Source organism: Spinacia oleracea, chromosome 2 (genome assembly GCF_020520425.1).
Source record: "Spinacia oleracea cultivar Varoflay chromosome 2, BTI_SOV_V1, whole genome shotgun sequence".
Classification (NCBI taxonomy): Eukaryota; Viridiplantae; Streptophyta; class Magnoliopsida; order Caryophyllales; family Amaranthaceae; genus Spinacia; species Spinacia oleracea.
Genome location: NC_079488.1, coordinates 54,977,926 through 55,050,014, shown reverse-complemented (window position 1 = coordinate 55,050,014; position 72,089 = coordinate 54,977,926). Strand labels below are relative to the sequence as shown.

At 38.2% G+C, this 72,089-nt stretch overlaps 1 protein-coding gene across 1 annotated transcript; it reads left to right on the top strand.

The window, feature by feature from the left end:
* The first annotated feature begins 33,432 nt into the window (after positions 1–33,432).
* LOC110777607 (polyribonucleotide nucleotidyltransferase 2, mitochondrial) lies at positions 33,433–63,949 on the top strand. Its single transcript, XM_021982202.2, has 16 exons — positions 33,433–33,840; positions 33,927–34,082; positions 34,592–34,762; positions 40,900–41,025; positions 41,128–41,289; positions 41,421–41,540; positions 45,154–45,291; positions 45,383–45,545; positions 45,905–46,030; positions 46,592–46,722; positions 51,102–51,321; positions 51,406–51,489; positions 52,422–52,501; positions 52,658–52,801; positions 58,198–58,782; positions 63,294–63,949. Exons 1-16 carry the CDS (start codon positions 33,547–33,549, stop codon positions 63,396–63,398), a joined length of 2,805 nt encoding a protein of 934 aa, XP_021837894.1. The 5' UTR covers positions 33,433–33,546; the 3' UTR covers positions 63,399–63,949.
* The last annotated feature ends 8,140 nt before the right edge of the window (positions 63,950–72,089 follow it).

Genomic DNA, 72,089 nt, shown 5'->3' with positions numbered 1-72,089 from the left:
ATATATATATATATATATATATATATATATATATATATATATATATATATATATATATATATATATATATCTAAATCAATTCCCAACTGACATGCTTGCACCAATCATCCATGCTAACATGTTATAATTCTCATAATAAATTATATGCTCAACATGTTCATCCAACGACATTAAACATGTAAATTTCAACACAACCAAGTTCATAAACATATTCAACATGGTTTCAATAATATCACACGTCCACAAACATACATTTATGTACGTACCTTGTGTAAACAAATTGATAGGCCACTTTAACGATTTCAAAAGTCGCCTACAGAGAATTCTCCACCTAAAACAACCAATAAAATTTCCCAATCAACTTCTAATAATTCACATCATTAATAAAGTACTCTAAATACATCCTAAACATATTTAGAACCTTCCCCATTGTCAAAATTGGATATTAAATCTCCTAGCATAAACTATTATATCTATACTAATATATTAAAAGGCGTTTTGAAGAACGTATACGTGTCACGTAGTTCTCTCCTTATTACGCCACGTCACCACTAATTAGCATCATGACATTTCATTACAACCAAAAAACATCTAATAAGGATCGAACACAAGACCTCTATGTTAAAAGTTACACTTCTTACCATCTTAACCAACTACAACTTATGTAATATCTTTCTATATAAGCAAATATATTATTTTTACAATAAACAATACATTGAATAAAAGTGAATGCAAAAAAGGGAATGATTATTTAATTTATAATGTACAGTTATTACTTTGAAGAAAAGGATCCGGCTTTGTTTAGATTTTTGGATGTGGGGTTTTAGATTTGGGAGGTTGTTGATCGGCCACTAAACTTATGTCACCACCGTAATTTGACGATGACACCATCTCTACGTGCACATAATTAAAAAAAAAGACCCGAATAAAAGTCAAAACCCGGGACAACGTCCGGGCTACACACTAGTTAATGATTAGAAATCGTTAAAAACTCTATAAAAACACCATTCTTTATATTTCCATCAAAATAGAGTAGTTTAAAACTTCTCCAAAACTTAATTAGCATGCTTAGAAACATAAAAAAAAAAAATTAATGATTCGTAAACATCATACTATGATTTTCTAACTAATAAAACCTTAAAAATTCATGCTTTAATAATTTAAAACCTTTATTTAACCAAATTAATAAATCTGGAAATTAAATATTTCATTATTCAAAGTATGTAATCTGATTTCTGTATTTACATATTTAAACCATAAATTTAAACCATGAAAATATTAATTAAATTACTAAAACAAAATTAAAATATTAAATAGTTTAGGATTAAAGAAATAACCAAAAAGAGAGAGAATGAGAGGCTGGCCGGCAGTCAAGGAAGACGGTAGCAGGGCAGGTGGCTGGTGGCGCGACGTTGGTGCATCGTGTCTGGTGGCGCGACGGTGGTGTAGGTGTCGCTGGGTAGATGCATGTGGAGCAAGGAAGCAAAGAAACCACGAAGAGGTACCACGAGCGAGAGGGAGAGAGGAAGGGTGGTGTTGGCGGCGGCGACGCATGTGTGTAGAACTTGGTGGTCGTCGCGGCTGATTTCGCAGGTGAGTGGTGGCTGCGCTGCAAACAGAACCACGAGTGAGGAGGAGGATAAAACGAAAAAGAGAAAGAAAGAACAAGAGAAGGAGGAGGAGTTACCGGGGCAGGGGAGGACCGGAGGACCGGCGGTCAGGCAACGGTGGTCCAGCGTGGCGGTTGGCTGACGGCTGAGCAAAGGGAGGAGCAAGGTTTTGAGTGTTTTGCTGGTTCACGTGAAAGGAAGAGGAGGGTTTGGTGTTTGAGTTTTCACGTGAAGTTGAGGGAGAGGAGTGGAGATTGTGTTTCACGTGGAATTGAACAAGGGTGAAGGATTATGGGTTACTAATCATTTTTGAAATCTAAGCTTGAATCTTGCATGGTATTATTGAAAAGGTGCTTGGACAATCATTTGGGAAGAATTTCAAGAATGAAATCTCCCCAAAGATGGCATTTTTGACATGTTTTCCTAGCTAGTCATGAGCATGAACTCAAATGACAACATCCTTGGAATTGTATTTAGAAATGTAAAAGAATAGGAAGCATCATATGATTTGATTAGGGATTCGGAATTACCTATTTAGGACTAGGTTAGTTTTCCGATTAGTTCTCCCAATTGCTTAAATATTTTGGAATTGTAATGGAAATTGTAGATTTGAACTTGAATTTTGTACTCCCTCCGTCCCAGATTAGTTGTTACACTTTCCTTTTTTGCCCATCTCAGATTAGTTGTTACACTTCTAAATTAGGAATGACCCCACACTTATTATATTGTCTCTCTCTTCCCACTAATTTTTTGTTTGTCCCCACACCCTCTCTCATCTATCTATACCTAGTCTATACCTAGGAACACCATTGATTATTAGATGACATGTGTCATCCCCATCTTTCATCCATTAATTTGTTCTTTTTTTTCAATTTTTTCTTTTGTTATTTGTTATACGAAGTATTTTACACCTTCAACACCTCTTCAACTTCATCTTTCTCATTCAATATCAATTCAAGATTGAATTCTTTTTTTTTTTCAACTTTTAAATTTCATATATTCTCACTAAAATCACAAGCTTTCAACAAAATTAGCACTTTAAAAAGCGTTTAACAACCACTATATAATTATCCGTTCATTGAACGGGCTCAGAAGCTAGTTAAATTAAAAAAAAAATACTCCACTAACTCCTATCACATCTACTTTTTCAATAAAATAACAATTGATAACCAAACAACCACTTATCACCTAAAACTTTGTGCAAAGGTAAGTGTAACGACTAATTTGGGACGGAGGGAGTATTTGTTTTGGGCTTTATCAATATGGGCTAGGATTAGTTTTGAGTTTTAATGTTCGAATCCAAAGCCGATTATGATTGTTTTCCAAATTCAAACGCTTTTTCGTAATTCCAATTCTTTTCAAAATAAAATTCTAAAATTATTTTTGATTGCATAAATCGTTAAAATATTTAGAATGTAATAAAATAAATATACGTTAATTATATATTTATTTCTAAAATTCGTAAATTCTATTTAAATATAATTAACTATACGATAAAATATATTAATAACATTTATAAATTTACGGGGGATTACAATCTACCCCTCTTAAAAGAAGGTTTTTTCCCAATTCACACATTTTTCAAAAGTTTTCAACTTATTCTTACAAGAGAAGTATGTGTGCCACTCATGTCCACTCGTTTACCAACTTAAAGTTGCTTGTGTTACTCATGAACACGTTTTTCTTAGGCCGAGAATCTATTTACTTGTATCAACATGTATAAGTTGCTAAAAATGAGCATAAAATAGCCATATAAATAGGTAAAAAGCGCGAATTTCTATCGCATTCTACCCCCTTAAAGAAAACGAGTTACGCCCTCGTAACTCATCTCAGGGAATAACTCTAGGTATTTTTGTTCAGCGAATTATGTCCCCAATGCTATATTTCCACTAAAATCGTTCTAGCAAGTGGGACTTCTACGCTTCTTTCCATACACTGCCTCAAAAGGTGTCATTTCAATGCTCGCATGATAACTATTGTTGCACGGAAATTCAATCAAATCTAGATGGTGTTCCCAACTACTCTTAAAGTCAATGGCACAAACTCTCAACATATCTTCCATTGTCTGGTTAGTCCTCTCAGTCTGACCATTGGTTGCAGGGTGGAAAGCAATACTCATTTTCAGTGTTGTCCCCAAGATTCAACTGGACCTCTTGCCAAAATTTCAGACTTTTATGGTCGGTAAGGATCTTACTGAAGGAAATAATGCCCTTGGTCCAAGTATGCATTCTATGTTAAGTCTAATAAATGCGGTTCAGTATTAATTAACAAGTTAATAATTCAGTGAGATCAAGTGAGCTGAATGCCTAGCTAGAGGCCGCTTCAGTTCAAGTGGAATTAATGATATTAATCCACAGCTTACTCTTGACTGAACCCGTAGGGTCACACAAATAGTACGTAAACGGATCAAGTATTTAATGGCATTAAATACTCTATCTATGGATATTCGGAATCGACGGATCTTGGTTTCAGTGGGAGCTGAGATCGTCACAGGCAAGAAATGAATACTCCGGAAACGATGATATTACCGGAAACGGAAATATGGATCGTATCGGAAATATAAATATTATCCAAGTCGTAGATGTTGCCGGAAACGGAAACATGATACGTATCGGAAAATATTATCGGAAATGGAAATATTACCAGAATCGGAAATATTGCCGGAAACGGAAATATTGTCAGAATCAGAAATATTACCGGAATCGGAAAATAATTCCGGAAACGGAAATATTAAATATTTGTTCGAAACGGAAATTAATTCCGGAATCGGAAATATTAAATGTTGTTCGTATCGGAAATGAATTCCGGAGTCGGAAATTTAATCGGAAGCGTATCGTACGAATAAGCATAGGACGAGGCCTGCCGGACGAGGGCCCAGCACGAAGCCAGGCCATCGCCCAGCAAGCCAAGCGCGCCACACAAACAGCCACGCCAGGCCCAGCAGGCCGTGGCAGCGCGCACAGCGCGCGCAGCGCGCGCGGGTGCTTGCGTGGGCTTGTGGCTCGCGCAGGCCTCGCTGCGTGGGCTGCTGCTCGCACGCACGCATGGGAGGCCCATCGTGGCTGCCGTGTGTGTGCGTAAGTGTTTGTGTTCGTGCACGTTTCCTAAAACGTGCAGAGTTCGGTTAATGATTAAATTCCTAATTCTATTTGATAAATTAATTAAATTAGAGTTCTTGTAGGATTCTAGGTTTAATTAATTTGTATCTGAATAGGATTCCAATTCCCTTTCCATAACCCTATAAATATGTGGCCTGGGTTCACAATTTATAACGAGTTTCAAAGTATTCAAAAGTGAGTTTTTGAGAGAAAAATGCAGCCACACATCTTGCTCAAAAGTGCCGAAAATTCTAGTACCTTAAGGGCGATTCTAGTTGGTCAATCTTAAGGCGGATCCGGACGTGCTGTGGACTATCTACGGAGGGACGACACTTGGAGTCCTAAAGACTTGTTCTTGTTCGGTTCGGGCGCAGCTAGGGAGGGCACGCAACAAAGAGTATGCATCTAAATTATGCTATATGATTATGTGTAAATAATATGTAATCCTGGGTTAATGGTTGTTTCCGCATGATTTATGTAATATCATATGTATCATAACCTAACAGTGTTATCACGAGCCCCTTATTATTTTCATAATCTAATTTGCATAAACATGGTTAAATATTACAAATTTGCAAGAATTAAAAGGGGTGATTAATTTTCGTAATTGTTAATTAATTGCAAATTGCGTTTATTTAATTATACGTACACAGTTTTTCGGCAGTTTCTTCGTTACTCATCCAAATAGAGTGATTTTTGTGTCAATTCCGCATGTAAAAGGCATTCTAAAATTTTGACAAAAATAGTGTTTTTCTGCCGAACCCAGAATTCTCAAATTCGAAGCCTAACTATGACTTTTCGAAGGTTTTAGTTTTTCGAATGCAAAATTTCGTAAATTTAAGATGTTAAATTAAATATTTGCGATTCTTGTTGATAAATCTTGAATTTTTGATTGACCTATTGTATATGTTTAACAAGTTTGAATGCCTAGCCTTGTTAATTATGCAATCTAATTTGTAATTATGATTAATTTGTTGAAAATTAGAATAATTTAGAATTAATTTGATTTTCATAATTAATTATAATTTAATTAGAAACCTATGATTAAAAACCACCATAAAAATTGTAAATTTATGATAAATTTTAAATTTTTATGACCTAGACTTGAATCCATGAAAATCGGAAATCAATTGAATAATAAATTTTCGATTTTTCGCCCTAAAATTATGAAATTAATATTATTTATTAATTTGTCATTAATTTTAAAAATAAATTTTAAATTTTTATGCGATTCGTTCATAAAACTTGCACGCACAAAGCAATGGACGCTTCGTGTTACCCTTAAGGGGTGTTGTATAATGCGGGCATGCGACGACGAGCAAGGGAGCTCGTCGCCCGTGCGGCACGAATGCAATGAGCAAGGGCGTAGTGCACGAGCACAAGACAGCAGCCCTGCCTTGTGTCGTGGGCCACGAGCAATGGACGAATGGGCATGGGCGAAGGGCGAGCCAAGGCAGTCGCGTGTGGGCAGCAAGCGAGCTGCGCCACAACGCGCACTGCCTCGCGCAAGAGCGCGCAGCCTCGCGCGCAGCGAGCGCAAGCTCGCGTGCCACGAGCGCTGCGCCCAGAGTTGCTCGCGCGCACAGCGAGCGATGGCTCGCGCGCACAGCGAGCGATGTCGCGCGCCCAGCGAGCGATGTCGCGCGCCCAGCGAGCGATGTCGCGCGCCCAGCGAGCGATGTCGCGCGCCCAGCGAGCAATGGCTCGCGCGCACAGCGAGCGATGTCGCGCGCCCAGCGAGCGATGTCGCGCGCCCAGCGAGCGATGTCGCGCGCACAGCGAGCGATGTCGCGCGTCCAGCGAGGGATGGCTCGCGCGCACTGCGAGCGATGGCTCGCGTGCGACGAGCGCTGGCGCGCGCGCAGCAAGCACCACAGCGTGCGATGGCTTGTGATGGAAATGCAGCAGCTATGCGACGAGCGCATGGGCTGCGCGCACATGGCCAGCGATGGCTGTGTGCGAGCGGCCCATGGGCGTGCAATGCGTAGGGTGTTTGCGTTACGATTAGATCGTTTTGAATGTTTAATTTGAAAATTTCAGTTCACGTAATTTTAATTAATTTTAAAATTAATAATTTAAATTATTTTCTTGGATTTTAATTTTGAATATTGTAATTATAATAAATTTTATTTATTCTAATTATTTTACTAAAATTAAAATCATGAATTAATTTAAACACGACTGAAATTAAATCGGTCATAAGTAAATTTCATTAAATTATTAGACACTAAATCCTCAATACCTGAGTGATTTGAGATTACTTGTTTGAGAACTGGTTGCTTTGACGTTGACCAACCGTCGCACCGTAAAAGGAGGCTATAAAGGCAACGCTCAGGTAATCACCTATCAAACGAAGTCTAATCTCAAGATCGCAAGATTGGGATTGTCCTCCCACAAATCGGGATGAGATGCTTAAAAGTTGTACAAGGCCACTCGGAGAGCTAGAAACTGTGAAATGCATGGCCGTGCTCGGATGAATCATAGGCTATGATTATCTGTTTATTTGATCAGTTGAACTCTGAAACCGAGGAACACCTCTGGACATAATAAGGATGACAACTCTTACCTTATGTTCAAGAGCAAGCATCGAGCGACAAAGGAATTAGGAAATGCACACTTGTCCCTAAGGACAAGTGGGAGACTGAAGGAAATAATGCCCTTGGTCCAAGTATGCATTCTATGTTAAGTCTAATAAATGCGGTTCAGTATTAATTAACAAGTTAATAATTCAGTGAGATCAAGTGAGCTGAATGCCTAGCTAGAGGCCGCTTCAGTTCAAGTGGAATTAATGATATTAATCCACAGCTTACTCTTGACTGAACCCGTAGGGTCACACAAATAGTACGTAAACGGATCAAGTATTTGATGGCATTAAATACTCTATCTATGGATATTCGGAATCGACGGATCTTGGTTTCAGTGGGAGCTGAGATCGTCACAGGCAAGAAATGAATACTCCGGAAACGATGATATTACCGGAAACGGAAATATGGATCGTATCGGAAATATAAATATTATCCAAGTCGTAGATGTTGCCGGAAACGGAAACATGGTACGTGTCGGAAAATATTATCGGAAATGGAAATATTACCAGAATCGGAAATATTGCCGGAAACGGAAATATTGTCAGAATCGGAAATATTACCGGAATCGGAAAATAATTCCGGAAACGGAAATATTAAATATTTGTTCGAAACGGAAATTAATTCCGGAATCGGAAATATTAAATGTTGTTCGTATCGGAAATGAATTCCGGAATCGGAAATTTAATTGGAAGCGTATCGTACGAATAAGCATCGGACGAGGCCTGCCGGACGAGGGCCCAGCACGAAGCCAGGCCATCGCCCAGCAAGCCAAGCGCGCCACACAAACAGCCACGCCAGGCCCAGCGCAAGGCCAGGCCCAGCAGGCCGTGGCAGCGCGCACAGCGCGCACAGCGCGCGCAGCGCGCGCGGGTGCTTGCGTGGGCTTGTGGCTCGCGCAGGCCTCGCTGTGTGGGCTGCTGCTCGCACGCACGCATGGGCGGCCCATCGTGGCTTCCGTGTGTGTGTGCGTAAGTGTTTGTGTTCGTGCACGTTTCCTAAAACGTGCAGAGTTCGGTTAATGATTAAATTCCTAATTCTATTTGATAAATTAATTAAATTAGAGTTCTTGTAGGATTCTAGGTTTAATTAATTTGTATCTGAATAGGATTCCAATTCCCTTTCCATAACCCTATAAATATGTGGCCTGGGTTCACAATTTATAACGAGTTTCAAAGTATTCAAAAGTGAGTTTTTGAGAGAAAAATTCAGCCACACATCTTGCTCAAAAGTGCCGAAAATTCTAGTACCTTAAGGGCGATTCTAGTTGGTCAATCTTAAGGCGGATCCGGACGTGCTGTGGACTATCTACGGAGGGACGACACTTGGAGTCCTAAAGACTTGTTTTTGTTCGGTTCGGGCGCAGCTAGGGAGGGCACGCAACAAAGAGTATGCATCTAAATTATGCTATATGATTATGTGTAAATAATATGTATTCCTGGGTTAATGGTTGTTTCCGCATGATTTATGTAATATCATATGTATCATAACCTAACAGTGGTATCACGAGCCCCTTATTATTTTCATAATCTAATTTGCATAAACATGGTTAAATATTACAAATTTGCAAGAATTAAAAGGGGTGATTAATTTTCGTAATTGTTAATTAATTGCAAATTGCGTTTATTTAATTATACGTACGCAGTTTTTCGGCAGTTTCTTCGTTACTCATCCAAATAGAGTGATTTTTGTGTCAATTCCGCATGTAAAAGGCATTCTAAAATTTTGACAAAAATAGTGTTTTTCTGCCGAACCCAGAATTCTCAAATTCGAAGCCTAACTATGACTTTTCGAAGGTTTTAGTTTTTCGAATGCAAAATTTCGTAAATTTAAGATGTTAAATTAAATATTTGCGATTCTTGTTGATAAATCTTGAATTTTTGATTGACCTATTGTATATGTTTAACAAGTTTGAATGCCTAGCCTTGTTAATTATGCAATCTAATTTGTAATTATGATTAATTTGTTGAAAATTAGAATAATTTAAAATTAATTTGATTTTCATAATTAATTATAATTTAATTAGAAACCTATGATTAAAAACCACCATAAAAATTGTAAATTTATGATAAATTTTAAATTTTTATGACCTAGACTTGAATCCATGTAAATCGGAAATCAATTGAATAATAAATTTTCGATTTTTTCGCCCTAAAATTATGAAATTAATATTATTTATTAATTTGTCATTAATTTTAAAAATAAATTTTAAATTTTTATGCGATTCGTTCATAAAACTTGCACGCACAAAGCAATGGACGCTTCGTGTTTCCCTTTAAGGGGTGTTGTATAATGCGGGCATGCGACGACGAGCAAGGGAGCTCGTCGCCCGTGCGGCACGAATGCAATGAGCAAGGGCGTAGTGCACGAGCACAAGGCAGCAGCCCTGCCTTGTGTCGTGGGCCACGAGCAATGGACGAATGGGCATGGTCGAAGGGCGAGCCAAGGCAGTCGCGTGTGGGCAGCAAGCGAGCTGCGCCACAACGCGCACTGCCTCGCGCAAGAGCGCGCAGCCTCGCGCGCAGCGAGCGCAAGCTCGCGTGCCACGAGCGCTGCGCCCAGCGTTGCTCGCGCGCACAGCGAGCGATGGCTCGCGCGCACAGCGAGCGATGTCGCGCGCCCAGCGAGCGATGTCGCGCGCCCAGCGAGCGATGTCGCGCGCACAGCGAGCGATGTCGCGCGCCCAGCGAGCGATGTCGCGCGCCCAGCGAGCGATGGCTCGCGCGCACTGCGAGCGATGTCGCGTGCGACGAGCGCTGGCGCGCGCGCAGCAAGCACCACAGCGTGCGATGGCTTGCGATGGAAATGCAGCAGCTATGCGACGAGCGCATGGGCTGCGCGCACATGGCCAGCGATGGCTGTGTGCGAGCGGCCCATGGGCATGCAATGCGTAGGGTGTTTGCGTTACGATTAGATCGTTTTGAATGTTTAATTTGAAAATTTCAGTTCACGTAATTTTAATTAATTTTAAAATTAATAATTTAAATTATTTTCTTGGATTTTAATTTTGAATATTGTAATTATAATAAATTTTATTTATTCTAATTATTTTACTAAAATTAAAATCATGAATTAATTTAAACACGACTGAAATTAAATTAAACTTTTGGATTCAATTATAAATTCATATGAGCTTTAAATTTTAATTAAATTTGTATGTTTCCGGTTAGACTAGAAATACATTTTTATGTTTAAAATTAGTAAAGCATATGAATTTATTGGTTTAAGTGGGAGCGCTTTTTAGTCATAAACTCTTGATTAGGTCTACAAATCCTTAAGGTTAAAACAACTTGATTAGAATTAATAAGGACTGAATAATTGGTAGATTATTGGTGCCCTTGATTAATTGCTGCAAATGTTTACGTGATGCATAATGTGTTTTACTAACCAGCTATGTGGGCCATTCATGATAATGAATGGGTGAATGGTATATATTGTATATGTACTGTTTTGCAGGTTATGAAGTGACTAGTATGGCCCAAATAGGATAGAAAATATGGTCTGCGTACCATTAATTTGAATGTAATTGGTCTGAAGTACCAAAGTTATTTTTCAATTCAAATATGGTCTGCGTACCATCAAATAGTTGTAATTAGTTATAGCTTATCCTATTTGAAGAAAATGGTGCCTCCCACGGAGATTTTCAAGACGGACTTTGAAGTTAAAGCTTCAAGATGAAGTCGGGCCATACTAGATCACAAATATCTTATGCATGTTTTAAGTTATTTATTGCTTTTAAATATGTCTTAAAATGCATGAGATCAAAAGCTTGATTATGTTGCATGATTAAGGATTTTAGTTCACTTATAATCTAACCAACATAGTAAGAGCCTTAAGTTCCAAACTTAAAAATTGAGTTAAAAGGTGCCATTCCAAAATATACACTTGCTTGGATATCCTTTACATCAATCTAGTAATAGTTTTCGCTCAGCGAGGTGTTACTTATTGGTCCTAAAGGGGCAAGGTACACAAATAATTGTGAGTACATGTTAGTTTTGGTGAAACTCAACGATATAAGTAAGGAGTCCTTTTATGTCGTGGCAAATTCGATAGGTTTACCTAATAAGTTCTTAGACGTACCTATCAACCAAGAATAGTTTCTAGACAATTAGCAAAAGGCTTTTGCTTACCTAAGATGTTCTAGGATTAAGTCGACAAACTGTGCTTAGTTCTTCAATGATTTTAGGATCTTGGAATCATTTTATTCACACCTGCCGGAACACATAATTTGAATAAAATGCTTAATAAACATTGAATTATGCATGTATGCTAGAATTTAAGTTTATTAAGAGAAACTGTGAATGGTTATTTATTTGTTTATTCTTTTCAATTGTAGTTTTAATATGGCAAACAATAAATCAAAACATCATCATGGGTTCTGAGCTTATGGTCAAGCTGAACCTGACAAATTTTCTTGAATGGGAAGCTAAGCTAGTTGAAATAGTCAAACTCAATGGACTTGAGTATGTACTGTCACATCCCATGCCAAGCTACTATGCCAGAGACATGACCCCTGAGAGATTTTACGCCTGGGATGCGGATCTCAAAAAGGTTATGAGTCTCATGCTGAACAATATCCCTGATGATTGGGCTAAAAGGTTTGTAGCCTATGAACTTTTTACGCTCATCAAGAATCTGAGGGATATCTGTCGTGGAAGTATGGAGGACAGGGACCTGAACGTCCATGAGTTGATTGAATCAATGTCTGGTCTAAAGGTTAGTTCTCCCAACAGGTGTTATAGGATGGAGGTCCAAGAAACACATGTTCAGCTCCTTCGCACTAAACAGAGGGTAGGCGTCCCACTGAGGTTCCATGTGGATCTTATGTGTTCATATTTTGATCGCCTAAGTCTACTAGGAACACCAATAAGCGAAAGGATGGTAGTCTCTGTCTTGCTCAATTCACTACACAGTGGGTTTGGTCGCTTCAAGCAACTATACCTAAGTGAACCAAGAGAAGAAACAGTTGCAGAATTTATTCACCTTGTCAGAAAGGCTGAAATAGTACTGGACTGTGAAGCCAAAGATTTACTCAAGGCTAGAAAGAGACCATTCAAGAAAGGTGGAAAGTCCAAGGGAAATGCTAAATCAAAGCAGGACAAGTCCACATCAAGCTGTCTTTATTGTGATGGAATAGGCCATTACAAAAGAGAATGTCCAAAGCTAAAGGAAGATCAGAAGAACGGAACAGTCGTTCCATCTTCAGGTATTTTCGTTATAGACTGTATACTTGCTAATTCAACTTCTTGGGTATTAGATACAGGTTGTGGCTCACACTTATGTTCCAATCCACAGGGACTAAGAAGAAGTAGAAAGTTAAGCAAGGGTGAAGTCGACCTACGAGTGGGAAATGGAGCAAGGATTGCTGCATTAGCTGTAGGAACTTACTATTTGTCGTTGCCCTCCGGGCTAGTTTTGGAACTGGAAGAATGTTTCCATGTTCCAAGTCTTACTAAAAACATCATTTCAGTTTCTTGCTTAGATGCTAAGGGATTTTCCTTTTTAATAAAAGACAATAGTTGTTCGTTTTATTTTAAAGAGATGTTTTATGGATCTGCTAGATTAGTCAATGGACTTTATTTATTAGATCACGACAAACAAGTATATAACATAAATACCAAAAAGGCCTAAAAGGATGATTCAGATCTCACCTATCTGTGGCATTGTCGATTAGGCCATATAAACTTGAAATGCTTAGAAAGACTTCAAAAGGAAGGAATTCTAGAACCATTTGACTTAGAGGATTATGGTAAATGCGAATCATGTTTACTTGGCAAAATGACAAAGCAACCTTTCTCTAAAGCTGGAGAAAGAGCAAATGAACTATTGGGTTTAATCCATACAGATGTATGTGGACCAATGAGTACAAATGCTAGAGGTGGTTTCAGCTACTTTATCACTTTCACTGATGACTTCAGTAGGTATGGTTATGTCTACCTAATGAAGCATAAGTCTGAATCCTTTGACAAATTCAAGGAATTTCAGAGTGAAGTAGAGAATCAATTAGGCAAGAAGATTAAGGCACTGCGGTCTGATAGAGGCGGTGAATATCTGAGCTATGAATTTGATGACCATCTGAAAGAATGTGGAATTCTATCAGAGTTGACTCCTCCTGGAACACCACAATGGAACGGTGTGTCGGAACGGAGGAACAGAACCTTGCTAGACATGGTCAGGTCAATGATGGGTCAGGCCGAACTTCCATTAGAATTTTGGGGACATGCACTAAATACAGCTGCACTCACTATAAATAGAGCTCCGTCTAAAGCTGTCGAAAAGACTCCATACGAATTATGGTTTGGAAAGCCTCCAAATGTGTCTTTTCTTAAGATTTGGGGATGTGAAGTATACGTAAAACGATTAATTTCAGACAAACTTCATCCAAAATCTGACAAATGTATCCTTGTGGGCTATCCAAAGGAAACAAAGGGGTATTACTTCTACAATACATCTGAGAACAAAGTGTTTGTTGCTCGAGATGGTGTCTTTTTGGAGAAAGATCACATTTCCAAAATGACAAGTGGGAGAAAAATAGACCTCGAAGAAATTCGAGTCGAACAACAAACTCTAGAGAATGCTCAAAATGACATTCAGGATGAAACTCAGAGATCTTTAGAAGAATCTGGTGAGAATCATGGTCAATCTAGAAATGTTACCCCGCGTAGATCGCAAAGATATAGATCTCAACCGGAAAAGTACTTAGGTATTTTGACGAACGAGAGCTATGACGTTCTATTACTTGAAAGTGATGAACCTGCGACTTACAAATAAGCTATGACGAGCCCTAGCTCCAAGCAATGGCAAGAAGCCATACAATCTGAATTAGACTCCATGTCTGAAAACCAAGTATGGGATTTGGTCGATTTGCCAGATGGCTATCAAGCCATTGGAAAGGACAAGGATGGGAAACTTGAAGTTTTCAAAGCTAGATTGGTTGCAAAAGGTTACAGGCAAGTCCACGGTGTGGATTACGATGAAACCTTTTCACCAGTTGCAATGCTAAAGTCTATTCGAATAATGTTAGCAATCGCTGCATATTACGATTACGAGATATGGCAGATGGATGTCAAAACTGCTTTCTTAAACGGCGTTTTAACAGAAACTGTGTTTATGACACAGCCTGAAGGTTTTGAGGATCCAAAGAATGCTAAAAAGGTATGCAAGCTAAAGAAGTCAATCTACGGATTGAAGCAGGCATCCAGGAGCTGGAATATACGTTTTGATGAAGCAGTCAGTGACTTTGGTTTCATCAAGAACGCAGACGAATCTTGTGTATACAAGAAGGTCAGTGGGAGCAAAATTGCTTTCCTAGTATTATATGTCGACGACATATTGCTTATCGGAAATGACATTCCTATGTTGAACTCTGTCAAGATTTGGCTTGGGAAATGTTTTTCGATGAAGGATCTAGGAGACGCACAGTACATATTGGGCATCAAGATTTACAGAGATAGATCTAAAAAGATGATTGGACTTAGTCAAAGCACTTATATCAATAAGGTGCTTGATAGGTTCAAGATGGCGGACTCCAAGCGAGGCTACCTACCCATGTCTCATGGAATGACTCTAAGCAAGACTCAGTGCCCAAAAACACTTGATGAGCGTAGACGAATGAATGGGATTCCATATACATCATTAATTGGTTCAATAATGTATGCTATGATATGTACACGCCCGGATCTTGCGTACGCACTCAGTGCTACGAGCAGATACCAGTCAGACCCAGGAGAGGCGCATTGGACTGCTGCCAAGAACATTCTGAAGTACCTGAAAAGGCACAAAGATGACTTCCTGGTCTATGGTGGAGATGATGAATTAATTGTTAAAGGCTATACGGGCGCAAGTTTCCAAACCGACAAAGATGATTTCAGATCACAGTCTGGGTTTGTCTTCTGCCTCAACGGAGGAGCAGTAAGCTGGAAAAGTGCTAAGCAAAGCACCATTGCGGATTCTACAACTGAAGCGGAGTACATTGCTGCACATGAAGCAGCAAAGGAAGCTATATGGCTAAGGAAGTTCATAGGTGAACTTGGTGTAGTCCCCTCCATTAAAGGACCAATAGCCCTGTATTGTGATAATAACGGAGCTATTGCACAGGCAAAAGAGCCTAGACACCACCAGAGAGTCAAGCATGTACTTCGTAGATTTCACCTTCTACGAGAGTTCGTTGAAAGAAAAGAAGTCGAGATAAGCAAAATTGGAACTGATGACAACATATCAGATCCATTAACTAAACCTCTGCCGCAGGCGAAGCACAACTCGCACACTGCAGCTATGGGAATCAAGCATATTGGAGAATGGCTTTGATGTCTCTGTTTAATGTTTTAAAATTTTAGAGTTTAAATCTTTGTAAAACATTATTGGTTAATCATTCACAATAAATGAAAAGAATTCATTTTTCCATTTAATTTGTGGTTTATTAAATGATGAGTCCCTTCAATTCGACGATATATTCAAGATAGACTGTCAGGACCAGTCCTGTGACTAAGAAATGTCTATCAAGTGAACTTGAATGTCAAAAGTTGAAAATGGTCCCTAGTCGGAGTTTTCTATAAAATTGGACGCATAGAAAACGTTAGACGATTAGAATGCAAGATGACTAGTAGTTCTGTTTCTTGAACTATGTGGACATGGCAATGTCATAATCATTTGCATAGATACTTACTTTGGGAAGACTAGTATCGGACAAGACCTATGAAAATTTACTGTAAGAAATGAAAATCTGTCATAAGTAAATTTCATTAAATTATTAGACACTAAATCCTCAATACCTGAGTGATTTGAGATTACTTGTTTGAGAACTGGTTGCTTTGACGTTGACCAACCGTCGCACCGTAAAAGGAGGCTATAAAGGCAACGCTCAGGTAATCACCTATCAAACGAATTCTAATCTCAAGATCGCAAGATTGGGATTGTCCTCCCACAAATCGGGATGAGATGCTTAAAAGTTGTACAAGGCCACTCGGAGAGCTAGAAACTGTGAAATGCATGGCCGTGCTCGGATGAATCATAGGCTATGATTATCTGTTTATTTGATCAGTTGAACTCTGAAACCGAGGAACACCTCTGGACATAATAAGGATGACAACTCTTACCTTATGTTCAAGAGCAAGCATCGAGCGACAAAGGAATTAGGAAATGCACACTTGTCCCTAAGGACAAGTGGGAGACTGAAGGAAATAATGCCCTTGGTCCAAGTATGCATTCTATGATAAGTCTAATAAATGCGGTTCAGTATTAATTAACAAGTTAATAATTCAGTGAGATCAAGTGAGCTGAATGCCTAGCTAGAGGCCGCTTCAGTTCAAGTGGAATTAATGATATTAATCCACAGCTTACTCTTGACTGAACCCGTAGGGTCACACAAATAGTACGTAAACGGATCAAGTATTTAATGGCATTAAATACTCTATCTATGGATATTCGGAATCGACGGATCTTGGTTTCAGTGGGAGCTGAGATCGTCACAGGCAAGAAATGAATACTCCGGAAACGATGATATTACCGGAAACGGAAATATGGATCGTATCGGAAATATAAATATTATCCAAGTCGTAGATGTTGCCGGAAACGGAAACATGGTACGTATCGGAAAATATTATCGGAAATGGAAATATTACCAGAATCGGAAATATTGCCGGAAACGGAAATATTGTCAGAATCGGAAATATTACCGGAATCGGAAAATAATTCCGGAAACGGAAATATTAAATATTTGTTCGAAACGGAAATTAATTCCGGAATCGGAAATATTAAATGTTGTTCGTATCGGAAATGAATTCCGGAATCGGAAATTTAATCGGAAGCGTATCGTACGAATAAGCATCGGACGAGGCCTGCCGGACGAGGGCCCAGCACGAAGCCAGGCCATCGCCCAGCAAGCCAAGCGCGCCACACAAACAGCCACGCCAGGCCCAGCGCAAGGCCAGGCCCAGCAGGCCGTGGCAGCGCGCACAGCGCGCGCAGCGCGCGCGGGTGCTTGCGTGGGCTTGTGGCTCGCGCAGGCCTCGCTGCGTGGGCTGCTGCTCGCACGCACGCATGGGAGGCCCATCGTGGCTGCCGTGTGTGTGTGCGTAAGTGTTTGTGTTCGTGCACGTTTCCTAAAACGTGCAGAGTTCGGTTAATGATTAAATTCCTAATTCTATTTGATAAATTAATTAAATTAGAGTTCTTGTAGGATTCTAGGTTTAATTAATTTGTATCTGAATAGGATTCCAATTCCCTTTCCATAACCCTATAAATATGTGGCCTGGGTTCACAATTTATAACGAGTTTCAAAGTATTCAAAGTGAGTTTTTGAGAGAAAAATTCAGCCACACATCTTGCTCAAAAGTGCCGAAAATTCTAGTACCTTAAGGGCGATTCTAGTTGGTCAATCTTAAGGCGGATCCGGACGTGCTGTGGACTATCTACGGAGGGACGACACTTGGAGTCCTAAAGACTTGTTCTTGTTCGGTTCGGGCGCAGCTAGGGAGGGCACGCAACAAAGAGTATGCATCTAAATTATGCTATATGATTATGTGTAAATAATATGTAATCCTGGGTTAATGGTTGTTTCCGCATGATTTATGTAATATCATATGTATCATAACCTAACACTTACATGTTTTCACATAAAGGTAATGTCTCCAAATCTTCAAAGCGAACACAATAGCAACTAGCTCTAGGTCATGGGTAGGGTAATTAGCCTCGTAAGGTTTTAATTGACGCGACAACAGGTGCGGATGTCAAACGCTCTTTTAGAATTTGGAAAGCTTCCTCACATTTCTCGCTTCACTCGAATTTTGATTCCTTTTTTTCATCCGGTTGGTCATTGGTCTTGCTATCTTCGAAAAGTCTCTCACAAACCTCCTATAATAGTCAACTAGGCCTAGGAAACTTCGGATATCAGACACATTCTTTGGAGTAGGCAACTCACTCACAGCTTGAATCTTAGTAGGATCTACAGAAACTCCTTATGCTCAACTTTCCCTTTTTACCGAACCTCATTACGCCTTTCATGGATGTATAAATTTTGGGATTAACTTTAACTCTTTCACCAATTTCATATATTTCCTCCCATCTTTTCAAGACAAAAAATGACTTCTAACGATCCTGGACCACTCGAATCTTCTGTTAAATTTATTCCCTTACGTAACATAGTTTTCAATCAATTTAGTCCTAAAACCACTTTTCCGTCAGTGTCACTTTTACACACATGACTTCAAGATTTGTATACTTCATTTACAGAAAACTAGATTCTTCCTAAGAGTCTCCAATATAATCCTCAAGTGTTCGTCATGCTCTTTCGCATTCTTTGAATAGATCAAGATACCATCAATGAATACAACAAAAAACTTATCTAGGAATTCTGTGGAAAATCATATTCATCATATCCATAATATGGCAAGTGCATTGGTTAACCCAAAAGGAATTACTATAAACCCATAATGACCATAACTGTTAGGTTATGATACATATGACAAAACATAAATCATGCGGAAAACCTTAATGCCAGGAAACATATTATTTACACATAATCAGTTAGCATAATTTAGGTGCATACACTTTGTAGCGTGCCCTCCCTAGCTGCGCCCGAACTGAACTAAACAAGTCTTTAGGACTCCAAGTGTCGTCCCTCCGTAGATAGTCCACAGCACGTCCGGATCCGCCTTAAGATTGACCAACTAGAATCGCCCTTAAGGTACTATAATTTTCGGGTAATTATGGGCAAGAATGTGACTGATTTTTCTGCTCAAAAATCACTGTTTTATTGTATGAATACTTGTTGAAAAACTCGTATATAAATTTATGACCCTAGGCATATATTTATAGAACCATGGAAAGGACTTCGAATCCTGTTAGAATACTAATTAATTAATTAGAATGCTTTTAGAACTCTAAATAATTAATTTAATCTTTTAGGATTAGGATTTAATCAATGCACGAATTCCGATAGCTTTAGGATTCGTATAGCACGTACACACGCACCGCACGAGCACCGCACGCCCATGCGCAAGCCTCGCGGCCCACGCTGAGCGCACGGCGCACAGGCCCACTGCCCGCAGCCCATTTGCTTGATCCGTGTGCGCGTGCCAAGCCTTGGCTGGGCCTGGCCTTGCGATGGGCCTGGTCGAGGCCTTGGCGTGTTTGCTTGATGCGTGTGGCTTGCTGGGCGTAGGCCTGGCTTCGTGCTGGGCCTTCGTCTAGCAAGTCTCGTCCGATGCTAATTCGTACGACGCGCTTCCGATTAAATTCCCGATTCCGGAATTCATTTCCGATACGAACAATATTTAATATTTTCGATCCCGGAATTAATTTCCGTTTCGAACAAATATTTAATATTTCCGTTTTCGGAATTATTTTCCGATTCCGATAATATTTCCGATTCTGACAATATTTCCGTTTCCGGTAATATTTCCGATTCCGGCAATATTTCCATTTCCGATAATATTTTCCGATACGTACCATGTTTCCGTTTCTGGCAACATCTACGACTTGGATAATATTTATGTTTCCGATACGATCCATATTTCCGTTTCCGGCAATATCATCGTTTCCGGAGTATTCATTTCTTGCCTTTGACGATCTCAGCTCCCACTGAAACCAAGATCCGTCGATTCCGAATATCCATAGATGGAGTATTTAATGCCATTAAATACTTGATCCGTTTACGTACTATTTGTGTGACCCTACGGGTTCAGTCAAGAGTAAGTTGTGGATTAATATCATTAATTCCACATGAACTGAAGCGACCTCTAGCTAGGCATTCAACTCACTTGATCTCACTGAATTATTAACTTGTTAATTAATACTAAACCGCATTTATTAGACTTAATATTAAATGCATACTTGGACCAAGGGCATGATTATCGGAAACGATGATATTACCGGAAACGGAAATATGGATCGTATCGGAAATATAAATATTATCCAAGTCGTAGATGTTGCCGGAAACGGAAACATGGTACGTATCGGAAAATATTATCGGAAATGGAAATATTACCAGAATCGGAAATATTGCCGGAAACGGAAATATTGTCAGAATCGGAAATATTACCGGAATCGGAAAATAATTCCGGAAACGGAAATATTAAATATTTGTTCGAAACGGAAATTAATTCCGGAATCGGAAATATTAAATGTTGTTCGTATCGGAAATGAATTCCGGAATCGGAAATTTTATCGGAAGCGTATCGTACGAATAAGCATCGGACGAGGCCTGCCGGACGAGGGCCCAGCACGAAGCCAGGCCATCGCCCAGCAAGCCAAGCGCGCCACACAAACAGCCACGCCAGGCCCAGTGCAAGGCCAGGCCCAGCAGGCCGTGGCAGCGCGCACAGCGCGCGCAACGCGCGCGGGTGCTTGCGTGGGCTTGTGGCTCGCGCAGGCCTCGCTGCGTGGGCTGCTGCTCGCACGCACGCATGGGCGGCCCATCGTGGCTGCCGTGTGTGTGTGCGTAAGTGTTTGTGTTCGTGCACGTTTCCTAAAACGTGCAGAGTTCGGTTAATGATTAAATTCCTAATTCTATTTGATAAATTAATTAAATTAGAGTTCTTGTAGGATTCTAGGTTTAATTAATTTGTATCTGAATAGGATTCCAATTCCCTTTCCATAACCCTATAAATATGTGGCCTGGGTTCACAATTTATAACGAGTTTCAAAGTATTCAAAAGTGAGTTTTTGAGAGAAAAATTCAGCCACACATCTTGCTCAAAAGTGCCGAAAATTCTAGTACCTTAAGGGCGATTCTAGTTGGTCAATCTTAAGGCGGATCCGGACGTGCTGTGGACTATCTACGGAGGGACGACACTTGGAGTCCTAAAGACTTGTTCTTGTTCGGTTCGGGCGCAGCTAGGGAGGGCACGCAACAAAGAGTATGCATCTAAATTATGCTATATGATTATGTGTAAATAATATGTATTCCTGGGTTAATGGTTGTTTCCGCATGATTTATGTAATATCATATGTATCATAACCTAACAGTGGTATCACGAGCCCCTTATTATTTTCATAATCTAATTTGCATAAACATGGTTAAATATTACAAATTTGCAAGAATTAAAAGGGGTGATTAATTTTCGTAATTGTTAATTAATTGCAAATTGCGTTTATTTAATTATACGTACGCAGTTTTTCGGCAGTTTGAATGCCTAGCCTTGTTAATTATGCAATCCAATTTGTAATTATGATTAATTTGTTGAAAATTAGAATAATTTAGAATTAATTTTATTTTCATAATTAATTATAATTTAATTAGAAACCTATGATTAAAAACCACCATAAAAATTGTAAATTTATGATAAATTTTAAATTTTTATGACCTAGACTTGAATCCATGTAAATCGGAAATCAATTGAATAATAAATTTTCGATTTTTCGCCCTGAAATTATGAAATTAATATTATTTATTAATTTGTCATTAATTTTAAAAATAAATTTTAAATTTTTATGCGATTCGTTCATAAAACTTGCACGCACAAAGCAATGGACGCTTCATGTTACCCTTAAGGGGTGTTGTATAATGCGGGCATGCGACGACGAGCAAGGGAGCTCGTCGCCCGTGCGGCACGAATGCAATGAGCAAGGGCGTAGTGCACGAGCACAAGGCAGCAGCCCTGCCTTGTGTCGTGGGCCACGAGCAATGGACGAATGGGCATGGGCGAAGGGCGAGCCAAGGCAGTCGCGTGTGGGCAGCAAGCGAGCTGCGCCACAACGCGCACTGCCTCGCGCAAGAGCGCGCAGCCTCGCGCGCAGCGAGCGCAAGCTCGCGTGCCACGAGCGCTGCGCCCAGCGATGGCTCGCGCGCACAGCGAGCGATGTCGCGCGCCCAGCGAGCGATGTCGCGCGCCCAGCGAGCGATGTCGCGCGCCCAGCGAGCGATGTCGCGCGCCCAGCGAGCGATGTCGCGCGCCCAGCGAGCGATGTCGCGCGCCCAGCGAGCGATGTCGCGCGCCCAGCGAGCGATGTCGCGCGCCCAGCGAGCGATGTCGCGCGCCCAGCGAGCAATGTCGCGCGCACAGCGAGCAATGTCGCGCGCCCAGCGAGCGATGGCTCGCACGCACTGCGAGCGATGGCTCGCGTGCGACGAGCGCTGGCGCGCGCGCAGCAAGCACCACAGCGTGCGATGGCTTGCGATGGAAATGCAGCAGCTATGCGACGAGCGCATGGGCTGCGCGCACATGGCCAGCGATGGCTGTGTGCGAGCGGCCCATGGGCGTGCAATGCGTAGGGTGTTTGCGTTACGATTAGATCGTTTTGAATGTTTAATTTGAAAATTTCAGTTCACGTAATTTTAATTAATTTTAAAATTAATAATTTAAATTATTTCTTGGATTTTAATTTTGAATATTGTAATTATAATAAATTTTATTTATTCTAATTATTTTACTAAAATTAAAATCATGAATTAATTTAAACACGACTGAAATTAAATTAAACTTTTGGATTCAATTATAAATTCATATGAGCTTTAAATTTTAATTAAATTTGTATGTTTCCGGTTAGACTAGAAATACATTTTTATGTTTAAAATTAGTAAAGCATATGAATTTATTGGTTTAAGTGGGAGCGCTTTTTAGTCATAAACTCTTGATTAGGTCTACAAATCCTTAAGGTTAAAACAACTTGATTAGAATTAATAAGGACTGAATAATTGGTAGATTATTGGTGCCCTTGATTAATTGCTGCAAATATTTACGTGATGCATAATGTGTTTTACTAACCAGCTATGTGGGCCATTCATGATAATGAATGGGTGAATGGTATATATTGTATATGTACTGTTTTGTAGGTTATGAAGTGACTAGTATGGCCCAAATAGGATAGAAAATATGGTCTGCGTACCATTAATTTGAATGTAATTGGTCTGAAGTACCAAAGTTATTTTTCAATTCAAATATGGTCTGCGTACCATCAAATAGTTGTAATTAGTTATAGCTTATCCTATTTGAAGAAAATGGTGCCTCCCACGGAGATTTTCAAGACGGACTTTGAAGTTAAAGCTTCAAGATGAAGTCGGGCCATACTAGATCACAAATATCTTATGCATGTTTTAAGTTATTTATTGCTTTTAAATATGTCTTAAAATGCATGAGATCAAAAGCTTGATTATGTTGCATGATTAAGGATTTTAGTTCACTTAAAATCTAACCAACATAGTAAGAGCCTTAAGTTCCAAACTTAAAAATTGAGTTAAAAGGTGCCATGCCAAAATATACACTTGCTTGGATATCCTTTACATCAATCTAGTAATAGTTTTCGCTCAGCGAGGTGTTACTTATTGGTCCTAAAGGGGCAAGGTACACAAATAATTGTGAGTACATGTTAGTTTTGGTGAAACTCAACGATATAAGTAAGGAGTCCTTTTATGTCGTGGCAAATTCGATAGGTTTACCTAATAAGTTCTTAGACGTACCTATCAACCAAGAATAGTTTCTAGACTATTAGCAAAAGGCTTTTGCTTACCTAAGATGTTCTAGGATTAAGTCGACAAACTGTGCTTAGTTCTTCAATGATTTTAGGATCTTGGAATCATTTTATTCACACCTGCCGGAACACATAATTTGAATAAAATGCTTAATAAACATTGAATTATGCATGTATGCTAGAATTTAAGTTTATTAAGAGAAACTGTGAATGGTTATTTATTTGTTTATTCTTTTCAATTGTAGTTTTTAATATGGCAAACAACAATTCATTCAACGTTCGATCAATTCTCGAAATGGAGAAGTTGAACGGGAAAAACTTCCTTGACTGGCAAAGGAACTTGCAAATAGTTCTTATGCAGGAAGAAAAGGAGTATGTCCTAGATGAGGCGATGCCCGAAGCTGCAGGCGACGGGGTCACTCAGGCAGCCCTCAATCGTTGGATTGATGCCAACAAGGATGTGAAATATCTAATGCTCGCCACCATGAGTGCGGATCTGCAGAAAACGTTCATCAACTCAGATGCTTTCACAATCATCAGTGAGTTGAAGAACATGTTCCAAGATCTGGCTCGAGTCGAAAGATTCGAGACTCATAGGCAAATTCTTGAGACCAAACTTAAGAAAGGCAAGCCCGTAAGTCCACATGTTCTCAAAATGATTGGACTCATTGAGAATATGAGTCGGCTGGATCAGCAATTTTCTCAGGAAATGGCTATAGACACCATCCTCCATTCTCTTCATAGCGGGTATGATCAGTTCAAACTGAACTACAGTATGAATAGTCTGGACAAAACGCTCACTGAGCTTCACGGTATGCTGAAGACCGCTGAAAAGACGCTCAAAAGTGATAAGCAGGATGTGCTTATGGTGCGTGGGGGCAAGTTCAAGAAATCTGGAAAGAAGAGGAATGCTAAGAAAGGTGGCAACAAGGCCAGCCCAACTAAGCAAACTGGCGCCAAATCTGCAAAGAGGAAGGTCAGTCAACCCACTTCTGAATCCGAATGCTTCTACTGCAAGAAGAAGGGGCATTGGAAGAGAGATTGCTTGAAGCTAAAGGAAGATCAGAAGAACGGAACAGTCGTTCCATCTTCAGGTATTTTCGTTATAGACTGTATACTTGCTAATTCAACTTCTTGGGTATTAGATACAGGTTGTGGCTCACACTTATGTTCCAATCCACAGGGACTAAGAAGAAGTAGAAAGTTAAGCAAGGGTGAAGTCGACCTACGAGTGGGAAATGGAGCAAGGATTGCTGCATTAGCTGTAGGAACTTACTATTTGTCGTTGCCCTCCGGGCTAGTTTTGGAACTGGAAGAATGTTTCCATGTTCCAAGTCTTACTAAAAACATCATTTCAGTTTCTTGCTTAGATGCTAAGGGATTTTCCTTTTTAATAAAAGACAATAGTTGTTCGTTTTATTTTAAAGAGATGTTTTATGGATCTGCTAGATTAGTCAATGGACTTTATTTATTAGATCACGACAAACAAGTATATAACATAAATACCAAAAAGGCCAAAAAGGATGATTCAGATCTCACCTATCTGTGGCATTGTCGATTAGGCCATATAAACTTGAAACGCTTAGAAAGACTTCAAAAGGAAGGAATTCTAGAACCATTTGACTTAGAGGATTATGGTAAATGCGAATCATGTTTACTTGGCAAAATGACAAAGCAACCTTTCTCTAAAGCTGGAGAAAGAGCAAATGAACTATTGGGTTTAATCCATATAGATGTATGTGGACCAATGAGTACAAATGCTAGAGGTGGTTTCAGCTACTTTATCACTTTCACTGATGACTTCAGTAGGTATGGTTATGTCTACCTAATGAAGCATAAGTCTGAATCCTTTGACAAATTCAAGGAATTTCAGAGTGAAGTAGAGAATCAATTAGGCAAGAAGATTAAGGCACTGCGGTCTGATAGAGGCGGTGAATATTTGAGCTATGAATTTGATGACCATCTGAAAGAATGTGGAATTCTATCAGAGTTGACTCCTCCTGGAACACCACAATGGAACGGTGTGTCGGAACGGAGGAACAGAACCTTGCTAGACATGGTCAGGTCAATGATGGGTCAGGCCGAACTTCCATTAGAATTTTGGGGACATGCACTAAATACAGCTGCACTCACTATAAATAGAGCTCCGTCTAAAGCTGTCGAAAAGACTCCATACGAATTATGGTTTGGAAAGCCTCCAAATGTGTCTTTTCTTAAGATTTGGGGATGTGAAGTATACGTCAAACGATTAATTTCAGACAAACTTCATCCAAAATCTGACAAATGTATCCTTGTGGGCTATCCAAAGGAAACAAAGGGGTATTACTTCTACAATACATCTGAGAACAAGGTGTTTGTTGCTCGAGATGGTGTCTTTTTGGAGAAGGATCACATTTCCAAAATGACAAGTGGGAGAAAAGTAGACCTCGAAGAAATTCGAGTCGAACAACAAACTCTAGAGAATGCTCAAGATGACATTCAGGATGAAACTCAGAGATCTTTAGAAGAATCTGGTGAGAATCATGGTCAACCTAGAAATGTTACCCCGCGTAGATCGCAAAGATATAGATCTCAACCGGAAAGGTACTTAGGTATTTTGAAGAACGAGAGCTATGACGTTCTATTACTTGAAAGTGATGAACCTGCGACTTACAAACAAGCTATGACGAGCCCTAGCTCCAAGCAATGGCAAGAAGCCATGCAATCTGAATTAGACTCCATGTCTGAAAACCAAGTATGGGATTTGGTCGATTTGCCAGATGGCTATCAAGCCATTGGAAGCAAATGGGTTTTCAAACTGAAAAAGGACAAGGATGGGAAACTTGAAGTTTTCAAAGCTAGATTGGTTGCAAAAGGTTACAGGCAAGTCCACGGTGTGGATTACGATGAAACCTTTTCACCAGTTGCAATGCTAAAGTCTATTCGAATAATGTTAGCAATCGCTGCATATTACGATTACGAAATATGGCAGATGGATGTCAAAACTGCTTTCTTAAACGGCGTTTTAACAGAAACTGTGTTTATGACACAGCCTGAAGGTTTTGAGGATCCAAAGAATGCTAAAAAGGTATGCAAGCTAAAGAAGTCAATCTACGGATTGAAGCAGGCATCCAGGAGCTGGAATATACGTTTTGATGAAGCAGTCAGTGACTTTGGTTTCATCAAGAACGCAGACGAATCTTGTGTATACAAGAAGGTCAGTGGGAGCAAAATTGCTTTCCTAGTATTATATGTCGACGACATATTGCTTATCGGAAATGACATTCCTATGTTGAACTCTGTCAAGATTTGGCTTGGGAAATGTTTTTCGATGAAGGATCTAGGAGAAGCACAGTACATATTGGGCATCAAAATTTACAGAGATAGATCTAAAAAGATGATTGGACTTAGTCAAAGCACTTATATCAATAAGGTGCTTGATAGGTTCAAGATGGCGGACTCCAAGCGAGGCTACCTACCCATGTCTCATGGAATGACTCTAAGCAAGACTCAGTGCCCAAAAACACTTGATGAGCGTAGACGAATGAATGGGATTCCATATGCATCATTAATTGGTTCAATAATGTATGCTATGATATGTACACGCCCGGATGTTGCGTACGCACTCAGTGCTACGAGCAGATACCAGTCAGACCCAGGAGAGGCGCATTGGACTGCTGCCAAGAACATTTTTAAGTACCTGAAAAGGCACAAAGATGACTTCCTGGTCTATGGTGGAGATGATGAATTAATTGTTAAAGGCTATACGGACGCAAGTTTCCAAACCGACAAAGATGATTTCAGATCACAGTCTGGGTTTGTCTTCTGCCTCAACGGAGGAGCAGTAAGCTGGAAAAGTGCTAAGCAAAGCACCATTGCGGATTCTACAACTGAAGCGGAGTACATTGCTGCACATGAAGCAGCAAAGGAAGCTATATGGCTAAGGAAGTTCATAGGTGAACTTGGTGTAGTCCCCTCCATTAAAGGACCAATAGCCCTGTATTGTGATAATAACGGAGCTATTGCACAGGCAAAAGAGCCTAGACACCACCAGAGAGTCAAGCATGTACTTCGTAGATTTCACCTTCTACGAGAGTTCGTTGAAAGAAAAGAAGTCGAGATAAGCAAAATTGGAACTGATGACAACATATCAGATCCATTAACTAAACCTCTGCCGCAAGCGAAGCACAACTCGCACACTGCAGCTTTGGGAATCAGGCATATTGGAGAATGGCTTTGATGTCTCTATTTAATGTTTTAAAGTTTTAGAGTTTAAATCTTTGTAAAACATTATTGGTTAATCATTCACAATAAATGAAAAGAATTCATTTTTCCATTTAATTTGTGGTTTATTAAATGATGAGTCCCTTCAATTTGACGATATATTCAAGATAGACTGTCAGGACCAGTCCTGTGACTAAGAAATGTCTATCAAGTGAACTTGAATGTCAAAGGTTGAAAATGGTCCCTAATCGGAGTTTTCTATAAAATTGGACGCATAGAAAACGTTAGACGATTAGAATGCAAGATGACTAGTAGTTCTGTTTCTTGAACTATGTGGACATGGCAATGTCATAATCATTTGCATAGGTACTTACTTTGGGAAGACTAGTATCGGACAAGACCTATGAAACTTTACTGTAAGAGATGAAAATCTGTCATAAGTAAATTTCATTAAATTATTAGACACTAAATCCTCAATACCTGAGTGATTTGAGATTACTTGTTTGAGAACTGGTTGCTTTGACGTTGACCAACCGTCGCACCGTAAAAGGAGGCTATAAAGGCAACGCTCAGGTAATCACCTATCAAACGAAGTCTAATCTCAAGATCGCAAGATTGGGATTGTCCTCCCACAAATCGGGATGAGATGCTTAAAAGTTGTACAAGGCCACTCGGAGAGCTAGAAACTGTGAAATGCATGGCCGTGCTCGGATGAATCATAGGCTATGATTATCTGTTTATTTGATCAGTTGAACTCTGAAACCGAGGAACACCTCTGGACATAATAAGGATGACAACTCTTACCTTATGTTCAAGAGCAAGCATCGAGCGACAAAGGAATTAGGAAATGCACACTTGTCCCTAAGGACAAGTGGGAGACTGAAGAAAATAATGCCCTTGGTCCAAGTATGCATTCTATGTTAAGTCTAATAAATGCGGTTCAGTATTAATTAACAAGTTAATAATTCAGTGAGATCAAGTGAGCTGAATGCCTAGCTAGAGGCCGCTTCAGTTCAAGTGGAATTAATGATATTAATCCACAGCTTACTCTTGACTGAACCCGTAGGGTCACACAAATAGTACGTAAACGGATCAAGTATTTAATGGCATTAAATACTCTATCTATGGATATTCGGAATCGACGGATCTTGGTTTCAGTGGGAGCTGAGATCGTCACAGGCAAGAAATGAATACTCCGGAAACGATGATATTACCGGAAACGGAAATATGGATCGTATCGGAAATATAAATATTATCCAAGTCGTAGATGTTGCCGGAAACGGAAACATGGTACGTATCGGAAAATATTATCGGAAATGGAAATATTACCAGAATCGGAAATATTGCCGGAAACGGAAATATTGTCAGAATCGGAAATATTACCGGAATCGGAAAATAATTCCGGAAACGGAAATATTAAATATTTGTTCGAAACGGAAATTAATTCCGGAATCGGAAATATTAAATGTTGTTCGTATCGGAAATGATGAATTCCGGAATCGGAAATTTAATCGGAAGCGTATCGTACGAATAAGCATCGGACGAGGCCTGCCGGACGAGGGCCCAGCACGAAGCCAGGCCATCGCCCAGCAAGCCAAGCGCGCCACACAAACAGCCACGCCAGGCCCAGCGCAAGGCCAGGCCCAGCAGGCCGTGGCAGCGCGTACAGCGCGCGCAGCGCGCGCGGGTGCTTGCGTGGGCTTGTGGCTCGCGCAGGCCTCGCTGCGTGGGCTGCTGCTCGCACGCACGCATGGGCGGCCCATCGTGGCTGCCGTGTGTGTGTGCGTAAGTGTTTGTGTTCGTGCACGTTTCCTAAAACGTGCAGAGTTCGGTTAATGATTAAATTCCTAATTCTATTTGATAAATTAATTAAATTAGAGTTCTTGTAGGATTCTAGGTTTAATTAATTTGTATCTGAATAGGATTCCAATTCCCTTTCCATAACCCTATAAATATGTGGCCTGGGTTCACAATTTATAACGAGTTTCAAAGTATTCAAAAGTGAGTTTTTGAGAGAAAAATTCAGCCACACATCTTGCTCAAAAGTGCCGAAAATTCTAGTACCTTAAGGGCGATTCTAGTTGGTCAATCTTAAGGCGGATCCGGACGTGTTGTGGACTATCTACGGAGGGACGACACTTGGAGTCCTAAAGACTTGTTCTTGTTCGGTTCGGGCGCAGCTAGGGAGGGCACGCAACAAAGAGTATGCATCTAAATTATGCTATATGATTATGTGTAAATAATATGTAATCCTGGGTTAATGGTTGTTTCCGCATGATTTATGTAATATCATATGTATCATAACCTAACACATTATTCTCAAACGTAACTAGATAGTAAACAAAGCTAGAGTGAAACACGCAAACACCATCATTTTTATCTCTCGACTCCTTGTAGTTTTCTGTAATATATAGTTCATATTCACATTCATCTTCACTTTCAGTACTATAATAATAAACTCGTCTTCTCTCTCTTGCAAATCTTTGTAGAACTTCAAGTTGAGGCTCGTCCTCTTCAGATTCAGGTCAGTTTCAACCTTCATAAAAGCATGGTAGTGTAGCGGGTTGTTTTCCCGAATCGTGGTTTGTTTTCCCCTACGGGTTTTGTAGATATTGAATTTCGAAGGAGTCACCACCAAACAATATTTAAGGGTCTGGTTTGGAAAGACCAAAGTTGACTATTGTGGATAAGGCATTGAATCTTAGAAACCGAATGGGTGAGATTCGGGCAAGGGAACGAATTGCTTATTTGGCGAGCTTTAAAAGTACATTCGAATGCAAGACAAGGATAGTTTTCGAATAATCTTAATCATGACACTAAGTTGGTTGGAGCATGCATTTTAGAACATAGAAATTGATACTTTGTATGTGGTCACTTTGCTTTAAAGTTAATTAAAGGAACCTAAGGCCGGTTTGTCCAAGAATTATCTTTGTTAAGCGTGATGTAACATTTTGTATGTTGTTGAATTTAGCATGTGAGGTGATGAAAGCAATAAACATGTAAAGCATCATCACAAGAAATAAAGGAATTATTGAAATGCGTACAAAACCACATCACCTTAAAAAAAGGTGAGTAAATAGTGCGGAATTGAAATTGCAAAAGTAAAGGTGCGATATTGAAATGCGATATTGAAATTGCGGTATTGAAAGTGCGGTATTGAAATGCGATATTGAAATTGCGGTATTGAAATTGTGATATTGAAATTGTATTATTGTATTTGAGATCCGAACGCCAAACGACTACTTAATGATAAGTGTGCCCGACACGGATACAATTCTCTAAAAATCTCCACTTTAGATGAGTTGCTCATCATAAAGTATCTTTGATTTTGGTTATTGAAATAGAACTTGAATATTGAACTTGAATATTGAAATTTTGAGACTTGATTCTTAAAGTTTAAACATTTTAATGTTAAAAGGTCTCACATTTAATATGCTCCATAACTTTTGAAGTTGACTCTAGTTTAAGGAGTGATTACAAACAACCTTAAACATCATAGAATCTTAAAAATGGGACTTGTATTTGATCATAAGAGATGAACGTTCATATGTTCTAGTTTAGAAAAGGAATTTCATTTTTCATAAACATCCTTGAACTTTTGAAAAGGTTTGAATTTTGTAAAATTATGTGATTGTTGTAAGGAATACTTTTAAGAATAAAAGCATCAACTTACTAATCATTTTTGAAATCTAAGCTTGAATCTTGCATGGTATTATTGAAAAGGTGCTTGGACAATCATTTGGGAAGAATTTCAAGAATGAAATCTCCCCAAAGATGTCATTTTTGACATGTTTTCCTAGTTAGTCATGACTTATGAGCATGAACTCAAATGACAACATCCTTGGAATTGTATTTAGAAATGTAAAAGAACAGGAAGCATCACGATGATTTGATTAGGGATTCGGAATTACCTATTTAGGACTAGGTTAGTTTTCCGATTAGTGCTCCCAATTGCTTAAATATTTTGGAATTGTAATGGAAATTGTAGATTTGAACTTGAATTTTGTACTCCCTCCGTCCCAGATTAGTTGTTACACTTTCCTTTTTTGCCCATCCCAGATTAGTTGTTACACTTCTAAATTAGGAATGACCCTTCAAATATTATATTGTCTCTCTCTTCCCACTAAATTATTTTTGTCTCCACACCCTCTCTCATTCAATTAAAAAAATAACCCACTAACTCCTATCACATCTACTTTTTCAATAAAATAACAATTGAAAACCAAATAACTACTTATCACCTAAAACTTTGTGCAAAGGTAAGTGTAACAACTAATCTGGGACGGAGGGAGTATTTGATTTTGAGAGGAAATTTCGAGATTACGACGTTGTATTAAGAATCTGCTTCCCATATGCTTAGAAAATGAGGGTTTATATAGGGGATTAAGAGACTAAAATCCACGAACCACCTGCGCCTAGCGCAAGTGACGTGGCCCAGAATTCGCCAAAACAAGGACGATACCGTCCTTGATTTGTTTTTTTTTATTGTTGTACCTTTGTACGATTTGTACGAATTTGGCACGTAGTGTTTGCTTGGGGGTTAAGACTTGGGTTTGCGTCTAAAAACAAGCCGTTTTTTAATTCGGATTTCGTGTTTGGACTCGGTTTTACGGGACGAGGCCTCCGTATTTAAATAGGAGATACACTTGGTCGAGCATGAGTATTAAGGAAGAATAGTTGAATGAAATAAAATAATAAAGCAAGTGGGATTAGGCAAATATTTTAATCAAGTAAAATATGTGAGGATCATTAATTTTGGATGGGTGTGGGGTGGGGGGGGGTTTATGAAATTAATTGTTTAATATGGTAGTGGATCATAAGTTAATTAGATATATTATTTAATTAGATGGTAGATGGTGGGGTTGAAAATCTTTTAAAAATGGCAAGTGTATCTCCTATTTAAATACGACCGGAAATGGTAAGTGTATCTCCTATTTAAATACGGAGGGAGTACTAGTAAAGTATGCAAAAAATTTACTTGAATTGGTTATTTTTTAAACTCTTTAAAAAAATTAAGTTTATTAATATGTTCGTTTAAATTAGAGTTGTCAAGGCTCGTTTGTGAATAACTCGTTTATATTGATATAGCTCGGCTCGGCTCGACTCGACTCGAGCTTGAATTTAAATGAGCTACTCGTTAGCTAAGCTCGAACAATAAAAAAGTTAAATGAGCCAAACTCGAACTGGGAAAATGAAAGCTCGGTTAAGCTCGGCTCGAGCTTGGAAATTTCTTATCAAGCTTAGCTCGAACAACCAAGTACTCTTCCCGTCAAAAAAAAAAAAACAAAAAAAACCCAAGTACTCGGCTCGGTTCGCCTCGTTGACATACTTAGTAGCGGGTAGCGTTTAGCGGTTGAGTAGCGGTAACCGTTGCAGTAGCGGGTAGCGGTGAATAGTAACGGGTAACGGTTAACGGTTAACTGCCAAAGTAGCGAGTAACTAGCATGAGCGTTTGGTAAAAGGTCGAGATTGTAAAATACACCTAGTCTTGTAGAGTTTGTGCAATTGTGCCACCTATTTTCAGTTGTTCAAAAAATGAATGTAATTAAAACTAAAAAACCCCTTAAACCCTAAACCCTCTCCTGTCAAAGCGTTCAGTGGAGTCACTTGCTCACTCCCCTTCCAACCTACAAACCCAGCATTTCCATGGCGACCAAAGTCTTCAACCCTCTGCTAACCTCTCTACCATTGTTGTTGACTCGAAGAAGATTTAGATTACGCACATTTTGCACCGGAAATTCACCGTTGAGACTACAGTCGAAGTACCTTGAAACTTTCAGGGAGGAATTCGAGGTTGGAAACCGTTTAACTTCCTTCGAAACTGGTAAAATAGCTCGCTTCGCTAATGGAGCTGTTGTCATGGGAGTCAATGAGACCAAAGTCCTCTCTACTGTTGCTTCCGCCAAAGCGGACGGTGTTCGTGATTTTCTTCCTCTCACTGTATGTGCACAATTCCCTTTCTCAAATGCTATTAATGTTCAAATGATTGGTAATTCGAATTGATTTTCGTATTTTGTTTGGTTTAGGTTGATTACCAGGAAAAGCAATTTGCCCAAGGTGTGATCCCGAGCACATTCATGCGGAGGGAGGGTGCTCCGAAAGAGCGTGAACTTTTGTGTGGTCGTTTGATTGATAGACCAATTAGGCCATTGTTTCCTTCTGGTTTCTATCATGAGGTTCAGGTATCATGAGTTTCATTTGAGCATTCTTAGGATATACGTTTCTATTCAAGGTAATGGCTTGTTTGATAGGTAAATGAGGCATTTCTAATGAGTTTATATGTAATTTTGTAAGGAGAATTTCATTATTATAACAGCCTTGTTGATGATGATTTTTGTCCACCAAAGTCACTAGTCAGTACAAGTATCACCTCTAAAATGGTAAAGGGTGATAGTGCAAATTCATGAACTAGATCGGATTTCGGAATGGAGTTTGTTAAAAGTATAATTCACAAACTTTCCTCTTGTATGGGCTTGTGTTTAGCCTGGTGAAGTTTATTAGAGTTGCGCCGTTATCGACATTGGCCTGAGATCTTTCCTCACAAATTATTACATTGTGAACTCAGAATAATACTTGCGTAGTAACACCTACCAAATGGGCTGTTAAAGTATGGTTTTGCACTACCTTCCTGCCACCTCTTTGTCTGATGAGCAATTTTACTACCCCTGGCCTTCATTTCTCTCTTCCTTAGGTAATGGCAAGTGTACTTTCCTCTGATGGAGAACAAGACCCTGATGTGATGGCCGCTAACGCAACATCTGCTGCCCTAATGTTATCAGATATCCCTTGGTGTGGCCCTATTGGAATGATACGTATCGGGAGGATTAACGGCCAATTTATAATCAATCCTAGCATGGATGAGGTAATCAATTTAGATCTTGATGATTTTAGTTTTGTATGCATAAACTTGAATGGATCCAAAGTATGTTTAGCACCATATACCCTAAGATCGCATTTACAATGGAGATAAATAATTTGAGTTTATCTCCTACCATTAAAGTTGATCACTAAACTACGCTTCTGCTTTTTTTGAATCTCTCTCTATGAATTTTCCAGAAACTCCTCTATCGTTCTAGATATTGTGTTTCATGATAATGTTTATTTATCTTTAGTTCTTTACCCATCACTCTTATAAATTCATATTGGTAAGCAGTTTCTTCTTAGTGACTTGTAACTAACATACCACTTTTTGCAAGTAAGCAACCACTACGGAATATGTTGTTATTTGTGACCAACACACATTGCTTAACATGGTGGTTAGTTTCCTTTCGGGGGGGGGGACATTGGTGGAACCCCTTATATTGTGGGGAACATGGACCATAATGAAGAGAACTAACATCTTTGCTAGGTATTTAAGTCATGATTTAGTAAACCAGTACGTAGTATATGAAAATAAAGCTGAGGCAATTTAGGAGGTAAAATCGCTTTTGTGGGTTTTACCTAGTAGTCTAGTGCAACATGAAGATTTAATTTTTGGCTCCCTTATTTAGCGAACTTTAGTGCTGTTCCCTTCTTATGTGTAGTTCATCAATTTCTTTGGTTGTGGCTTTCACAGTCATTTGAGCTAATGACATGGCTAAGAGGCACAACGGGGAGATTATGCGGAGAACACATGATTAAAGTGATTGTGAGGATCATTAATTATACCACTTTCAAAGCATAATTAACCCAAAAGATTACTAGCTAGACACTGTAGGCAACTCACCATTTTGTAGCGCACATTTTGCAATGAAATACAAAATATTGTGAGGAGAATGTTTAACTTCTAGGTTATGGCTTCAATTCTTATTTAAACTTGTTTGATATGTTTTACATCCTTGTGATCTCTAAAATGGAGTTCTTGGCATTCTAACAAGTTCATATTGTTCACACTAGTGGCTAGAAACTGAGGAGACAAACAAAATTAACTCCAGTTGCTTAAAAAGTGTCAAAACAAGTCTCTTTTCTCTTCCTTCCATGCTATAGCTAATCGTTATTTGCAATTTTATCTGGTTTGAATGTCAAACCAATATGTTCTCGTAAAAGGTTCACCTAATATTTTAAATACTTTGTTCAAACGAGAAGGTATTGTTCTTCAAACTTCTCCAGGTTATAGTATGGGATGCTTTGGATTTCCCCATAAAGTTCTAGGGTATGGATCTTTGGGGAAATTGTGTATGGTACAAGTTGATTGCACAACATGATAATGCTTAAATTGATCGTCTATTATTCGTCAATCTAAACCATAACTTAATTTTCACAAACTTGAAATTGGTAAGACATAACATTGAAGGTGTTTGGAGCCCCATGTAGGATCACCCAACAAAAACTAATGGTCCAATTTTTCCCTCCAACATCTACAAGGAATTAAGGGGGCGTTTGGTATGGGGTATTCAGGAAAGGGAAAGGGAATCAAAAGGACTAGTTCCCTTTGTTGTTGTTTGTATTGCCATTTTAATCATTCCCTTTACCCCCTTCCTTCCCCGAAATCCCTCTATATTGATTCCCCACCCCCCCAAGGTATTGGCATTCCCTTTCCTTTGAGCTACCACACCACCCACCCATCACTGCCAACCCAACAAATTTTCACCCTAACCGGCATGACTTCACCACCATCTCCCTCAAACACACCGCAAAACCCTAGCCACCGCAAAACCCTAATCGCCGCAAAACCCTAGCCACCGCAAAACCCTAATCGCCGCAAAAATCTAATCGTCGAGAAGTCCATCTTAACTGCAAAACCCTAGCCACCGCAAAACCCTAATCGCCTAAAATCCTAGCCGCCACAGAAGAGGCCCATCCTAACCATTAAAAGAAGCCACCCTAGCCGCCGAAAACCTATTACACGGTGGTGAGATGTAAGAGAAGATGAGAGAGAAAGGAGGCGTGAGAGTGAAGCGGACGTGGGAGGCGGCGGTAGTAGGGGAGGGGCGGCGGTAGTAGGGCGTCAGTGGAGGGGAGGGGTGGCCGGCAGTAGAGGGTTTCATGGTGGAGAAATTCTGCAGGGGTGCAAATGTGCGTGCAATGGTGGAGAATAGTCCAGGAAAGAGCTGAAATAAAATGTCACCAAACAACTCTACATACCAAAGGGTTTTCCATTCTATTTCCTCTCAATCCCTTTCTTGATTCCATTCCCTTTACCCTATCTGAACCAAACGCACCCTAAAGGATTTAAATTAACCTTCTTCTAAATTTTGTTTGAATAAATATTTAGAGTTTTCCATGCCATACCCCAACTAAGAATTTTTTGATTTCTACATGAATTGGTTTGCCCCTACTTCCGAGAAGGATTTGTTGGGATAAATCTGGACATGTTCTCTCCATTTGTCATCTTGGCATGGAACTTTTTGAAGTGCAACTCGTGGACTATGGATAAGGGTGTAGGATGAGCATGGTGCACCTAAAGGACGTGATGTTGCGACAAAAGAACATGTGATACATTCTTTCACTTTTTATTAGAAGTATTAATAATAGCGGTTTTTTCTTGAAATGCCCTCGAGATTTCCGGAACGCACCAAATAACCCTCATGATTTCGAAAAACATAATATACCCTTATTTTTTCAAAAATGCACCAAATCCCTTAGTACTAACTTAGTTTTAAAATCCCTCAAAAAAAAAAAACTTAGTTTTAAAAAGCGCGCTAAAGCGTTGGGAGCGCAGAAGCCCCACTAGGAACGCTTCTGTAGGCAGAATCCAAGCGTGGTACAGGAAGGCCACGCTTCCAAGCGCTTATGGGGAAGCGAAGGGCAATGGAAGCGTGGGCTTCCTGTTGTCTAGGTGCGCATTAGGTTCCCACGTGACTAATCCTTCTTTTTTATAGTGTAACTGATTTTTTTTTATAAAAATGCACGTGAGTTGTTAGTTTTAGGCAGTGAGGAGTAATTTGAGGAGAGAGAAAAAATCTTTCCAATATTTTGGGGTTTTTGGAGAAACCCTAGTGCGATTCTCCAGCCATCTCGCCGCTCGCTCCAGTCTTCTCGTCAGCCAGCCTTCTCGCCGCTCCAATCTTCTAGCCGGATTCTTCAGGTATATGTTCTAGAAATGATTTTAGGTTTTTGGCACTTAAGGTGCGTTTCACCCCCGAAAAGCACACACTTTCACTTTCGCTTTGCGCTTAAGCTCCAGGGCCCCCTTGTGCGCTTCGCGCTTTTTAAAACTAAGAGTACTAAGGAAAATCCAACGCCGTTAACTCATTAACCCATATATGTTAATTAGCCCTAATTAATTAATAATTAACCACTAATTAACTAATTTTATCCTAATTAGTAACTATTTTTAATTTTCTTCTCTTTCTTCTTTCTTTTTAATCTCCTCCTACCCTTCACTCCCAGGACCATCAACCACCATGGAATTAGAGGATTTTTTTTAACCTTTCTTTTTCTCTTCCATTTCCATGGCAGCCATGTCAACCAAATTAAAACCACCACCAGAAACCCCCACCCCAAACCCACCGGAAACATCACCCCTAAAACCCACCGGAAACATCACCCCTAAAACCCACCAATCCAAGAAGGGTTTATTTTCTCTCTCCCCTTTACTTTCCTTTTCTTTTGTTTTCTTGGAGCAGTATATCACTATATCCATGGCAGCCATCACATATTTTCCTCTCTGTCTCCTCTCCCCTGAACCATCGCCCCTCATGTCAGCTACCACCTTCTTCTCTTCTCCGCTAGCTCCATTGCCGACAAAGAAGGTGGTGGAGGCAATCTTTGTAAAACCAAGAACGTATTTCTGGGCGTGCACGGCAAACTCTTCACTATTCCCATTCTTTTAACTCTCTTCCACTTTCGTTGTTCTTCCCTCAAATTGATTCAAGGTTTTTTGTTCTCCTGTGTTATTTTTTGGGGCAAATTTTTAATTTTATTGTTGTTTTAATTGATGTCGAGAAGTTGGGGAAAAGGTAGAGTTTAATCTTATTGTTGTTGTATTTGAAGGAGATGGTTCGAGAAATCGGAGAAGATAAGTGATTGTTGTTGTAATTGATGAAGGAGGTGGTAGAAGTGGCGGATTGAAGGGAGAGGAGGTGATAGCATTTTATGGGTGGAGGGAGAGAAAGAGAAGGCTAGTAGTCGTGGTGGTTGGGCAAGGAAGAGAGAAAAGCAAGTTGCATAGGAGAGGAGAGGAGGAGAGAGATAGGCTACCTAATTAGGAGATTGAGAGGAGAGAGAAAGAGGATTGCTGCCATGGAAATAGAAGGAGGTAGGGGAGAAAGAAAGAAGAAGATAGGCTGACAGTAGGTTGGGAAGAGACTAACAAGGGGTTAAGTAAGGTTAGTTAGGATTATTAGGGTAAATTAGCGATTAATCATTAACGCCGTTAGATTTCCGTTAGTAGTAAGGGCATTTGGTGCATTTTTGAAAAAATAGAGGTATATTATGTTTTTTGAAAACATGAGGGGTATTTGGTGCATTTTGCAAAACCTCGAGGGCATTTCATGAAAAAACCTAATAATAAATATATCCATATTTTTTGGGTTCTTTGGGTGCATCATGCCCAAAGTGCACCTTGGTCCACGGCGTCCACCATCTACAGTGCGGTTTGAAGTGCTTTTATATCTTATTTATTTTTGTTTTTTTTTACTTTTTCCAATTTTGGGATCTCCTATTCGGCTATTCCTCCTACCTACTTGTTTTGCCATTCTATTTCCTGGTTAAAAGTTTATACTTTTTTTCCGTTATGTATGAATTAGAGTAAGAAATGTACACATGTTTGTACCTGACCTTTTATTTGTAAGCTCCTGCATCTATGGGGTTATCCTGTTTGATCACAGACTGTGGGACACAATTTTTTTAGGATAACTGTTGAAACAATCTAACTTTAGTTGTGTTTGCAATGGGATATCTGTATGCATGGCAGGTATCTTGATTGATGGGAAGGAGTAAATATGCGTGCAATGGTAGAGATCACATGTGCAACTCTGGAGTTCATTTTAATGTATTCTAATCTTTGGGTCTTGCTTATTGTTTCTTATTCTTTCCTCCCTTCGGTTCTAATAATTATAGTGGACATCAGAACTTGAACAATCACATAAGTATTCTAAGATTACAAGTCCAAGATAAGACTCTAAAATTGATAACCTACAAGCTTACTTTATGACTGGAGTCAATGGACTGACATTTGGAAACTAAGGGGGCTGGAGCTGTGGAATATGTTTTCTAATCACCTTATGACCACATGTCCAAAATTGATAACCTTGGAAGATGGAACCGCATCATAGATGTATGTATAAAGGTGTTAATTTTCATTTATACTTGTGCTACTGTAGATGACTCCTTAATAAACATTGCATTTTTGATGAAAGCATATGAGTTATTGTGATGAAAGAAATATCGTGGGGCCTTGCTGAAATAAGTCAGTTCTTTGAGTTGGACTTCATGCTTAAAAAGGCTTGAAGAGGACCCAAGCCTTTAGGGCCGAGCCTTACTCTAAGGTGCGGGCTTGTGCCTAGGCAAAGTAATGCGTACAAATTTATAATAAAGAATATAATGTCAAAACAGATTGAGGAACCCCTAGGCCCTTTGGTCTTGGAGCCTAGGTCTAAGGTGCAGCTGTGCAAGGCAAGGGCTGCAAGGGTTGTGCCTGAGCAAAGTAACAAGTATATATTTACAATAAAAAATACAGTGTCATAAATTTTCCATTTAGCTACCTAACTCTTCTTCTCTTGCCTCTCCAGATTTTCTTGTTTTCATTTCTTCTTTATCATAGGTTTTCTGTATGAACTGGACATATAATGCCGCAATTCATGTGCCAAGGCATCCTTAAGGGAACCTTGCCTTGCCTAAATAGAAATACCTTACTTGGGCTCCTAAAAGAGTTTGGTCATCCTTAAGGGAACCTTGTCTTGCCTTATACTTGAGTGCCTAGGTGCACTTTTAATGTTTTAAGTTGTTAACTCTCCTATTGATTTGATGTTAATTTACTGCAGCTGAGCTCGAGTGATCTTAATTTGAGTGCCTAGGTGCACTTTTAATGTTTTAAGTTGTTAACTCTCCTATTGATTTGATGTTAATTTACTGCAGCTGAGCTCGAGTGATCTTAATTTAGTGTATGCCTGCACAAAGGATAAAACCCTAATGATAGACGTGCAAGCGTGTGAGATATCTGAAAAAGATTTGAAGTCTGGCTTGAGGCTTGCGCATCCTGAGGTCAGTTTCAAATTAGCATTTTTATATAATAATTAATAATAATAATACTGTATGGATAATAATAATAAGATTTCTGGTGATACCCGTGGCTTAAACTTGTAGGCTGTTAAATATCTTGAGCCTCAAATTCGCTTGGCTGCTCAAGCTGGCAAACGAAAGAAGGAATACACATTGTCTATGATGCCTGAAAGTACAATGGAAAGGATCAGGAACTTGTCCGAATCTCGTATTGAAGCTGTTTTTTCCGATCCTACGTACGGCAAGGTAAAATTCTTACTATTATTCTTTCTTTGGAAATGTTTTCATGATGTGAACAGTGTAATATTCTTTATTTTTTCATTATAAAATAGTAGAACATTGATCAGTGTTCTTTTGCCCATCTTTCTTACCTTTAGTTTGAACGTGGAGAGGCGTTAGACATGATTGCCCAAGATGTAAAGAGATCCCTTGAAGAAGAGGGTAACGGAGAAAGTTTACACGGACTATCCAAGGCAGTAGATACCGTGAGGAAGCAGGTTGGTTGTTTTTGTCTTTTTATATTATGCATACTTTTCTGACACACTCTACTCTGTTAAGTTAAATTCCTTGTATGCCTGTGACACAATTTTAATTTATTTATTCAACATTGGTTTGATACTAGTCTCTCTCCCAAAATAATTTAAGTCCTGACTTTGGAATCCTTTTTCTTTTTAATTTTTTTTTTATCATGGCCATCATAATTCAACCCAAATTTAGTTTTATAAACTACTTCCTCTGTTTCTTTTTACTTGAAATCATAGAAAAAACACGCGGACGCGTTCGCAGTAACGGTCGCGTTGTCTCGGAAACCGCTTGTAACAGAAGAATAGAATGGATCGCGGCTGACGTGGTGTGAATCTTTTGAAAAAAACCACAAGTCAGGTCTAAGCCTTATTATTACATTTTTAAGTCTAAAAAGTATTATATCAACACAATAGAACCAAATCTATCATAATATGAGTGAGTGTTATATTTTGTGAACAAATAAATAAGCACTTGAAATATCATGTTTCATCAACTACATAACTAATTACTAAAATATTTTTGGTCAATTTGTGTAAAAGAACGGTGTAACGTGGGAAAAAACGTCTAGCGCAGCGAAAGCACCGTTATGCAACGGACGACGCGGGGAGAACAACGTGATTTTTGTCAAACCGTAACATAACGGGTTTCGCAGAACGGCAAATCCAAAACAGGTTACAGAACGGCGTAACGGCCGAGTTTTTATTCCATGCTTGCAATACTTTGATTTTCACGCTTGTCAATGTATAACTTGAACGATTAATATCTTTAATTATCTATAATAAATATTATAATAAATTGATATTCGAAAAATATATGATAAGACAAATCTAACAAGATCTCAGATGAATATGTTTTCCTTACGTATAGATCGTAAAAAACAAAAAAAAATGTAGGAAATATATTTTATCTCCTTGTTTATCTTCCCTTTATGATGAGCTTGGGACCAGTCTCTACCACCTCCATCACTTGTCTCCACCAACTTCAATTGCAATTTGTACTATGGTTTTCTACTCTTTCACACCGACTTAATTCAAATTGATTATTTGGTTCTGAAGTTATTGGAATAATCATGTTTCCTTTTGTACCAAAAGAAAAAAAATTTGACACTGAGAACTAGGCTCTGTTGGTACTTGGTACTTGGTAGTCACTCTATCCGATCGCTTTTGAACCAACCTCTAGAAGACTCTTTGATTAAATATCACGGTTTTACGTCTATTATTGTCAGTAGGCGTTCGTTGTGGAGAAGTGTAGTGACAAGGACAGGGGAAGGTGGGCAGAATAGGTTTGGGATTGGAGAAAATTGTAGACTGTAGTAAATTCTTTATTAACATTTTGTGATGAACATTTGGTAAGTAATGAAGTGGTGTTTTCTTATCTGTAGAGTCCTTTTTTTTAATTATTTTTTTACATGAGTAGTAAACTCTTCTGGTAGTTTTTCCTTTTGTGTTTGATACTCAAGATTTATTTAGTGTATACATGATGCCCTTCAATTTTTCTTTGTGTACTCGGTAAACAGAACATTATGTGAACTTCAAAATTATTAGCTTTTAATTAAAACCATCTCTTCCCTCTCACCATCCTCACAAAAGCCATATTACATTCTCCCCCATCCCCTTCCACATAGGCACACATTAGCTACCTCTACTAGAATACCATCATGCCCCCCAACAGCCTCTCTAGTGTGCGTCCCTTCCCGAGCTAAACAAAATGGGGAAACAACCACATTTCATGAATCTCTGTTGAAAACAAAGAACAATGCGGGAGGAGGGAAGCTTGAAGTCTTGAACAAAGCTCCCACACAAAGGATTATCGAGTACTTGTGGGTAGTTTGTGAGGTTGGTCACTGCAGGAAATACTCCAAAAATAAATTTTCAAGTAGGATCCCTAAGCATTTCTTGCTGATAATAGTAATGGCACTAGTCATTATCTTTATAGGATAAAATGCAACTATACCACAGTTTCTCAAACCAAACTACCCCTACTATGATTCAAAGAATTTGAGATCATTTAAGAATATATGCCCCAACACCACCCCTTCTGCCTTGATCATGGCAGCATTAGTGGGACCTCTTTATTATAACTCACTCGAGGAGAAGAAATAGGGCGGGTGAGCCCGCGGCCGTTGGATGCATTAGATCTACGGTCTCACTTGTTCTCGTACCCCTTTATGTCTTCTTCTATGGTGGTGGTTAGGGAAAAAAGCTGCTGCGGCGGACTGGAACTGTGGTAGTACATTAGGTTTTGTTGATTAATTATATGTCACACATCAATATCAATGTGCTTATATAACAATTATAGAGGCTTGGAGAGCAATCCAACTAAACCATAATACTACTAGGTAGTTGAAAATCCCAAGTCCTCATGAGCCTTGAATTAATTTGTCTGGTCCAACATTTAAAACGAACTCGATTATAGTTAGCAGCAAGCCCAATTAATTAGATTAGACTATAGTACAGATTATTGTTGGTTTCTAACTAAATACTATGACATTATGATCACCTAAAATATGATCGAATTAATAAGTTTCAATAGTAATCCCTAAACTGTTATTAGCAATCTCTACATCAAACATTTCCGAGCAATAATAAATGCATCACTTATGTTCTTTGTAACTTACAACAATGTTTTATTATTTCCCTTTTCTCCTTTGGTTCCCATTCAAATTTTTTATTGTTTCGTTTGTCGGTCATGGTCCCCACTAAAATAATAATAAAAAATCACCATAGCTCACGTAGTCTTTTCTTTATGTTCCCATTGTCCTTTTAGTAGAATAGATAATTCAACGACTTTCCCATGCACAATTTAATATAAAAATAAATAAAATTAAACTCTCCTAAACATACCATTCTCAAGTGATGTTAATGGTTACGAACAGAGGAAATACATCTCCCACTAGATTTTTTATAATTAGAATTATAACTTCTTTTTAGATTGAGGGATATATTTTAGAGTCCATTTGATAGATTAAAAAGGATTGGATCGCTAAAGTGTAGAAGTGAGTTCCTAGGCATTTGAATTTTTTTGGTCTGGTTTGGTTTAGTCTGATCTGAATATTTTCTGTAAGTGTTTTTTGTAATTTTTGGTCTTCTTTGGTCCGAATTTTTCTTATCTGGTCCGATTTTATGAAAAATAAGTAATAAGCAATAAGAATAACATGAAGAGAGCAAAACCTAAGTATACTATATTATTGTAGCAACAAAAACCAAGGAGAACTCGAAATTGAGACCACTCAAGTGAGTACTTTTTCTTGTGGGAGAAGGATAGAGAGTAAGAGAAATATTAAATATTATTGGGCCCCACAAGTTGGGTGAGAGATGATAAATATGAATATAAGATTGACATAAATAGAATAAAGTAAAAGTGAGTAAAACTTATAAAAACGGGTAAAAGCAGAAAGTGAGTAGAAAACAGGGAAACAGAGGTAGTAGGAACCAAAATAGGTAATACACTTAAAAAATTATAAATATTTTATTTTGATAAAAAAAAAACTACTTACTACTGGATTTTGTATTTCCCTTTGTTTTCCCCCTTTTGTGGTTGTGGATCTTTGATTCCAGACCCATGGTAAGAATGATGTTTTCTCAGATTGTTCGTAGAAGGATTCTGAAAAAAGGCGCGAGAGTTGATGGACGGTGTCTTGATGAAGTGAGGCCCGTTTACTGTGAAGCTGGCAACTTACCTGCTTTGCATGGATCTTCTCTCTTCTCACGTGGAGATACTCAGGTTAGTGTACTAATTTGAATATAATCATTAACAGGACAAAAAAGATCTTATTGAGATGCTTTGTAGTTCTAATCCCTGTGTTAAAGTACAGGTACTTTGTACTGTGACACTTGGAGCACCTGGAGACGCACAACGGTTGGCATCTGTAGTGGGCCCTTCAAGTAAACGCTTCATGCTTCATTATAGTTTCCCTCCATTTTCAATCAATGAAGTGGGAAAACGAACTGGTCTCAATAGGCGAGAAGTTGGGCACGGTAAGTTAGTAAAAACTACTGATTGATTGTGGAATGTTTGGATTTAATTAGTGAAAGGCGGAATGGTGCCTATGTAGTTTTTCTGTAAATTTTCTTGCTACTTTATTAAGTGAGGTTATCAGGGATCTGAATCTTGTTTGTATCCTTTTTAAGTCCTGTACTGTGTTTGTGCATCTCAGAATTGCTCGTGCCATTGTTGGTTATGAGTAATTTATGACTGCCTTAATCTTTTCACACGTTTCGTATTTATTCCGTGGTGCATCTGTTACATTAAAATGCTCATTTTTCATCCTAAATCAGGGTATATCACATTATGAATGACTATTATAACAAACAAATAAAAATCTTGTGGTGTGCAGGTACACTTGCGGAGAAAGCTCTTCTTGCTGTATTGCCTCCAGAACATGACTTTCCTTATACAGTGCGTGTGAATTCAGAAGTCATGGCTTCTGATGGCTCCACTTCAATGGCTAGTGTCTGTGGAGGTAATTCTTATAGTTACTTGTGTACCAGGTTCTGTTCCGTGTAACTTTACACGTTTGAATTGACACGTTTGCCACGTTACAATTTTGACCACTAATTATGTGCAAGTAAAATTATAAAAAGTTGAATTGTGAAAGTACATGTTGCTATAAGATTAAAAAAGGTGTAAAAAGTCAACATGGTACAACTAAAAAAACAGAAGAATTACTATTTGGTCTTCATCTACAACTAGATCTGCCTGTTATCTTGTATATCATAATCTTTTAGTGGATCATTATCTATATTCCTAGTTCATATTAGCTTGAGAATATAAAGTTTTGTACTTTATATGCACCATTTTTCTTCTTCTCCTGAGCTGTACAATTTAGATAGATACAAAAGGTTATACGAAGTATTTTGTCCCACCCCCCCCCCCCCCCCCCCCGCTTTCTCTTCAACTCTAAACTGTATAAAGACAACCTTCACTGTCAACTGCGCCATGGATTTTCATGGATTGTGATGCATTTGTAGTCCTGTTTTGATTCGTGTTCCGACTTTTGCTTACTCCTCTGTTTTTGCGGTAGGTAGTATGGCACTAATGGATGCTGGAATTCCTGTAAGAGAACATGTAGCTGGTGTATCTGTGGGCCTTGTTAGTGAGGTTGATCCAACTACGGGCGAGATAACAGACTATCGCATAGTGACTGATATATTGGTGAGGCAGTTGCAAACCTTCATTCTTCTGCTAGTTGTAGGCTTTATATAGTTTATGGATGTCATACTACATAGTGTCGAAAATGCCCATATCTTCTGCTATTATGAATGATATTTTTACATATTACTTCATACATTTTATCATTCGACACTATCAGTAAAAAATGAATTTGGCTTTAGCAACATGCCGTGATGGAAATCTTGTGGTTTATCTAGCACTTTTAAGGATGTTACTATCCTACTCAGGGCATGCTTGGATTGAAGGTAATGTATTAAAGGGGTAATAAAAGTCAAACTAAGGTAATTGAAGGTGATGATGAGGGGATGAAGTGGTGGCAAAGGGAACAAGCTAGTGTTGGCAAGAAGAAAATAAAAGGAAAGGGGAACAAATACCCTCATCATGGGGGGAATAGATACCCACCATCCCACTAGGGTGATTATTACCCTCATTTGGGGGGTAATAACTTCCCCCCTTCCTCCCTTCTCCTCACAACACCACCACTACCACAACTTCTCATCACAATACCACCACACCACCCTCCTTGCAACCACCTCAATTCACCTTCATTGTCCTTTTATTATGGTGGTTTGACTTTTATTACCCCCATAATCCATTACACCCAATCCAAGCGTGCCCTCAGAGTTACCTGGTTCGCTCCTAACCTCCGCGAACCGCGAACCGGTTCGCCCGTACCGATTCGCGGTTCGCCGGCGATCCAATTCGCTATGTTTCGCGAACCAAACCAAAACCCTAGTTTTACCGATTGAAGGTCAAGGGAGGCGAGAGAACATACAATATATTGGGGCTTTTGTTTGCGAAGGATATACGCGTTGGTTGCGATTGTCAATTGTTGTTTTTGTCGTTTTTTCATATTGTTGAATCTAAAAACACCATGGCTGAGTTGTGAGCTCGATGGTGAAGATGAAGATGGGTTGTAATTTTTGTTTTTAGTTTTTTACTTTACCTTGTACTTTTGTTTTGTTTTTTTATACTTTTATTTATTTACTTTTACTCTGTACTGCTGCTGCACATGGGGTCATGGACTCATGGGTGTGTTTAATTTTTGTTTAATTTTTATTTTTTTACTTTGTTTTGTACCTTTGGTTTTATTGTTTACTTTTATTTGGCTGCACATGGCTACGTTTTATTTTTTTACTTTGTGTTGTACTTTTTATTTTATTTGTTTTATTATTTACTTTATGTCTGCACTATTGCTGCATTAATCATGGTTTCTAATATTTGATCTTTGTCCTTACTTTGTGAATTAATGTGCATACGATGATATGGCAGTTCATCGTGCTTTTATTTCTCAAAATCATACTCGTAGTTTACAATTTAGGCCTCAATCAATGACTCTTTTTTTTAAACACAAAATAATTCTGAACCCCTCTTGCGATCCCAAAATCAGCCACCAGCGAACCGCGAACCCGAACCCGTACCCCGTACCGAAGCGAACCACGAATCAGGTAACTCTGATCCTACTTGATTCGTATGGGATAAAGTGACTTTGTTAGCATCTATACGGGCTAAGGCGTCTGGGGCTTTCTCAAATTATGCTTTAGGGGAGATGTAGAGAAAGTGGACTCATATGTATGTTTGCTAAAGTTTTTGTGGGCATCGTGTATGTCTTAAACAATTTTGGGGCCTGCGCCAATTATATAAGTAGGCCTTAAAAATAAAATTACGCAAAATGTAAATACCAAATTACAAACGAAACAAATAAAATAAAAAATGCTTCTATGGAGAGTCTAACGGCCCCATATCTGAAGTCATTAAAAGGAGGTTTTATCCCGCTCCTGAACCACCAAGGCAGAATTAGGTTATTGTTAAATGTTTCAGATTTTACTTTTAACCTATTATTTCTCTTGGCAGAGTTTTTTAAGAAGGGAGTGGGGCCCTTTTGGGCCCAAAATTTTTTGGGTCATGTGCTATTGGTTTGTTTCCACAGTCCAATAGCCGGCCCTGATGGGGAAGTGATCCCAACCTAGATTTTCTCCCTTTATTCCTCCCAAATAGGCTTTGTTCTCCTTACCTTATTTTAGGCTTGATAAGTTTAAATAATATAAGTTCAGGGCTAATAAATTTAGATAAGATAAGTTCATCACTCATACTTTTAGATAAGTTAAGGGCTAATGGGTTCAGATAATCTAAGTTAAATATTACTAAGTTTAGATAAGTTTAAGTCCAGATAAGTTTAAGTACTACATTACTACCGAGTTAAGATAAGTTCAAGACTCTAGTCTACCCACCTTATTTTTTACTTATTTCAGGTCTAATAAGTTCTTATAAGTCCAAATAAAATATGTTCAGGACTAGGCTTCATTTTAGATAAGTTAAGGGCTAGTAAGTTCAACTAAGATAATTCAAGTCTAAAGTTCAGGTGAGTTGAGTAAGGTTAGATAAATTTAGATAAGTTCATGGCTAATAAGTTATAAGCTATGTAAGTCAAATTAAGGTGAAGAGAACATTACCTTACATTAGCATTAGAGACCTGCCGATGTGATAAGGTGGAAGAAGCAAACCCATATTTAAAAGATGGAAGGAGCAAAACTGTTGTTTTCTCCTAAGGCACACGGAATAAATTAAGTAAAAACCTTAAGCACACAACTTGAATATAATCAACAAATTATTTTCATTCATTTCCCCCTGATGTGGATTTTTTTTTTTGCAGTGGAAATTTTAAGAAAATCTTACTATGTAATCCCTTTGTCCCAAATTATTCGCACAATGTTGACCGGCACGAATTTAGGCAAATTATTTGACTTTAGATTTTGTTGTGTGGTAGTTAGTAATGTTTTTTTTATTATATACAAGTTTTTTATTAATTATTGTAGTTAGTGGAAAGCGGGCCACTACATTTTGAAGATGTGAATGAGGGTTTTTTTTTAATGTTTTTTATAAAAAGAGCAACAAGTAAAGTGGTCCCAAAGTAAGGGACATAATAAACAAATAGTAGGTTTATGCCTTTTATTGAATTGTTGCAAGGAACTTGGGACGATAAGGAAAGTGGTGCAAGTAATTTGGACGGAGGTAGTATGGAATTTGAGAGATAGGGGCATCATGTAAGGTGGGAATGTGGTAAATACAAGGGCTAACTGGAAAGAAACAAAATAGTTTTCACTGCGTTGTCTGCCCTTGTTTATCACAGTTGGCAATCTCGAAACCATACGTACTGGGATCAGGTAGTTATTGTGGCTGATCAACTGGCGAAATTGGTGAAACATGATGTCTGTTGGAGAATTCAAGGGATGATAAATGATAAATGGAAAGTTGAAGATATTGACTGATTTCTTAAACTGAAAAGCTGACAGCCTTTGTGTGAAGCTTTTCTTCTGCTTTTCTGTTGTTGCTGGTTCTGGTTGTTTGTAGTTGTAATGATGGTGCTGCAGGTGGTTGTTTTGAGCTGATGGGGTCTGCAGCAGTGTTTGGATGTTTGTTGTTTCTCTTCCTGTTAGCTATTTTTTGTTCTTTTGGAAAGTATGAAAGTTTTTGCTGCTGGGATGCTCTGTTGATCCTGCTGCTTTCTTGTTTGGGAGGATTTATATTTGTCTCTGCTGCTTTGTCTTGTTTGGGTGTCTTATTGTTGGGCTTTTGCCTATAGTGGTTCTTCCCATTGTAATTACTCTTTTTTTTTGTTAATATAATTCTTACTTACCAAAAAAAAAGTGGAACCAAAGTACAACTTTTAATTTTTTTCCCCCAAGCATCTTTGTCTGTCAAGACTCAAGACCAATTTGCATACTCTTCGTTATTGTATTTTGGTGAACGGTCATTCTATCTCATAATGTTAAAAACTAAGGTATGCATTTTGAACTTTTTCTGCCACTAAATTGAGAAGCCGAATTTTCGTTTGGAACAGAAAATCAGCTGGTAACTACTCTTGATGTATGTATGTTCATACTTCCTGTTTTCTTTTACATGCAACATACACTTTATCACACACTTTAAGAAAATGGAATCAAAGTACGCAATTGTGAGGGCATAAATGGGATTCATTCTTTATTTGGTCATTTGGTGGGGGTGGTAGATAAAGAGAGTACAGTTATGACATAGATGCCATTTTACACAAAAAGAAATTCCAATTACAGTGTGCTGCACGTATTGTCGTATTGTTACATTCCCATTTCAGGAATTTTTCAACTAACAGAAAATGGAGGAAGTATATAATTGTTAAGATTTAAGTTTGCATCAGTAGGATCATATTTCTCATTATCTATTATCTATTACTTATGATTTAGTGAAGAGGGTCATATCCATGATCTTTCAGCTACTATAACTTTGACATTTCCCCCCCAAACAACCTTGTCTTTCAAGGCTAAGTTCCTCAACTTTCGGTCACTCTGTCCGAGTCTAATGCTTTAATTAACCTAAATTTTCAGGGACTGGAAGATCACCTGGGAGATATGGACTTCAAAATTGCTGGCACACGAAACGGAATAACAGCGATTCAGTTGGACATAAAACCTGCGGGAATTCCATTGGATATAATTTGTGAAAGCTTGGAACCTGCTTTTAGAGGCCGCCTTCAAATTCTTGACCATATGGAACAGGCGATAAATGCACCTCGCACGAATGATGATAGAAACTCCCCACGATTAGGTAATTATTGGGCTTACATCCATACTAAGGTCTGATACTCTTATGAAATTCCTTTACTTATTCATGTTACTGTGCATGCTGCAGCTACCTTGAAGTACGGCAATGACTCTATTCGCCGCTTGATTGGGCCTTTAGGTGCTTTGAAACAAAGGATTGAAGAAGAAACAGGTTCAGTTAAAATCTAATGTGATCGTACTTCAATTTTTTGTTGGACCAAGCTTGCCAAGAGGTCAAATAATCTGCCATGGACTAGTAAATTTCAGGTTGAGAATCGTTGATTCAAGTTGTCAATGACCATTAACCTGAGTTGTTTTAGAGGGAAAAGTTGTCCAATTAAATATTGTGGTTAAGGTTAATAATTTCAGAGTAAGGGTTTTGGGACAAATAACCTTCTTTTTTTGATAATTCAATGCACTGTATTACTTGATACTTCCTCGTTCTCTTTTAATTGCAACCTTTTTCACTTTTGCACTATTTATAATAATACCTTACTTTGACCATAGTTTTTTTTTTTTACTAATATTAGTAAAAACAAATGCTAAATTGTTAAAGGTTATTATTATATTAGTCTTAACGTATACTTTCAAAATAACTATCAACTTTTTATAATTTTTACTAATAGATAATTACGTCCGTTAGTTGTCAAAGCTGTGCATTTGCAATTGTGAAAATGAAAACGCCGCGATTAAAAGAGAACGGAAGAATTATATGATCATTACACTCATTGGACCCGTTCTGCATTCCATTAGGATAAGAAATCTCCATTCTTGGGTTTGTTCTGCGTATCCGACTATCCGTTTGTTCCACAATCCATGAGTCCCATGGTGAAGTGCATTCCGGCAACACAGCCACTGAGTTTCTGTTGCCATTGTGAAGAAGATTATTATAGCAACATACAGATCTTAAAACTTGCTTTCTATCTCTTTCTGGATACCCCATGTAACTAGAACACCGAAGTCTTCTCTCAATATTTCAATGCGTGGAGAAAGAGTCTGATAACATATATTGTAGTTATTAGCTTATTTTAAACTGGAAATTACCTACTGCCTGCCGTTCTCTTCAACTAGTGCTAATAGCTGCTGTATCAATTTTCTTGTCAGGCGCACGGATTTCCGTTGGTGATGGCACACTTACTATACTTGCTAAAAATCAGTCCATTATGGACAAAGTACAGGAGAAGGTATCCCATCCATACTGATCAGTTTATATTTGTTTTCATTTTCAAACCCTGCTTGTTTAGTATTTTGGAATTGTTTAATCAGTAGTTCTATTCTACTCCAATGCAGGGTTTTTCCTAATCTGTTGTGTTATAGGAATTCTGATTCTTTGTTTTCAGATTGATTTTATTATAGGTCGTGAAATTGAAGTCGGAAAGGTTTATAAAGGTGTTGTGACTTCAATTAAAGAATACGGTGCTTTTGTGGAGTTCAATGGAGGACAACAAGGTCTTCTACACAAATCTGAGTTGTCTCATGAACCTGTAAGTGAGGCTCTTGTAACAGTGATTTCCACCTGTCCTCAATTTTGCAACTTGTGGTTTCTCTATTGCATTAATCTTTCCATTATCCTTCCTTTCTTTCACCGTTATGACACTTTCCTGGATTTGGCTTTTTTTACTGTTTCTTGCATTTTAGAGAAACCTTTTTTTATCTGTTACTGATGTAATGAGAGTTGACATAGGGCCTTTCTTCTTCCATTGGGGTCACCTGTTTGCTATTCAATTTAGTTCTTTTGCTCGTTGTTTCTTGAAATTGTTTTTGGGGTTGGGACGAGGGTTGTCACGCTGGCTGAAAACTGTGTAGGTGTTGTTAAAGCGTTTAGAACTGATTGTAGGTTGGTTACCTGGTACTTGCGCTGTTTGACGAACTTGCAGATTTGCTATGCTGGTATGAGCGAAGTAAAAGGAGGAAAACTTTCTTTCTTTTTGTGGATGAGATGATGCATGAGCATTGTTTTTTTTCTCTTCTCCTTTGTTCAAGGTGACCCACCCTTGGTGTCTTCCTTATTCCATTTGCAAATTGTGTGTCCGGATTCTGGAAGGCTAAAGTCTCTCTTTAGATGAGAGCTTCTCCTTGGACGCTAACTTTGGCATTATAATCATAAATGATATGCTCCAAAAACGTAGGTCAGGGTGTGAAAAATTTGCGGATGCTATCGCGATTTTGTTAACGGTTACGTTACCACGGTGAAAGGTGGAATAGTATTTATTCTTTTGTGAGGGTAAAATGGACCACAAAATGGAAATGGAAAGAGTCAAAAACAAGAACCTTTTGAAATTTCCTTTAACGGAAAACAAGAACATAGAGAGGAGGGAGTACTTAATAAAATATTTTTTGGCCGCTTCAGAAAAAGAACTGGATATAACGGGAAAAAAAGTTGTAACGCAAGCAATCACTGTTAGGTAATGGACGTCGTTCTTGCCTAACATGTGGCTGTGTCTGATTTGCTAAGTAAACAACAAGTCTTGCTCCAATGTTCTCTTTCTCTGTTAGTTTGCTTCCTTTCTTTGAAGAAACCTCTTTACGATGTATGAAGAGACTTGGGTTTGTCCTTAATGTAGCAGATGGCTACAATTTCGGATTATGTGTTGTGGTAGGTCCAACGAGAATACGTTGCTGTGAAGAACCAACTGACCACAACAGATGAATAAGAGAGACACAATAAATAAGAGAAGAACAGGAAGAATTTGATAGATGAATACTCAAGAAAGATTACAAAAGTAGTAGCTTGAGGCTACAAATCTCCAAGTCTGTAGCTTTAGGCTACAAATCTCTATTCCTAACACCGAAATACCATGCCTTTCTCTTTCCTCTCTTCTTTATTTATACTACCAGATTACTACACATTTAATGCTCTGTAGTTTGCTGCTGTGGCTGCTATTGTTGTTGGCTGCTGTTCTTGGGCCTCATTTAATTGGGTTCATTACAAATACCGGCCCCCTAAACTTCCACCTTGTCCTCAAGGTGGATAGTAAGTAGCACTTGATTCTCGACGATGGTGACTCTGTGGGGTTCACTACAGTTGCTTTGACAGTGACGATAATCATGTGTAGCGTTTGGCTGAGAGGAATTACTGTAGTTTTAAGGCGCGACTAACTGTGGACTAAAGTTTCTATGCTAGCTTTTTAATGAGTTAAGGCGGTTGGCGTTCTCTCTGATTATTCAGTAGGGTTGATACAAAGGAGTTGGGCTTATTTGTAACTTTGTTTAATGGTTCTTTACCTTGTCCTCTTGCTGAATTAGGTGTTAAGCTTCTAATACAATTAATGTTTTTTTCTTATTAAAAAGAGTACCATCATTTTCTACAGTCTGCTACTCAGCTTCATCCCTTCTGGGCATATATTGGGGTAGAGATCTAACTTCTTGTCTCCTGGGATCAGCATACCCGACCTAAGATGGCCTTCCGCTTGATTCAGTTGAAGAGCCTGGAACCTCAATGTTGATGAGCATTGTTATCTTTCAAAACCTCAAAATCTATAAGAACATGTTTCTGAAACCCAAACCAGCTTGAGTTTTAGAGGCATGTAGGTTATCCCATGAAATTGCACCAGGTCTGTTTTCTTCATAAGTTCCATACCACAAATGCGACAGACAACATTAAATTTCTTTGTAACAGTTCTCGGGAGGATAAAAATTTGCCCCCAATATATGCTGATGCTCATTAACAGAGTCAACTAGCTGCATTCTGTCAGCAAAAGAGAGGTATCTAAAGCTCCAGATTCTTATTCTGGCCACCATCTTGTCAACTAGCATTTCACAATCACCAGTTTTCAACTTCTTTGTGCTAATTGGCACTCCAAGATATCTGAAAAAGAGAGCACCAAAACTAAAGCAGGAGATGGACTCTATCTTGTGTTAGTGGGGTTATCAATCCCACAACAATAAACAATAAACTGAAACCCTCCAACATGAGTTGGATGGAATGGTCTCCTTTACAGAACATAAGAAGATCTACACCTGATAATTGAGTTTCAGTGACCTACACCTGGTATAAAACTGGAATTGTGGATGCTCCCCTACAATTTTCATAGCTCTGAAGAGGAGTGGAGAAAGAGGATCTCCCTGCCTTAGCCCTCTTCTAGGGTGAATAAGAGCATTAGGGTTGCCATTAAGTAGTTGTCAAACAAGTCATGACTAGCTGGACAAAGAAAGGTGGGAAGCCTAGATCTTGCTTCCTCTATGAAGCCCCATACCACTGTATCTTAAGCATTCATAAGGTCAAGTTTCTTCATATGAGAGTGATCATACATCTTAATGATGTCTTGACAAAAAAGAACATTATGGAGGATGGACCTTCCAGGAAAGACGGCTCCCTGATTATGAGAGATAATATTAGGTAACACCTTGTTAAGCCTTTCACAGATAAGATTAGTGATGCACTTACTGAAGAAAGAACAATGACCTTGGAGATCAGAGTGATAGAAGTGTCATTGACTTCTTTCAAAATCTTCTCCGCTGTGAAGAATTCAGTGATAGCTTTGTGGAGGTCATCTTTGATAATAGGCCAAGCAGCCTGTTGTAGCCATCCATCCCAGGAGCTTTATAGCTGGAAATGGCATGAACAACTCTTTTAACATCATCACAGGTGAACTTGTAATCCAGAATCTCTCTGTGAGCAGGAGTGAGCCTAGAACCCTATCCATAATAATAGGGTTAGCTGTGGTTCTGTTCTCCATTTTGCAGCCCAAGAGGTTATTGTAGAACTGTGTGAAAGCAAGTTGGACCCCATCAACGGTTTTAATCCACTCACCATTCTGGTTATGGATAGAGTGAATTTTGTTATGTTTTCTTCTGTGTTTTATGCTCTAATGGAACAATCTGGAACTCTCATCACCAAATTCCAGCAATTGGATCTTGGCAGTTTGCTGAAGAAAATAAATGTAGTTGCTATGACTCTATGAGCCACCTTGTAATTCTTAGCAGCTTGTTTTTTCTCATCAGCCAAACTAGCATTACCTTTACCAGGGTTAGCATGTAGCCTAGCTTGGGCTAAAGAGAGAAGAGAGTACATTTTCAAATCTTCATCTTCCACATTACCGAACCCTGCTCTATTCAAAAGTTTCAGGTCAGCTTTCAACCACTTCAACCTCTGAACTATCCTGAACATTGTGCATCCCTGAACTGGTTTTTCCCAGTTAACTTGTACCAGTGAACTGAAGTTGTCAGCAGAAGTCCACATATTGTAGAAATCTGAAAGGGTTCTTCAGGTTATCATGTTGTTAACAACTCAGAATCGTAGGACTGTGATCAAAGACCCCCTCAGCGAGGAAAATTGGCTTGAGCTGTAGGGTAGAGATCACTCCAAGTGTTGTTTGCTAATATCAATCCCAGAGAAAACTCTAGCTTCTCCCTTCTTTGTGTTGGTCCATGTAAACTGTCTACCAACAGTTTTAACTTCTGTGAGGTGACAGTAGGTCATCAGGATCTTATGGGATTAAGTCACATAGTTTCAACCTAGAATGATCGCTATTTACAGAAATCCTTAGTAGTAAACCGGTAAACCACTAAGCCACTGCCCGTTGTGTTTCCTAGATTCTAGGCACTTCTCCCTGACGTAGCCTACGATCTTAGGCACAGTGATTTTAGCCGTGGTTAACAAGTCATAGCACGCTATGTTTTCTCTTCATTTTCTTTGCGTAAAAACAGTTTTAATAAAAAGGATTTTTCAGAATATCATTTATTCCTAACGGTAAAATCAGGTGTTTATTTATCTCCGTTTCTGAATACTTGCAACGCTTGCCTATTTCGGCCCGTTTTAATACTTGCAAGTTGCAACACTTCCTCTTTTGGCATGAGACCTTCTTTATTGTTTCTCTCTCTTTTGTATCCCACTTGCAACAATTCTTTATTATTTCTCTATCACATAAATAATTAAAAAATCACAATTAACTAATAAACCAGGTTTTATTTCATTTTCATGTACTACCCACAAACATGTACTACCAACACTAATTTATTTCATTTTCATGTACTACCCACAAACGTTCCTAAAACTACTCGCAAACACAAGTGTTAGGGAGTATTCAGAAATGGAAGGAGTAACAAATAAAACAGATTTTATTTCTAACTACCAACTAACCAAGGATTTCTGAAAAACTAAGTTTTATAAAACGTGGCAAGATAAACTTATTAAATAAGCTTACCTAGTTTTAAGGAAAAAAATACTTGAAAATATTTTGACACTAAGTCCACTTTTATGGATTGTGTTTCCTTTAGAAAAGTTGAGTTCCTAACTCAGAGTAAGTATAGTAAGTATAGCACTATAGCTTGATATTTTATCTTTTAGTTTAAAGTTTCCATTGAGCTAGTTCCCTGTAAAGTAATTTTAAGAGCTGCCCATCATAAACTTAAGTTCCTCGTAAGTAATTTTATTTCCTGTCATCATCAAAACCTAGAGCAACACCTTATGAATTCCAAAGTTTGTGAGGGTATCCCATGATTTTGACTACGGGGACCTGGTTAAAAGTCCCTTTCATTGTTAAACATATACTAGTCATGCATGGACCTGCGAACATCAAAACCCTCAATCAATATTGTAGAAATCTACTGCTTCTGATTTGTTCCGTGTTTATTAGTACAATATGGGGCTTTTTCGCTATGAACCCTATAACTACGCAAGGTCACTGACAACCCTAGATGTTCTCTGATTAATTTGGTGTTTTTCTCTGTATTCTCTTTTTTATGTATGATGATGTTTGTTTATGCGAGTTAGTTTTAGACTTTTGATTATCAGGTCTCATTTGTTTTGAACAGACAAATTAAGTGACCTTTTTTAAACTATTTAACAGAAATTGTATTTAGTTTTGTTTCTGGAGTATGTTATACAATTGAGTAGTTATCTGTATCTGCTAATATTTTAATCTTCTTTTCCACTCAGGTCTCTCGGATTTCAGATATAGTGTCTATTGGTCAGCAGATTTCTTTGGTGTGTATAGAACTGGATGTTCATGGTAATATTAAACTATCCCTTAAAGCGAAGGCGAGCTGTTTTCCAGATAAAGGATCTGATGCATTAAAAAAAGGTGCACCCCAAGTATGGGCATCAGTTGGAGATAAGTTTAATCATCAAAAAAAGCAGAGTGGTACAAAGAATCCGGTTGTAACTAAATATGAATCTCCTGAAGTCCCAACATCGGCTGCTTCAGAGTCATCCTTTTTTATTCGTAGTGTGGCTGAGTGTGATGAAGAAGAGAAACTAGCTGCTTTAAGTCAAGGAAGGACTATCAGCACATTTATTGCTTCTCACCCACCATCTCTAGATCCAAGTGCTGCGAACTGCGGTGGAGATAAGTCTGCTAGTCTGAATCAAGGCTCTAAAGATAAGAAGTCTCAAGCAGGGTCTAGTCTTCGTGCGAAAGACCTGAAACTTGGTACAGTTGTCACAGCTAGTGTCTATCAAATTCGTGCACGGGGGTTAGTCCTTGATTTGGGAGGCGGACTTAAAGGAATGTACCGTTTTGAGGTATGTTTTCTCTTAAGAACATCCTCTTGCGGATGAACTTGCGTTCAATATAATAGTAAATGAGTTGTCCGTTCCGAGGCATCGTAGCATCATATTGGGAAAAAAAAATTGTGTTCACGACTCCTTTTTTCTCTAATACTTCATTGTTTCTTGATAGATGCATCATTTTGAAGGTCACACTTGCCATTAATTTAGACTATTAATATCTATGATTAACTGATTATATGTGTGTAAAAATTATGTAAATTGACAAGGAACTTATACATTTGAGATTAACCCAACTAAAATTAAAATAAGGAACTTATTTTTTCAAATTAGTAATTAAACATGGTCAAAGTTTATATATAAATAGTGTAAAAAGTGAATATAATTATCTATTGAGAAACATAGGAAGTATGATTTAACTTGATATATTTTCCTCGATTTTTCACTAAGTCATTCTGTAAGTAATTATATGCACGGTGGCTCCAAGTTGCCTTACCTAGTCGATAGTACGTCTGCACTTTGTTGGCATTCAGTATCAATCATGTTAATTGTTAACTCCTTAGATAGAGTACCAGTTTAATTAATTACTCTGCTTTGATCCACCCCCTCTCTCCCTATTGCCCTTGCGCTTGTTATCTAGGACACAATAAGTTGCTTCCACTTAATAGATTCATTAATTTTGGAGGGACTGAGATGAATAAGGGTCACTGCCCTTCTTTGGATTCTCAACAGGGGTGCGATCTCTTTACCGGATGAATCTTGAACTTATTTGAACCGATTAACCCTGATAGGACATGAACATGAGTAAACTTATAGGACATCATTGCAACTTACCTAAACTTATTAGGTCTGAAACTTATTTTTGTAAGGTGAATAGGACGCACCCTATATATTTTCCATATCCTGGCACTGTCTTGAAAATCGGCTGAAAAGATGGTTTCCTTTTTATTGTAAATGTCTCCGCATACTTCTTATTACTGTCTTTCCTTTCACTCTAGAAGACCATTGTCTCAATCTCTTAGGGTATAGTCTTCACCTAGATGACTGTCATTTAACAAAGGCAATAATTAATATTTTGGCAGTAGCAAAGGCTTTGTAAACCTTTTTCCCGTTGCCATGGTAACTTTTGAGTTATTTCCTTTTTTCGTGTTTTAGTGTCTCTTCTCTTGCAATATGTGAAAAACTAATGTTTATGCATGACATTCTATATAAAAATCTGGAAAGATGAGTAATTGCGTAGACAAATGGAAATATGTATATATGTGCACAACATTCTATATAAAATATCTGGAAGGATGAATATTGCGTAGACAAATGGATATATATATATAGGAAAATTTGCCAATTACTACCTAGGTCTTTAGTGACTTTGCGAATTACTACCTAGCTTGTTAAAAGTTGTCAATTACTACCTAGGTGTGTAGTTATTGTTGCCAGTTGCTACCTTAGCCAATATTCCTGCCAATTAGTCACAAATTATATCATAATCAACCATTAATCATACTTAAATTATTTTAATTAATTAATAAAAATTAAAATTTTGCCAACAAAAATTCCAAAACTAATTACATAAAAAAATTCCTAAACACCCTTACTTTTTCTTTTGGACGATGCTTGTCCATGCTAACTTGTTTTTGTTTGATGTAGCCCGAGACTACACCTCTTCGCCTGTTCCCAGAAAAGATTAAACTCCCTAAAACAAAAAGTTTATGAAATTACCAAAAATATTTGGGATTTAATTTTGGCAATTTTTTTCGGAATTTTTTTTTGAATTTTGAATTTTTTCCGAAATTACCCAACCTTTTTATTTTTTTAAAATTTAAACATACAAAACATCAACTCCGAAAAAGAAGTTCAAAAAAAATTTCGATTTTTTAGATTTTTCAATTTTGGGTAATTTTTGGGATTTTATTTTGGTTTAATTTTTATTAATTAATTAAAATGTTTAAATTATAATTAAGTGTTAATTATAGTGTCATTAGTAGACTAATTGGACTAAGGTAGCAATTGACAACAATAACTAAACACCTAGGTGGTAATTCGCAAAGTCACTAAAATCTAGGTGGTAAATGACAAATTTTCCATCCAATGAGAAGATCATTATAGTGGAAAGAATGAGAAGAAATCTTGACCATGCAACAAAATCAATCCAACGGCCCACGATTAAACAAGTACGAAGTATAAAAAAGAACAAAAATTTGAAACCACATCCCCAGTTCCCCCATCCCTCACTCTTTTCCCTCTCCTCTAGTTCATGGATTTTTCCTATATAATGGGGTATATATTTGACCTTCTCCTCTTCATCCCATTCTTCAATTTATAATTAATCATCTTCAATTCCTAGAATCTCCTCTTTCTTACGGTTTGTGTCTTGCTCATATAAGTTTACAATAGTAGCGGTACAATAGCTTTGATGGTAGCTTTGATGCTTAACATCTCTGCATCAATTGACGATTCGTAATTAGCATCCATTGTAGCTCGCAAAAAATGGCGTCGAACGTATCTCTGTTTCTATCGAGCATTACGACCGTGGATTAAGCATCGTATCTCTGGTTTTGATTGATTTTCATTGTTTTGAAGTTTGTTGATTGCATTTTTCGGTGCTTGATTTTGATTTTGATTTGGAAGGAGTGGGTGTGGCGGTGTGCTGGAATTTAATTCTGGTTTCAATTGAGTTTTTTTTTTGGCAAATTGGTTTCAATTGAGTTGTTCAATCTCGAACTGTTTTTGTTAGAATATATTAAATGTTAATCAAACTAATTTTACATAAATTAGTGACAAGTTAAATGAGCAAAATTAATAATTTATGTCCTGATTGCTGCCACTGCTCCTTGCTTCTCTTTCTTCTCCTCCTAATCTTCATAGTAATCATCGTGGATGCTAATTGTTGAACAACCATATTTTCTCTGCAACTTACTACGGAGTACTCCAGGTAGAAGATAATTAGATTTTGTGATGTATTTCTTCACTGAGGTTATGAGGATTGTTATTTTTTAATAATTAAATTAAGCAGTTAAATAAATGTAGGATTTATTTAGTGTTATCCGGTGAGGATTAGGAGAAAAAATATTTTTAATGAGCAAAAAATAATTAAATGAGCAAAAACAAATTTTAAATAAGCAAAAAAATTTAAATGAGCCAAAAAGATTTAATGAGCAAAAAAATTTAAATGAGCAAATCTGATCTTGACAGTACACGTGGACGCTCCAAATTACTTCTCATTATTCTCATTATAAGGATTTTCTTATTTGATCATAAATCAATTTATATAATATATGTATATATATACTTCCTCTATTCACTCTTTTACAATCTTTTGTGATTTCATAATCAATTATCTTGTCATGTGGGTCTTGTTAGATTTGTCTCTCTATATATATTTTTTTTTAAATATCAACTTTTATAATTTTAGCCAATGTTTAATCAGAGATATTAATTGCTAAAGATTTGCGTTGCCAAACATTAAACATCAAATGGTGCAAGTAAAAAAAACGGAGGAAGTATATATACATACTTTTTTATGGTTTTCTTTTTGTTAGAAATGATCTGTTTCCAAAGATGGATGTATTTTTTTTGTTTTTTCATTTAAACAAAGTTGACACGTTAGTAAAGGTATATAGAAATTTCGAAAGGGGGACACCAAGTCCTCAAGAGTGAGCCTATACAATAGAGATAGGTTTGTGTGAAGTGCATGGAAATAATTGTGCCTGAAACCACTGACTTTGGCTTACAGCCATCACACTGTGAGGTGTAGAAAGAAGGCCTTACTTTGGAGGTGCATGCAGTTAGATTAGTCAAAGTATTCAGGGATAGAGGCAAGCGTACCTTTGCTGCATTGCATGATTCATATACAATTTGAACCATCGTATAGGATAGGTATTAACAAAAATTTTACTAATTTTATGGTATTATGCGAGTACAACCATATTCTACTAGAGTACCATAATTTGTAAAGTCACTTCTGTTGAAAAATTACGAAAATAGCATATGCTACTATCATTTCAAATTGGACTATGGTCTATGCTTTAATTTTTTTTCTTTTTCCTGTGAGCTTACGTCCTAGCTGTGTCATCTTTTTGGAGTTATTAACAAACCATGTTTTCTTACATCTCCAATTGCATCAATATCCATAATCTTATTTTACCTTTCTTTCTGGAGGTAAGGAAAGAGTTAGATACCGTGTTAATTGCCTTTTTTCAGAACTGGAATTTTATATTGGTCTTTCTGTAACAAAATCAATTGTTGTCTACCGTGTGAGTGAACTGGTTACATTGTTACCATTTTTTTTTTCTAGAATATAACCATCATAATTGCTTCATGATTGATGAACTAGAACCTGAAAAATGTCTTGTGAAATGTAAAGTTGTCGTTCGAACTTGCCCTGTGCCCACCCCTATTACCAGTTTATAGTGCTTCTGTGTAAATGATATTTACCATGATAATCAATGTAAAACTTTGTTTTCCTTCAAGATTGGTGTTCTGTATAGAGTTTCTTATGCATCTAACAATTTCACATCTGTTTGCAGGCAAATGACAAGCGGGATTTTAAGGTAGGTGATGAATTGAGAGTCCAGTGCTGTAGTTTTTCTGGTAAAGGGGTTCCAGTTATGTCACGGGCAAAAGATGAGTAGTAAAACTTATTACTTTCATGGCATGTTTCCCAATGCAATGTGCTCCTAGTAAATTGATGGCAGCTTGAGGGACATTCGTATATACGCATTTCACATTTACTCATTTATTGTGATGAAGATGACGTCACGTCCTGTGCAACCATTCTGAAGTTTTGATGTGGACAATCATCTATTTGCTGTCTCTGTATAATAAATATGTTTCTTTATGTTGATGTGGAGCGAGGCTCTTTCATGCTGGCTGAAGATGACTTTCTGCAGGACACACATTAGGCTGTAGAAGATTTAACTTCTTAATTTAGATCTTTTCCATGTTACTAAACAATAGATTCAGGTTTACTATAAGAAACTTTAAGCCAGAAATTTTGGAAAGATTATTTGTTACAACTTTGCGTTCGATTTCAATGTTGAAAATCCTCAGTGTTTCTGTTGTAATTGTTGTAAATGTTGTGCTCTTTGAATCAACTTTGCGTCGGTTCCAATATTTTCACAAGTTTGACGATGCAATAACCATGAGGTTGATGTTTATTACAACCAATAGATTATGTAAATAATCTAGATATTATTATGTTAGTGTTCATAGGTATATTTTCCTAGCATAATTAGCTATTCGATGGTTTGAATAAATAGCAGATTGGAAGAATTATATTCTTTCATGGTATCACAAGATTAGGGTTATTTCTCTTTTGCATTGTAGCCCCAATCGGTTACATTTCTCCCTTTCTTCTACATCATGTTTCCCTCTATCATGTTTTTTTCTCGTCGATATGGGTGATATAAAATCTACTTTTCATCTGGATGTTGTTGTGGCTAACATCACAATGTCTATCAAATTATTGAGTGCAATTGTTGAACTTAGAGCATAGTTATCAAACACCTTGGTTTTGGTCTTCAACCTAATAAAATATAATATTTTTCTATTTCTCTCTCCCCAACACCAAACTCAACACCAACAACATTTAACAACATTTATCAAACACCAAAAATTCATCTCTCTCCTACATCACCCATACCCCCACCTACATTTATATCTCATGATATTATTATGGATAAGTATATATAATCAAATTATTAGTGGCATAATTAATTGTTATTAATTAAATTAGTGACATATTAATTGTTTATTCATTAAATTTTATAATCGGCTAATAAATATTTAATTAAAAATACTTAAAATTAAACTAAGTAAAACTTCACTTGTTAAGGTATATAATTTATATTAATAATAAACATAACTTGTTACCTAAAAACTCGATCATTACAACCCTAAAATAAGTGGTATTGCATACTACTAACATATAACTAATGAATCACTAGTTTGTCTACATTTTTGCCATACATTTTCAATAAGGTCTTTCTTGAAAGATTTGTGTACTTCATGATCACACACTCGAGCTCTATTGGCCATATATGTTGATAAACTTGCAATGCGCGGTTTGAGGAATATTCAAAAGGTTCATCGGTGTTCGTCCTATTTTGCCTTAGCCTTGTACTAGTTGAAGGTTCTGGTTGTTGTTCCTCATATTGTGTTGGATCATAGTAGAGTACTAGAGTGCATATTTATTAAACAACAAAAAATGAGTTGTTAGCCATTGTTTAAGTTTTTGTTAATAACAAAAAAAATTAAACAAGAGAGAAGAAAATAAAGATTTTTTTTGTGATCTAAAGTGGATCAATATTAGTGTCTATTTGTAGAGCATAAAAAAATAAAGACATTTATAATTTTTTTTTTGAGTTGTAATATTTTTTATTTTATGGACATTGTAAATTTGCAATAGGTATGTATTTTTAACACAACAAATCTATGTCATAAATCACATTGCAATTAAAAAAAAAAAAAATAGATAACCAATAATTTTGGTCCCCATAGGACACATGTCAATATCTCCAAGCAAGACTTTGGTTTTCCATTTGGTGTTCATGAACACCAATTTTTTTTGGTTTCATTATCTCTCTAACTTTCTCACTCATCTCTCTACCTCTTTTATTATTTTTTATTCACTTCTCTCTCTTAAACACCAAACCAAGGTGTTTGATAACTATGGTCTTAGTAATTCGAAAAACACTTTTGGACCTAATAAGATGACTTGAATCTTACCTTATGTTCAGTAAATAACACTAAGAAACTGAGGAATGGGAATGCACATTTGTTTAGACAATAAGTGGGAGACCGTAGAAAATTACAAGGTGTTTTGGTCTACTTCCTCTGTATTTATTTAAGGGATACACTTGCTTTCTCCGGCCGTATTTATTTAAGAGATACACTTGCCATTTTTAGTAATTTATCAACCCCACCCAAGGTTGTTAGGATCGGGATCCCACCTTGGATCGATGAGAGGGTAGGAACGAATCGGTAAAATCGGATCGTAGGATCGTAAGATCCTACAAAATTGTAAAAAAGAGTAAGAAAAATGCTGCTAAATGAATAAATACATATCTTTCAAACAACATAGATGTTAAATACATATTTTTTTCTCACATAATATTAATATTATAAAGCCAATATGGCTTTGTAATATTTATATAGAACAAAGAACAGATATATTTTCGTTTATGAATTTGGGTTATCAATTTTTAGGCTTAAAGAGAAAATTAGTTGCTTTAGGGATCATTTTAATAAGTATAAAAGTAGGGTCGACCAATCCTGCACGATCCTTGTAATACCCCGAATTTTTAAAACTCGGTTAATTAGGCTTAATTATTTTTATTTAGCCTAAAATCGTTTTAAATCCTAATTTCGAACTTTATTTTTAATTACGAAGTTTTATTTCTCTTGAAATTCTAAGATTTGTTACACGATTTACTTTTCGGATTTTATAATTTAATTTTTATATTTACGAGCTTAACGACCTTTTTAAATCTTAATTATTTTCGGATTTTTGATAATTTCGAAACGTTCTTATTTTATTTGGAAACTAAATTTATTTTTCGTTAACGATATTTTTATAAAGAATTATTTAAAAACTTAGTTCTAAATAAACACTTTTATTTTTATCAATTCCTAAATTAGAAACCAATTTTCAGAAATTATGCCTAACTTAGTGAAATTACAAAAATGCCCTTGAAGAGCAAAATTCAATTTCCCTTCTCTTCCTCCTCTCCACGTATGTTTTCACTCCCCTTTCCACAAATCATTCTTGGTGCATTGCTTGATCCCCAAGGGTTGAATCTTCTTCTTCACTCTTCTTAGTGTTATAGTCAGACATAAATTGCCATTTTATTTCTCTACCAAAACCAATGGATTAAACTGAAATCATCTCCCTTGCTTCCTGCCTTATTCGAACCACCACCATCAGTGGCTGCCTTCCACAGAAACCACCACCACCATTACCCGCCTCACCTACCACCCAGCACCACCACCGCAACACCTCCCTTATTTCTCCCCCTTCCTCGCTGCCCACCCTCGCATGCTCCCCTTTCTCTCTTCTTCGACGTGCCACTAGGGCCGCAAACCACCACACAACAAACAACCTCACCACCGAGCTTCTGCACCCTCCTCTAAAATCCACCACCGCCACGCCTTACACCCTCGCCGTCTCTCTCATTCAACTGCCCTGCCTCCCTGTCTCCTCCGCGTTCGAGCAGCAGCCCAGCCACCAGAACCACCCTTCTGGCGTGCTTCCACCTCCTTGCCCAGCATCGCGTCGCACCTCGCCGCCGGCCACCGCCCAACCGCCGTTCCCTTTCCTTCTTCCTTTCCGTTGCTTCAATCCCCTCCCCTGTTTTTCCCCTGTATTGCGCGACCCCCCCCCCCCCCCCTTTGTTCTTTTCTTGCGGTTCCGTCGCCGAAAGGCCAACCACCATCACCGGCGCACCTTCGCGCCGCCGTGCCGCCCAGGCTTCAGCCACCGCCATCCCTTCTTCCTTCTTCCCTTCCTCTCTCCTCTGTCGTGCTGTGGCTCTGCCCTCCCCCCCCTGCTTTCCTGTTCTTCGTACCCAACTTTAAAAAGAAAAAAAAGGGGAGAGACAAGTTCCAGTAATTGGAACTTTGGTATTTTATTTCTCAAAATTAAGCCCAACTCTTGTTTTGGCCCAATATCCCAAAGTAAGCTCCATTCTTTCTAAAATACTCATGTTAATCAATTGTTATTTATTTTTATAAGAATATTAAATGATAATTTCAGATTTATATTGTGACCGAAATTTTGATGTAAATAATAATATTTTCGTTAATTTATGAAATTTAAATAATGTAAATGTTAGGTTATGATACATATGATATTACATAAATCATGCGGAAACAACCATTAACCCAGGAATACATATTATTTACACATAATCATATAGCATAATTTAGATGCATACTCTTTGTTGCGTGCCCTCCCTAGCTGCGCCCGAACCGAACAAGAACAAGTCTTTAGGACTCCAAGTGTCGTCCCTCCGTAGATAGTCCACAGCACGTCCGGATCCGCCTTAAGATTGACCAACTAGAATCGCCCTTAAGGTACTAGAATTTTCGGCACTTTTGAGCAAGATGTGTGATTGAATTTTTCTCTCAAAAACTCACTTTGAATACTTTGAAACTCGTTATAAATTGTGAACCCAGGCCACATATTTATAGGGGTATGGAAAGGGAATTGGAATCCTATTCAGATACAAATTAATTAAACCTAGAATCCTACAAGAACTCTAATTTAATTAATTTATCAAATAGAATTAGGAATTTAATCATTAACCGAACTCTGCACGTTTTAGGAAACGCGCACGAACACAAACACTTACGCACACACACACGGCAGCCACGATGGGCCGCCCATGCGTGCGTGCGAGCAGCAGCCCACGCAGCGAGGCCTGCACGAGCCACAAGCCCACGCAAGCACCCGCGCGCGCTGCCACGGCCTGCTGGGCCTGGCCTTGCGCTGGGCCTGGCGTGGCTATTTGTGTGGCGCGCTTGGCTTGCTGGGCGATGGCCTGGCTTCGTGCTGGGCCCTCGTCCGGCAGGCCTCGTCCGATGCTTATTCGTACGATACGCTTCCGATTAAATTTCCGATTCCGGAATTCATTTCCGATACGAACAACATTTAATATTTCCGATTCCGGAATTAATTTCCGTTTCGAACAAATATTTAATATTTCCGTTTCCGGAATTATTTTCCGATTCCGGTAATATTTCCGATTCTGACAATATTTCCGTTTCCGGCAATATTTCCGATTCTGGTAATATTTCCATTTCCGATAATATTTTCCGATACGTACCATGTTTCCGTTTCCGGCAACATCTACGAATTGGATAATATTTATATTTCCGATACGATCCATATTTCCGTTTCCGGTAATATCATCGTTTCCGGAGTATTCATTTCTTGCCTGTGACGATCTCAGCTCCCACTGAAACCAAGATCCGTCGATTCCGAATATCCATAGATAGAGTATTTAATGCCATTAAATACTTGATCCGTTTACGTACTATTTGTGTGACCCTACGGGTTCAGTCAAGAGTAAGCTGTGGATTAATATCATTAATTCCACTTGAACTGAAGCGGCCTCTAGCTAGGCATTCAGCTCACTTGATCTCACTGAATTATTAACTTGTTAATTAATACTGAACCGCATTTATTAGACTTAACATAGAATGCATACTTGGACCAAGGGCATTATTTCCTTCAGTCTCCCACTTGTCCTTAGGGACAAGTGTGCATTTCCTAATTCCTTTGTCGCTCGATGCTTGCTCTTGAACATAAGGTAAGAGTTGTCATCCTTATTATGTCCAGAGGTGTTCCTCGGTTTCAGAGTTCAACTGATCAAATAAACAGATAATCATAGCCTATGATTCATCCGAGCACGGCCATGCATTTCACAGTTTCTAGCTCTCCGAGTGGCCTTGTACAACTTTTAAGCATCTCATCCCGATTTGTGGGAGGACAATCCCAATCTTGCGATCTTGAGATTAGACTTCGTTTGATAGGTGATTACCTGAGCGTTGCCTTTATAGCCTCCTTTTACGGTGCGACGGTTGGTCAACGTCAAAGCAACCAGTTCTCAAACAAGTAATCTCAAATCACTCAGGTATTGAGGATTTAGTGCCTAATAATTTAATGAAATTTACTTATGACAGATTTTCATCTCTTACAGTAAAGTTTCATAGGTCTTGTCCGATACTAGTCTTCCCAAAGTAAGTATCTATGCAAATGATTATGACATTGCCATGTCCACATAGTTCAAGAAACAGAACTACTAGTCATCTTGCATTCTAATCGTCTAACGTTTTCTATGCGTCCAATTTTATAGAAAACTCCGACTAGGGACCATTTTCAACTTTTGACATTCAAGTTCACTTGATAGACATTTCTTAGTCACAGGACTGGTCCTGACAGTCTATCTTGAATATATCGTCAAATTGAAGGGACTCATCATTTAATAAACCACAAATTAAATGGAAAAATGAATTCTTTTCATTTATTGTGAATGATTAACCAATAATGTTTTACAAAGATTTAAACTATAAAACTTTAAAACATTAAACAGAGACATCAAAGCCATTCTCCAATATGCTTGATTCCCATAGCTGCAGTGTGCGAGTTGTGCTTCGCCTGCGGCAGAGGTTTAGTTAATGGATCTGATATGTTGTCATCAGTTCCAATTTTGCTTATCTCGACTTCTTTTCTTTCAACGAACTTTCGTAGAAGGTGAAATCTACGAAATACATGCTTGACTCTCTGGTGGTGTCTAGGCTCTTTTGCCTGTGCAATAGCTCCGTTATTGTCACAATACAGGGCTATTGGTCCTTTAATGGAGGGGACTACACCAAGTTCACCTATGAACTTCCTTAGCCATATAGCTTCCTTTGCTGCTTCATGTGCAGCAATGTACTCCGCTTCAGTTGTAGAATCCGCAATGGTGCTTTGCTTAGCACTTTTCCAGCTTACTGCTCCTCCGTTGAGGCAGAAGACAAACCCAGACTGTGATCTGAAATCATCTTTGTCGGTTTGGAAACTTGCGTCCGTATAGCCTTTAACAATTAATTCATCATCCCCACCATAGACCAGGAAGTCATCTTTGTGCCTTTTCAGGTACTTCAGAATGTTCTTGGCAGCAGTCCAATGCGCCTCTCCTGGGTCTGACTGGTATCTGCTCGTAGCACTGAGTGCGTACGCAACATCCGGGCGTGTACATATCATAGCATACATTATTGAACCAATTAATGATGCATATGGAATCCCATTCATTCGTCTACGCTCATCAAGTGTTTTTGGGCACTGAGTCTTGCTTAGAGTCATTCCATGAGACATGGGTAGGTAGCCTCGCTTGGAGTCCGCCATCTTTAACCTATCAAGCACCTTATTGATATAAGTGCTTTGACTAAGTCCAATCATCTTTTTAGATCTATCTCTGTAAATCTTGATGCCCAATATGTACTGTGCTTCTCCTAGATCCTTCATCGAAAAACATTTCCCAAGCCAAATCTTGACAGAGTTCAACATAGGAATGTCATTTCCGATAAGCAATATGTCGTCAACATATAATACTAGGAAAGCAATTTTGCTCCCACTGACCTTCTTGTATACACAAGATTCGTCTGCGTTCTTGATGAAACCAAAGTCACTGACTGCTTCATCAAAACGTATATTCCAGCTCCTGGATGCCTACTTCAATCCGTAGATTGACTTCTTTAGCTTGCATACCTTTTTAGCATTCTTTGGATCCTCAAAACCTTCAGGCTGTGTCATAAACACAGTTTCTGTTAAAACGCCGTTTAAGAAAGCAGTTTTGACATCCATCTGCCATATTTCGTAATCGTAATATGCAGCGATTGCTAACATTATTCGAATAGACTTTAGCATTGCAACTGGTGAAAAGGTTTCATCGTAATCCACACCGTGGACTTGCCTGTAACCTTTTGCAACCAATCTAGCTTTGAAAACTTCAAGTTTCCCATCCTTGTCCTTTTTCAGTTTGAAAACCCATTTGCTTCCAATGGCTTGATAGCCATCTGGCAAATCGACCAAATCCCATACTTGGTTTTCAGACATGGAGTCTAATTCAGACTGCATGGCTTCTTGCCATTGCTTGGAGCTAGGGCTCGTCATAGCTTGTTTGTAAGTCGCAGGTTCATCACTTTCAAGTAATAGAACGTCATAGCTCTCGTTCGTCAAAATACCTAAGTACCTTTCCGGTTGAGATCTATATCTTTGCGATCTACGCGGGGTAACATTTCTAGATTGACCATGATTCTCACCAGATTCTTCTAAAGATCTCTGAGTTTCATCCTGAATGTCATCTTGAGCATTCTCTAGAGTTTGTTGTTCGGCTCGAATTTCTTCGAGGTCTATTTTTCTCCCACTTGTCATTTTGGAAATGTGATCTTTCTCCAAAAAGACACCATCTCGAGCAACAAACACTTTGTTCTCAGATGTATTGTAGAAGTAATACCCCTTTGTTTCCTTTGGATAGCCCACAAGGATACATTTGTCAGATTTTGGATGAAGTTTGTCTGAAATTAATCGTTTGACGTATACTTCACATCCCCAAATCTTAAGAAAAGACACATTTGGAGGCTTTCCAAACCATAATTCGTATGGAGTCTTTTCGACAGCTTTAGACGGAGCTCTATTTATAGTGAGTGCAGCTGTATTTAGTGCATGTCCCCAAAATTCTAATGGAAGTTCGGCCTGACCCATCATTGACCTGACCATGTCTAGCAAGGTTCTGTTCCTCCGTTCCGACACACCGTTCCATTGTGGTGTTCCAGGAGGA

Excerpts from the sequence above, each read along its gene's own strand:
- LOC110777607 (XM_021982202.2), top strand. The coding sequence starts at position 33,547 with ATGGCGACCAAAGTCTTCAACCCTCTGCTAACCTCTCTACCATTGTTG. Across the intron at positions 41,541-45,153 it reads TAGATACCGTGAGGAAGCAG|ATTGTTCGTAGAAGGATTCT; the intron begins GTTGGTTGTTTT and ends ATGTTTTCTCAG. Across the intron at positions 46,031-46,591 it reads AATGGCTAGTGTCTGTGGAG|GTAGTATGGCACTAATGGAT; the intron begins GTAATTCTTATA and ends TTTTTGCGGTAG.